Source organism: Tympanuchus pallidicinctus, unplaced genomic scaffold, assembly GCF_026119805.1.
Source record: "Tympanuchus pallidicinctus isolate F22 unplaced genomic scaffold, pur_lepc_1.0 scaffold5, whole genome shotgun sequence".
NCBI lineage: Eukaryota > Metazoa > Chordata > Aves > Galliformes > Phasianidae > Tympanuchus > Tympanuchus pallidicinctus.
The window spans coordinates 11,212,616-11,284,704 of NW_026294769.1; the positions used below are offsets into that span (position 1 = coordinate 11,212,616).

The 72,089-nt window shown below is 34.9% G+C and overlaps 1 protein-coding gene across 3 annotated transcripts; it reads left to right on the top strand.

The window, feature by feature from the left end:
- Positions 1-14,673: 14,673 nt before the first annotated feature.
- Positions 14,674-44,212, top strand: VSTM2A (V-set and transmembrane domain containing 2A). Of its 3 annotated transcripts, none has more exons than XM_052704392.1 (5): positions 14,674-15,194; positions 17,559-17,725; positions 18,661-18,711; positions 22,820-23,156; positions 37,975-44,212. In XM_052704392.1, the coding sequence occupies exons 1-5, from the start codon at positions 15,116-15,118 to the stop codon at positions 38,019-38,021; spliced, it is 681 nt and encodes a 226-aa protein (XP_052560352.1). In that variant the 5' UTR covers positions 14,674-15,115; the 3' UTR covers positions 38,022-44,212. The 3 variants fall into 3 exon arrangements, with proteins under 3 accessions (XP_052560352.1, XP_052560351.1, XP_052560350.1); XM_052704391.1 differs by having other exon boundaries at positions 38,113-44,210; XM_052704390.1 differs by having other exon boundaries at positions 14,675-15,194; positions 38,235-44,210.
- The last annotated feature ends 27,877 nt before the right edge of the window (positions 44,213-72,089 follow it).

Sequence of the window (72,089 nt, forward strand, 5' to 3'; positions counted from 1 at the left end):
AGTCTGGAGAAGGAGAGGTTCAGAGGAGACCCTATTGTTCTCTACAACTACCTGAAAGGAGATTGTGGCAAGATGGGGTCAAAATCTCATCCTATGTAACTGTCAGTAGTACTAGAGGGAGTGGCCTCAAGTTGGATGTTAGGAAAGAGTAGTTAGGCACTGGAATGGGCCCCCCAGGGAGGTGGTGGAGTGGAGTCACCATCCCTGGAGGTATTAAAAAAACATTTAGATGTTGTACTAAGAGCCATGGTTTAGTATGGAAATACTGGTGGTAGGCAAACAGTTGGATTGGACGATCTTGGTTGTCTTTTCCAACTTTGGTGATTTGGTGATTCTGTGATTTGCCTGAAGCTGCCATTTTTGTACATATTATTTGGATGAAAATGTACAATTATTTGTCTCTAATTTTGTACCCTAATCTCTTTTTAGAGATATATCTTAAGGCTACAGAATGTTTATGTAAAAATCATCAGTTAATTTATAGAAAATTGCGGGAACGTAAGAAAAAACTGCTCAGAGCAACAGCTGTGGAGCAACAAAAAGAAACTGTTCAGAGCAGTAGCTGCAGAGCAAGATAAGTGGCATGAGAACCAAGGACATCTTTAGAAGAAGAAAGAACATCTGATGACTCTGATTGGCTAAGCGCCTGTGTCTATGGTTGGGGAATGTTATTGCAGAATGCTCTGTTAATACGTATAAATAGAGTAGTGCTTAACAATAAAGCAGACTAACAGCTTTTAAAGACATTGGTGTGCTGTTGTGTCTCCAACCTCATTCCTGGAAGTCCAGAGATTTCTCCACATTTGGTGCCCGAACAGGGACTGTGTGGATTCTTTGGGGAAGTGGCCAACGACAGGACGGTCACTACAGAGGTTGGCACTGTGTTGCGGTAGCTGGAGTTTGCCATGTAAGTGCTGCTGTTAGCTGGAAGCGGGGTCACAAGCTGCCCCCTGTATCCACGATGGAGTGGGAAGCTGTGGAGAAACTGCTAGTAAGTATACTCTCTAAGAGAGGGGAGCAGTCATCTCCTAACGGCATAACTGAGCTGGTGCACTGGGTTCGGAAGAAGGGACATTTGTCGGAACTGGTGCTGATGTTCAGCATCGATGAATGGCGTGATATTGGGAGCAAATGTGGGACTCAATGATTAATGGTGGAAAGGAAGAAAAACTGTTGCGGACCCTTGGCCCCATGTGGAGGGCTGTTATTTACTCTTTGAAAGCTATGCAAGCTGAGCGACAGGTAGCTGCTGCAGCTATACAGGCACTAGCTGGTACAACAACTAATTCTGCGTTGGCGTTTGATGTGCCTGTTTGGGGTATCACACACCCTGTGTGTTCCTTGGCAAGTCAAGTGAAAGCATTGGTAGAGGCAGCAGACCCTGACCTCTCAAATGACACTGCTACTGAGTCACCTGCAGTATTGAAGCAAAGAAAAGGGGCTATACCTAACATCACCCCTGATGGACACTGCAAGGAGCAGCCTCCTGCAGAATCAGAGAGCAACACTGACGGTGAGGGGTTGGAAAAACTGGATTGTGAGGTTAAAATATTAACAGAGTGACTTCATAATCTGGAAGTCTGTATGCGGCAAAAAGGGAATATGGAGTCTGATCGGGGTTCTCAGCTAGTGCCTTCTACAGGTCCTATCCCAACAGTAGCACCTGTTGCTTCACTGACTCACCTGGCAGTTGCTCCCTCATGGTGGTCGGGGGTAATCCATGATGCTATGGAAAATCTCAGCAGAATGTTTTGGCACTGAAAGTAATGTGGTAACCATCCCAGAAATCTTTGGTATATAACTGGTGATACGAGGTTACTCTAGAGTCCCACTGCTTCAAGCAGCTAACATATAATTTGTTATTCTTAAAATCAGAGATTACCAACCTGGTTTTCTAATTTCAATGTACCTTATCTTTGGAAAGAATCATAAAGCAAATAATAAAATAAAATCACAAAATCAAATAAGGTCCTTTGCAAAGTGCAAAGTAGCCTTATTTTCATATTTACATTCATGCATTATTGTACACAAGCACACTATGATGAAAAACATAAGCAAATGATGGGTATGCAGAAAGAATCACCTCTGTAGCATCAATTCAGCCCTAGATTTTTAGTTCTTGGTCAGATAGTCATACATGACCTCTGTCTTACTCAGTACAAGGGTGGATTAAATTCAGAAAAATAATGTGTTAAAAAAATCTTCTGCTTTGTGAAGTGTGATTTGTACCACATTGTTTAAATTCTCCTTTGAAGACATTTGTTTAGACTTCTCTTTGTTACCCACGACTGTATTTCATGAACAGTAATCCATTTATTATTACAACTTCCTATGAAGTATTACTTTAATACTATACTCATCTTACACTAGGTGTCTAAAGCGCTAAAATTAAAAATCACCAATTTGCGGAGAGAGTTTTGTGGGATGACTCAGACTCAAACACTCAGTACGTTCTACACTGTTTGAGTCACAGCGTCCAAAGACAGCAACCTTCACTATTCTTTCAGCAATGGCCTCTTTTGTATTTGGAGAATTCATCCTATGAAGTATCAAACATAGGTCTTAGAGAAATTGTAAAGGTCATTAGTCAGAAATTTGAAAAATGTGTTTTAAGCAGCTTGTCTAGCATCAGGCAAAAATTCTGCCGCAGTGTCAGGGGTAGATACAGAAACTGGCCTTTTAGTGACCTAGCTGTGAGGTAGTGTTTGAAGTATTACTTCATTCAGGGTATGAGTTCCAGCTTCAGGATGCTCTGAAGAAGAAGCTTCTGTCTTCCACCAAGACACTTTGTAACCAAAATTAAGCCCACCCTCTCAGAGACTGAAGTCAAGTCCTGCGCTATAAAAGGGCACAGGGCTCTATCATTAAGAACAGAGGAGAGATTGTGCTGGAGCAGACTGAAGATCACCAAGCATCATGTCTTACAGTGGTTAGAAGAAGTTGCTTAAGGAGTGTAAGAGACAGTAAAATATGGACTAGCATTGCTATCTAACAGTGATGAGCAGCTTAAGGATTCATCCACCCATGCCTTTTCTTTTTTACTTCATAATATCTTATGGCAACATATTTCTAAAGTGCAGAGTTGAGAACCGTAACAAATATGTTAATCCAAAACAGTCTACAGTCTTGTTCAGCGCACATTCTTTACAGGATGGAGCAGTGTGTTTGAAGCCCTTGGGTTCAAAAGGTATATTATCCTGAATCCTACATATTAAAGAATGAGATATACTGAATAAATCAAGTCATCATTTGCCATGTGAAGCTCAAAACAGCAAATATTTCAGTCGTTTTCTAAAAGCTCAGACATTGCTGGCATCCAAACTTACATCCATTGTTTCTGTTATGAATGAAAGATGCTCTGACATAGAGCATATACAGAAAAAATACTTGAAAAATGATTATTTCATCTCCTAACAAGAATACAAGGTATTTGTGTATAAACACTAGGCACTATATCTGGAAGCACCCGGCACAGAGAAAGCTCCAGCAATACTGATCAAAACATATGTATATCTAAGTTCTCCTCACATACATGTAAACACAAGTACATGCAAAAATGTTACAGTCATTTTCAGACTAAAGAAAGAATGAATTTCCCTCTGAAAGAAATTTGGAAAAATTTTAAAAAATCTTTAAAACCTTTAAAGAAAAGATAACAAAAAAATAGTCTCTGAAATGTCTTTTTTTTTCCATATGGTTCATTGTTGAGCATTTCATTTTAAACTCCTTACCAAAGTCCATAGAATCTGCTGCAATATCAAAACTTAAATGATTTAGGAAGCCAATGAGGCATTATCTAACTTATATGGTTAGTAAGGTTTGACAGCATAACTTTGGAAAAATTGAACCTTGCAAGTAGGTCAGATTAGTAACAATACAACAAAAAAACATGCAGGCATATACCATCTAGATGACAAAAATTTAAGGAAATTGTGAATGACTGACTATTATCAGGTAGTCGTGGAGAGGAGGAGAAACTATATATCATACCCAAAAGCTTTCTGTTTTAAATTCCAAACACTGTTCAGTCCATGATAACAAACCTAACTTAAAAGCAGTAAAATGTATGGTGGGACAACTTAGGGAAGAATATATGAGAGAAATTATGCAGTTAATGGGAAATTACTCAAGTTATAATTTATTAAATATTGTTGCAGATTTCTTGTGTCAGGTTTCAATAAAGGGAAAATTTTCTTAAATTAATTTATACTGGGTAATCAAGTCCTAGTTAATAACTATGGCTTTATGCAACATGAACACAGTAATTTAAGCTTTATGCCTGAAAATAGACACTCAAAATCTAACGGTATCTGCTACTTTACTGATCTCAAAATTGAAAGTAGGCAGATATATCTGAATATTCATCTTCAATCTGTTCTTACGGTTTAACAATTAATGCCATTTATTACCTCACTCTGATTATTTCTTGTTTTTCTAACAAATTTGCTAAAATTATGTTTCCTGAATATAGGAAAGTAGAGCTGAAAAATGAAAACCAGGCTGCATGTAGATTGTTATAGACACTTCTCTGGAATACATAGAAGTATTGTAGGTAATTTATTTGAGTGGCACATATTTACTTAACAGTGCTGGACACTCTTCATGCCACCTTAAACTAGGGAAGTGCGACTAAAGGCAGGACTGCAAATGTTGCTATGCAAGTTTTTTCTACCTTTCCTTAGTCTCTTATTTGTGGTGTTGAAGTGAGTATATGCAGAAAGAGAGGAAAAAAAAATATGAGAAAAGACTCGGTGTGCTTCTACTGTTCACTTTTGAAGAGGTCTTACATGGCTGCTCTTCTAAGGGTAAAAAAAAATAAAATTAAATGAAAATAGAAATAGAAACAGAATTAAAAAAGAAAAAAAAAAAGATAACCCATATACTTTCAAAGAATTTGCTTTGTGAAAAAAAACTGTGGTAGATTTTTATATCTACAGAAAAATAACTTGAGAGAAAGTCATGCCTGCAAACCAGCTTGATAGTTAATCCAAACCAAAACATGCTTAGTAGACAACAGTTCATCTTTGCTTTTTGGAGAAACTATTTTCCTGCTCATTATTCTTCCAAAGTGTGGAAGAGAAAGAGTTCTGAAAAAAAAAAAAAAGAAAAATACCATGATATTTTTCAGTATCTGTGTATTTTCAATACAAAAATTACTCAGGGTGCAAACTCTGTTTCTTCCCCTATAGTCAATTTTCACTAAAGCCAACAAGGCTGCGTCCTTGACTTATAATTGCCATGACATATGGCATTTCCCGAATGTACAGTACTGCACCAGGAAAGCTATGCATCTTTTACAGATTCACCTTCACATCAAAGTAATTACTCTGTTCTTCAATAACCAAACACTCACAAATTCAACTTAGGGCAAATGTATGAGCTTTCTTTTGTGAATTCTATAACTTTTTAGAAGAAGTTATCATCCTTAACAAAAAATTTGATAATGGACAGATTATATGCAGTATTCCAGTGAAATGAAAAAAAAAAAGGTAATACCAGAACCTGACTCACAGCTGAGTGACAGCAAATGTTTATCTGGCAGTATTCAACCAGCAGATTCAACTGTAGGTTAAGTAAACTGTTGGTTTATAAACTGTAAGTTTATAAAACTGCATTTTGATATCCACATAGCAGACAATAGAAAAAATGTCATATGGTGATTTGCTGTTTTCCCCCTAGTTGTGGACATTTGAGATCAGCATATAAAAGTATCACATAGGACTGAGACTAGACGTTTATTGTGTTTGTTGTTAGTTCTCTTTAGCTATTTGAGTTTAACTCTACACTTTTTGGAATAGAGTTGGAACATAATGGTGCTGAGAAAGTCACGCATCTAATGAATGTTGCCAATATGGTCTTTGGGACAGTAGCAGAGAAATCTGCATAATTTCAGAAATGTACTGTGGTAGTCATCCTTCTCTCTTCCTCTGTACTCTCCCCAAGGGCTGCTGAGGGAATGTGTAATTCTGCAAACACCACTTTGTGCTTTTCAAGATGAAAAATAGAATTATCTTCTTGTACTGCTAAGTGCAGGAAGTGATGTTACTTTGGAGCAACAGAAGGCCTTTCAACCTCCTTATCATCTTTGAGGTACTTGCAGTAATCAGACCAGTGTGTTTAGAAGGCATTTCCATTTTTCTTCACTCTGCTTTCCCAGATTGTTGGAATTTACTAAATGCTCCCCAGGGGTCAACTGTGTGTAGCAGCACTGTGAGTTATGCAGTAACTACCATTGCAGCACTTACTCTGGCACTATAAAGAATTACACCTGCAACATCCCCTTTGATTTTACAGTGTGAACAGAGCAGTGTCCTCTGTGATGTCTCTAGCTCCAATCGTACAAAGAACAAGAATGACTCATTGTCCTACTTCAGATTCAAGAGAAGGCAGACTTTTCTCTTGTTATTAAGATTAAAAAAAAAGAAAGAAAGAAAGAAAGAAAGAAAGAAAGAAAGAAAGAAAGAAAGAAAGAAAGAAAGAAAGAAAGAAAGAAAGAAAGAAAGAAAGAAAGAAAGAAAGAAAGAAAGAAAAAAAGAAAGAAAGAAAGAAAGAAAGAAAGAAAGAAAGAAAGAAAGAAAGAAAGAAAGAAAGAAAGAAAGAAAGAAAACCTTTCAGTTCCAGTTGTAAAGATGTGGCAAGCAATGTAAATTGAGCTTTCTTGGCAGGTAACTTCTTCCTAATGTTTATGGTGACGTTGTCACACATGAACAGCAGAGTCAGCCAAATTGTTTTCTACATTATGTGACACACTTTTCTACTTGTAAAGATCTAAGTGATTCTGTACTCTTGTTACCTTATCTCTGTTTTTGTCTGTCTACAAGAGACAGAATGTAGGATCACTCGATCTTAACATCAGAAGAATAATTTTTCCCAAATCTTTGCTAAAGTTTGATATTGTAGATTTAAGGACAGAATCAAGAGACTTCTCAGAAAACATTTTTCCAACAGGGTTTCATGGTGAAACCTCAGCTTATTGATTCACTAGATAGACAAGGAAGTAAAATGCAAAATTTAGAGAAGCTGGGGAAAAAAAATAAAAACGACTTGATTGTTTTTCAGGTTAATATATCAAAGCTTAGGTAATTTCTTTTTTTTAAAAAAAAAAAAACTAACTCAGATGAAGATGAAAACTAAGCTCTGAAAGACTACTGCCTATCAGCTAGATTTGCAACAGAAACTTTCCCAGTTTGCAATCATTTCTAAATGGTGAAGGATCTATAGAGCAAGATGAGGTCTGGCTATCCATGGTTAAGATGGTATAAAATCCAACTGAGATTCTGCATCTTGGTTTTGGTCTTGCTAAAGTGCTATGAATATATGTGTCTTGCTCCAATTTATAGGAGGGAGACGGGGTTCTTTCAATATCTGTATACTCAGAGTGAGATTAAAAAACAATGGTTCAAATGTTGATCCAACCATTTTATCCGGGAGGAAGCAGCAGGACTCAGGCAGGCCAGGAGAGTCCGCCAGCATGCAGGAATTTCATAGTGAGGAATCTGATGGCAGACACCTTTGTTGTTCTTCAGCATCGTGGTAGAGTGCAGATCAAGCCCAAGAGGGAGAGAGGCAGGTAGTGAGGCTTCTCATGGCAGAAACCTCTTCTTCTTATGAGGTTGCCAGAAAACCTAAATCTCATGGTTTTTTATTTTATCCTAATTTTTCTCATGCTTATGTGACATCCCTGGGCGCTTGTGCAAAAGTCATGTAAGTACCCCCTAAGATGGCCATCTTCCTTGAGATAAGGTCATACAAAAGACCGCTTCATGGCCACTAAGCTGCAGCTTATCTCTCTTTCCTTGCCCCTGGCCTTGTCCATCTGTGTCCCTCAGACAAAGGATTTTGCAACCTTTGCCCAGGACTTGCTTGGACTTGTTCATCTCTGTCCCCAGCAAGTTTTGAGACAATGATGTAAAAGAATAATCTCTGACAATATGATTTAGGAAAATTGATGTATGCCATACATATGACTTTAATATATTGTAAATATACATCTAAACTATTATGGTTATAAATGAAGTGGGAAATAAAAGAAGGAAAAAAATGCTTAATAAAAGAAGAGAGGAAGAAATAAAACAGACCAAAAAAAAAAAAAAAAAAGTGGAGATTCATAACAAAAGAAATACAGCATGAAGACTTTAGCATTGAATGTTGAACTTTGCATGTTTTCCATAATCCCAAGGTATAGGTAGTTCTAAAAATAGTTTGCTATTTTAACAAAACAAGAATTAGACTTGTCCCCGTTCATATGCAACATCATGTATTCTTTAAATACTTCATAACGTGGGCATTTTATCTAGCTCCTTCCCTTACATCATTATGGGTATATGAAGAATGGAATTTGAGTAATTATCGTCTTTGATATTTTGGTTATTTTTATTGTGTCCCTAGGCCTCACTCTTGCACACTATTCAAACCCTGAGCTGAATACATTTCCTTACCGTCTTCCCTACAGTGCACATTACTTGAAGCTCCTTGAGCTTCGGGAAGGTTAATTTGTCTTGGCAAAAACTCTTTGAAGTGACAAGGTAACATATCCCACCTCACAGACAGACAGCACATGTTCACAGGCAACAGTCAACTGAGCTAATTCAGCCCTGAGTTGTGTTTTGTTGTGCTTTTTTTTTTTTTTTTTTTTTTTTTGACACATCTCATAACAATTTGCATATTAAAGCACAGCACTCATTTACTTTAATTGCAGCTGTGGCTGCTCAGATCTTGCTCAACTTAGTTCCCAGAATCTCAAGGTGAGCATTCACAAATGAGAAGCAAACAGTTACTGACTGTGAAATATTTTGTGTAAGGTAAATATCACACAGAAAATCTGGCAGAGTCAGAGTTGAACTCTCCTACTCTAAGTCAGAACTTAGATAATTTGAGGGAAAGGCATTCTTCCTTCTTTCAATTCTTGTAAGAAACAAGGCTTAAGTACCACATACAGTATCATCCTTTAGTTCTCAAGGAAAAGCAGGAAGACATCTTTAAAGTAGGACAACCTTGTCTATTAAGAGAAGTATGAGTTCGGGTTAGAAATACATTCACCTGAAGTAGATCTTGCTCATAACTGTGTGAATGAAAGGAATGAAATAAGATAACAAGTTTAATTAAACTATTTTTTAACTTTCAACCCCTTCATTGCTTTTTCAGCCCCTTGTCACCTCTTTCTTTGCTCTTGTTTTTCGTGTTCCTCCAGATTCTAATTGGAATTTTTTGTGCACCTAGTCCCTTTGTTTATCTGCTCATGCTGTATGGACACTATATATGTGTTTAGTCAGCTAAGTGTACTAAATGCTACTAATTTTGGACGTTTATGTTTTATACTTTTATACTTCTCTGTTATTTATGATTAAGGTTATGGTGTCCTTGCACTGTGAAATATCTGTCAGTCATGTTACAGTTCCTGGAGCCCACTATGATATTGTGTGCACATATGCAGCTATAAAAAAACTGCTGACCCAGAAATACTTAAAATGTAAAGTTTTATTAAGTTTTACTCTATTTTCAAGGATGAAAAACACTCTGAGCATAGCCAGAACTCTAATTGATTTCAATATTTTTCACTTTTTGCTTGTTATTCAATCTTGGAGTGCATTATGCATAACTGCATAAGTTCCACTGATACTCTAAAGTTTGAAAGTAAGTCTTCAACATATTTTTTCAGTATTGTTATCAAAATAAGTTTTATTTTTTCTTTTTTGTTATTGTTTTTGAGCTACATTGGTGCTGCTTCTGCTAAACCTAAAAGAACAGTATAAATCAAGCTTGGTCATAGACTTTTATATATTTTAATTAACTATTAAAAATATTCTGATACAAGAGATGCTATTTCAAAGACAGAACAGTGATATGCTAGAAGAAGGAGTATTTAGTTTAACAAAGCCAAACTGTAACCCTTGGTAAAGAATCCAACATTATTTTTTTCTTTTATAAATCAGATATTTATTCAGAAAATGCAAACTTCTTGTTGAAATAGTAAGCCAATCCTTGAAAAATCAGTAACAAAGGAAAAAAATGAATATATCAGACAAGGTTCCTTTCTGTTTCAGTGTTTTAGAGTATATATGCACGCACACTTAAAATCTCTTACATTAAAGTTTGTCAAATTCACCTGAATATATAATGCTATTCACAACAATGGCTACACATAGAAGTGATCATAAATACTTAAGTTTGATTACTCAGGCATCCTGCATCCCCTCAAAAGATTAGGTCAGTCTTACCAGTGTCTTTGTAAAATCCTACTGCAGGACAGAAACTGCTGCTGCTTTTGTGAGTGCATCTGCCATGCCTGGTCACAGCACCTGCCATGAGAACAAAAATCTTGTGGTAATTATGACCAAGGATATTCTCTGGCTTGCCTTGGCAGCTAACAAAACAAAACAAAAAAACGAAAAAGTTTAAAGACAAGATGGAATTCTCCTATATAATATAAAATAGAACATTTCTTTGCCTCTCGTAAACAAGAGGTAAGTAATCCTCAAAATGAATACAACTCATACACTTGTTGAAAAATGATTAAAGATCTGGATTTCTATGATATAGAAAAAGAGAGTAGGATAGTGAAAGATGTAAGCTTTGCTCACACCTGTAGGCAACAGCTCTTACACCAGTTAGGTAGATAGTAAAACTCTGTTAGAAACCTAATCCTAAAAGCCAATTTCCCTTATAGAAGTTTTTTTGGCATCTAGCCACCAATGTAATTGAAAACCTGGGTTATTCATCTGTATCACAAAAGATTATTTGTCTCGTACAAGCTGATACTAGCAAGTACAATGAATTGGCTTTCATGAAGTTATGACAAAGTATGAACATGTCATATGGCTGCAACATACTGTAATACTACCTAATTTCACTTTATTATGAAAACAGGAGGTATCTAAATACATTCAAATTTCCTTTTTCAGCAAAACACACTTCCATGCCAATGATTCCAATTACCCAATGTAGCCATTGTGAAACCACATGAAAGAAAGAAAGTGGAACCCTTTTAGCTTTGTTCCATCAGTCAACTTAGTCTAGAATCATCCAATAGTCCAAACACATCTTACAGACAGAAAACTAAGAAAAACAGGAAAGGAAAAGTAATTCACTAATCAAAATGTCCACGAGACAGTGAGCTTGAAGCTGATTGACTTAAAGAAGACTTCAGTTAGTACCACCTTGATGTTCTCATAATTTTCTTCTCAGTCACTTAAGAAATAAGATACACTTAATAGAACAAGAAGTAAGACTCTCTTTCATTTGAAATGATTTTCTGAACAGAAATAACTTGTTCTATCTTCTTACATAGAGAAAACATTGCATAATATTCTATTGCTTAACATTCTAGTACAATAGACTTTAAATACTAGCTACACAAAAGACCCTTTTGACTACATAGACTTACGATGATGTTTTTGACATGTTTCTGGAGTAGTCTCAAAGAAATTATCTCTTTTAATTGTAATGCTATTCCATAATAACTCTTCTAGGTTCTTTCTCCCTTGCAGTTTTATCTTATGCTATTCCACAGCCTTTTTAGGTGCACAAGTAATTTCTTTCAGATCCAGAATGAAGTGCATTGTGAATAAGATAAGGAACATGGGAATAATTTCTTTTTTTAATAGAGAACTCAAATTCAGAATTATAAATACATAGTATTCCAAATGGGATTGTGTTAACAATTTTTAATTTTTTTTTAATTTTTTTTTAAAAAATTAACTGTGCTTCTCATAAATTTCTTCTTTTCAGATTTGACTGACATTTCTGGGAAACAACACTCAGCAATTGCTTCATGCAGAGATGGCCAGCTGACCATCTTTTTGCAGGACAAAGCCTACAGCAGTGCTTGTATAAAGTCTTCATGGGACTAAAGCATTCCAAAGTTACTGTTGACTGGAAGTGCAGTATCTTTCATTTCTCACCTTTATTGAGCATCAGAACCTCAGTTTCCACATTTTTCCTCAGTAGTTAAAAGAGATGCATAGTCATGGGGATTGTAAATTGAGTAGCAATGAACTTGCATGGCCTTCTATGATTCTGAACAGGGACCTTATCAGAAACTTTTACTGCAGTATTAATAAGATACACATTTCTGGTCCAAAAGAGCATAAGTGTCTTCCCCTGCATTTCTTTAGCAAATTTCAAAAGTAATTCCCTTGTGCATAGATATTTTGACTATGACCTGGAAAAGTTTCCAGTCATGATTCATCTGTTAGAATCACTGAAAAGGGGGAAAAAAGTGGTAGTAAATACCTCACATAAACTGTATAACTTGTATAATAAAGACAACTGATATTTATCATGTAAGATATGCTACATGAAAACCCTTTCTACAGCACCAATGATAGATTTCACACCAAGTTATGATAGACATTCAGTGCTCAGATTCATTCAATGTGCTTGATAATGGACAAAACACATTCATCAGTGTGAAATTTAACATTGATAGCACAAGGTGGATCTTTTCTATAACTCTGGTTTTAATATTTGAGAGAAGTATATTGACTGATGCAGAGAATAAATAAAGCAGAAATAATTATCACTTACCCAAGTTTTAGAATTCTGTCCATTAAATAAATCTTCTAACAAATACAAAATCTGTATTCATATGTTATTAACTGTATTTATTATTTTGTAACTCGTTGTGACATTATTTTAAGATTCAGTTAGTTTCCAATTACAAGGAATTTTGGAGGACTATATTTTTCTAAATATCAAATTGTTAACATTTAATTTACCTATCAAATGCTTCAATTTGAAATAACAAATATGCAAAAAAAGAAAAAGGGATCTATTTTTATTTTCTTCTTTCCTTCTAAACCAGGTGATGCTTCTTAGAGTTTCTTTCCTCTTGTCTAATTTACATTTAACATGGCTGCTTATAATATGTCTCTAATTAGTAATTTCAACTGATTACTGATGACGTACATGGGTTTGAACTGAATCCTATAATCAGACTTCAATTTTAAGGATGACTTAGAATTTTGTTTACCCATCTGAAAAGGATCTGATTTCTTTTATAAAAATTATTGAAACATTCACCATCAGAACTTGTAAAGACCTCATTGGTGTTTACTTTATAATTGAATAGCTCAAAGTCATTGGCTACTTCCAATAATTTAGCTCCCTTAAATACTTATACTTTTCTTTTGGAGGTTTTCTTTGGTTATGAATACATCCATCATGATCTCCTTTAAAGTAATTAGAACTGTGGTAATAGAGAACCTCTAATGCAGCATAATTGTTTTTATATTCAAGAGATCGTTTTAATCATTTTAATCATACTTAATTTATTGTAGTCATTTCTAACTCAGAAATATTGCTATGATTATGGTATGACATCTATGGAATAGACCATTACCAAGGGAAAATGTCTTTTTTTCCTATAAATAATGATGAGAACAATGGAAACCACAACATTATAAAACAAATAAATGTTAAAATGCAGACAGAAGGATTCTTTTTCCATTCAGACAGCATTAATTAGGTAAAAGAGTTATCTGTAGCTATGTCAAACATCATGCTTGCATGCAATCATCTGGAAGGTTGCAGTAAGTAAGAAAAAAGTTGCATCTCATAGCATTGTGGAACCAATGCACTCCCATTGCCAGAAATGACAGAACCTGCCCAGTTCTTCATCCAATAGAAAAAACATACTGCCCATGTGGATGAAATTATTTTTAATTTGGTTCTCTCTTTTTTCTTCTTCTCCCTCCCCTCCCCCCCTCCTTATGATTAACAGTTAAAATAAAGTGTCTGGCAGTCTAAATTATTAACATGCATTCTTTTCACATTCATCTTGGTCTCTGCCTTGTGAAGGAATTTGCGAGCTTAGTGCAATAAGCACTTTCTAGATGGCTTTTCACCATAAAAAATATTATAATTTTAGTCAGAGAACTTCCCTCATCACAGATGTTTTTCAGGTTGTTTCGAACACCTAATACAGTCAAAGTTGGTGTATTGTCTAAATAGTATTAGTATACATCAGTATATAATAGGAATGAGAGATGGAAATATTCATTGGAAGAGAAAGATTCTTTAATACATTGTAAAGATCTGCTTTACTGCAAATATACATATTACTGTGAGTAATCTATAGAATATCAAAATCAATTTTTACCTGCTTCAATATTTTTTTCACAGAAATCTATATAAATACGTACTAAGCATATTCTTAGTACCATCTTCTTGATGTCTCATTGAAAAAAAGCAATATTTTAATATAATATGCTAGAGCATAGTAATTTGGAGCAGGCAACAGCAAGTGCAGTAAGATAACTGAATAACTATTTTCTTCTCATACTGTAAGAGAAAGAGATAAATGAGAAAACAGAAACAGCTTAACTCACCAAAAATCAAACCACTGCATTGCCCTCTTAGCCACTGAGTGTTTTGGAATAAAAGACTGAAGATTATATCAGTACGATAGAGGCTCCCTGCTCTCTCTACAGTCAGAAGCTGTAGACTGTGATTAAAAAAAAAAAAAAGAAAAGAAAAGAAAAGAAAAAAAGCATTACACCAGCACTTCAGCCAGCAGCCATCAGAACAGGTAGAGATGTGTACAGAGCAGAGAGAGAGGGAAGGGTTAAAGGCATCATTGCAGCCATTAGAGGGAAAAGTTGAAGCAATACAAGCACAGTAGACTTCTCCCCTCCCCCCCCCCCCCCCCCCCCCCCCTTCTTTCCCTACTCTCCTCTTCTCAAGCTAGATCAGTGTGTAGGGAGGATAGTCATCACACCACCCTGAGCAGCAGGAGCTGACGTTGGATGAAGCTGCCAGGTAGCCAAAAAGAGGCACGGAAGGCAGCTGTTACCCACTTTTCAACGTGTACTTTTTTTTTTTTTTTTTTTTTTTTAATAGTCTGAATCTGGACTTCAAGCAACACAGTGCCTGAGACAGCTCATCTAAACCTCACTGTATTGCAACACTCTCTCTTCCCAAAGAAAAAGACTCCACTGAGTAGCAGAATGCTGCTGGTGTCGCAGCTAGGGCTACAATACAGAGCCTTTTTGTAACATTTTTAAAATCTCCTTCTATTCATTTAGAGATACATAAATACACTCAGATAGAAAATCTTCCTTTTTTGAGGGCACTTTTGGCTTTTGTTACCCTGATGTGACTTCTTCTTCGTCTTGGAATGATGGGGATCTTTCTAGCTTATGTTGGATTCATTTTTTTTTCAGTTATGTATATCCAGCAAGGACTGTCTACTCAAGGTAAGATCATTTATTGTCAAATACATGTGTGTGTTTCCATGCTAAAGCATAGTGGGGACAGTAATGGGGAGGGAGGAAGAAGAGGATTAAAAAAAAAAAAAAAAAAAAAAAAAAACAAAACAGGGAAAACAAACACGATACGTAGAAGATGAAGACACCAAACATCAGGATCAAATTTATCTTAAAAAAAAAAAAAAAAAAAAAAAAAAAAGCTTGTAAATAGGGAAAGAAGAAAAAGTTTCCCCAAAGTGAGAATAAAACAGTCTTCTTTTATTTGATTGGGAAGAAGGAAATAAGAAGCACCTTACAAAGGAGTTAAGGAGTGCTGGTGAATGGTGTTTTCATTTTGCATGTTTTTGCATATACATGTCTGGATAAAATGAACACACAACCATGCATGCATAATTATTGCATTCAGATCAAGTACCGGATAGTTAAATCTACTGCCTCCCTGAAAATATTGCAATCTTCTTTCGTATTACGTCCTCTTTCTTCTCCCATTATACTGTGATTCTCAGTGTCAGACCTTCATTTCCATTTGGTGACTATGTGTATTTCTGAAAGAAAAAAAACAAAAAACCAACAAAACAAAAACAAAAAGAGAAAGACAAAATCGACTTCCTTTAAGATCTCCTCCTGCCTCCCCTTTCTCTCTCCATCCCCCCTCTCCACCCCACCCCACCCCCACACACACACACACATACACACGCACACACACACACACACACACACTCCCTTCGTCTTCCTCCCTCCTCGCTGTATGGCGCGCCTTGCATTTCAAGCAGCCCCGGCGCAGCGGGCGCGGGTTGTTTGGGATCGCGAGCGTTGCGGAGCCGCTGTCAGCACCATGGACAGTTCTCCCGGGGCCGCCCCCACGCTGCCCGTTCGTTGACTGCCCACCGCCCCCTGCCCGCCGCTCTCCGCAGCCGGCTCCGGGGGGGTTGGCGACCCGCGCCAGGTTGGCCCCGGCGATGCAGTAGTGGAGAGCAGGGGTAGCATTCCCCTTCACCTCCCCTCACCGCTCACACGCGTTGACCAGAAGGGGGAAGCAGGCAAAAAGAAAAAGAAAAAAGCGAACTTGCAAGCCCCGAAGATGCAAAATGAAAAGTCCTTTTGCCTGTTTCAGCAGGTGACTAGCAAACGCTGACTGTGGATCTTGTGTGTGTGTGTGTTGTGCCTGTGTGTGCTGTGTGTGTCTGTGTTTGGGGGTGTGTGGGCAGCACAAGAAGGGACAAGGTAAAATAATAGCTAGTAGTTTTGCTGATGAGTTGTTGTTGACAACCATGAGTATGTATGTGTTTGTGTGGTGGTGGGGGAAGTAAAGCTGTTTAAACATATTTCTAAATTAACCCATCAATTCCAGATTAGCTAGGAAGACCGGATAAAGAGACAGCAAGAGGGGAGGAGGCACGAGTAATATTTCCTTCACTTCATAATTTACTCTAGTCAATTTGTAACAATCCATAACAGAAAGCAACACAGCAGACTCTTTACAAAATTTTCTGTTCTTGAAATACACATTTTCTTCACCACACTGTTTGACTGCAATATCCCCCTTGCTTGACCATCACGTTTCATCATGATGCACAATTTTAAAGCGAATTATGTCAAACAATGAGAAGGAAGTCAAAACTGAGGCTAAAAGAAATACTGGACTATGTTGATCAGGATTAGTTTTTAAACCTAGCAGTGGTATGTAGAGATGGACAAAGATGAAGGTTAGTTCTATAATGTGCATGCCCATAGTGAGAATTAAAACATGTATTTCTCTTGGTTTGATTACAAAGCAGAGTTTCTCAGAAAGAGTAAATAACTCAGGTAAAACCTTCAAAGTGTGCACTTCAGCAAGTGGTCATAACCCACCCCTCAGAAGAGAACCTGTTTCAACAGTTGCTCCTGGCAGCCACAGAAGCTTTAACAGTTTACACATTTCTAGTTCAGCCTTCTGAAACACAATAAATCAACCTCTTGTGGGTTTTTTTTTCCGCTTCCAAATTGGTTTTGAACAAAATACCTCAGTGATTCTGGTGAAATACTGCATTCTGCCCAAAGGTATTTGGACCTAATTAAATGAAACTTTACTAGCCCATGCGAGCAAGCAGTGAGGTCTGTAACATTTCCCTTGAGCAGAACTTAGACTGCTAGGAAGATGGATTTGTACATGAGGGAGAAAAGACTTACTTGAGTTTTAGAAGGGTGGGGGGAGATGATGTGTGGGGAAACTGGAAAAACAGAATAGAGAGGGAAAGAGGATGGGAAAATGGAGAAATTAATAGAGAAAGGGAGAAGAATCTCAAGATAAAACGAGAGAATAAACAGTGTGCAGATGGCAGAATCTCAATGCACTACGCATTTGTTTTACAGCAAAATTCACTGAATTTCCCCGAAATGTCACGGCAACTGAAGGGCAGAATGTGGAGATGTCTTGTGCTTTCCAAAGTGGCTCCACTTCGGTGTACCTTGAAATCCAGTGGTGGTTTCTGCGGGCTGCTGAGGACCAAGAGGCTGGAGCTGAGGTGACAGGAACTCAGGTATTGATCCTCTGTCATGGGGTCCCTAAACCACCTGGGAAGAACATCACAAGAATGGATAGAATGGAGGGACAGAAAGGTGGAGGAAGCAGAGGGAGGTTCCATGTCTTCTCAGGCACTTAATTTCAATTCGTGAAATAAACAGTGCAGGAACCTGCAGAGAAAAATGCCCATCTCAAGTGATGGCATCTTTGGTGCCTGCCACTCTAAGTATGCAGCTAGGGACATTCATGAAACCACATGGATTTCCAAACTCTGTTTTGTTTTGTTTTTTGTTTTTTGTTTTTTGTTTTTCCTTATTATTTTTTTGTTCTCTTCTTATTTTATTTTATTTTATTTTATTTTATTTTATTTTATTTTATTTTATTTTATTTTATTTTCTTCCCTCTAGATTCCCTTCGGAAGGGCAGTTGTTCAGAGTCTGCCTCTTGTAAGAATTTTTTATTTCCCAAATAGCAAACTTCTACATGGCTCTCCAATTTACAGCTAGTGCAGCAGAACTGTAGAAGGGCACATTCTTTTTTCTTCTTTTTTTTTTTTTTTTTTTTTTTTTTTCTTTAGAGGGTAGAGTGAGTGAAAGCCATATAATGCCCCATACAAGCAAAAAATCCATACAACATTGCAATTTCATCCCTCCGAGAGGGACAGAAAGGAGCCTTGTCCAAACACCATCCCCTGGGGGACCCTCCCTACTGCCATCTCCACATCGCTCAGGGCTTCAGCCGACCCTGAACGACGACGCCACGACGCGGGAGGGTGGCGGCTGGTGGATCTCAGCCTCTGCGGAGGTGGAGATCGGGCTCTGCCCGCTGCGGCCCGCAGGTGGCAGACGCGCTGCGCCGCTGCCTTACTACACGGCAGCTCCACGGCGGGGAGCGGGGCGGCCGCGGTGGTGCGGGGGCCGGAGACCTACGGCGACGCTCCTTTCTCTGCAGGTGGAGCTCCTGCCCGAACGGGACCTGGAGAGCGACGGCACGAAGATAAGCGTAAGTGGTGCCCCCAGCCCGTTGTTCGGGCGACTGCTTCCTAACTCAGAGCCGAGTTGGGCGCTGCCGGCAAGCGTTAGGGAGTCTGCTCCCCTGGGGAACCTTGGGTATGAAGGTGCCTGCAGGAGAAGCCCTAGCGGTAGAGCTTTGGTAGAACCTGTTTCCACTACGTGAGGCAGACAGCCTTTGCCCATCGTGCTGTTTCTTGATTGCATTTATCTCTGGATACTCTTGAGTTTGATTTAGCACTCCTAAGCTGTTTTTGGGGCTCACTCACTCTGAGGGCAACACCTCCCCACTGGGAGTAAAGCCTGCTGAGAGAGAGGTCTTGCAAATGAATATCTTTTTGAGGAAAGAGGGGTACTGACACTATTTACTGTTTTGATATTAAACCAAAATATGTCAACAAAATTATAATCAACTTAGCTGCAACCCTTGTCCGGACACAGATACAAGGGCCTTCCTCAGCATACCCATTTCCCAAGTCACAAAATTGGCTCCTTGACCTTAGAAGAGTTCAAAATCTTCATGTGGCAACCCAAGATAAGTACTGTGGTGGGGTCATGCTCACTGCAGTGAAAAGACACAAATACTTAGTAAATACTGAAACAAGAATACTTCTTTGAAGCCCAAAGGATTTTTCCCTTTCTCAGGCACAGTCTCTTAAGGAATGTAGTCAAGGTTCTAATTCCAGTAAAACTTGCAACAGATACAGTCAGATAATTTCCATTAAATCCTTCGTTTTTCTCCTCTTCCATGCCCATGAACAGACAGCCTAGTAACTACATCAAGTCTAAGTGCATCTAGATATAACTGAAGGGCATTTGTAAAATTGAATACACACATATATGCATATATGCTATACATATTCTAACGTTACTTAAATTTTCTATGATATTTCTCACCACAATCAATATTTGTGTCATGGATCGTATCTTCAGCTACATTTGTAGACCAAATTACAAACAAGGTCTACATGCAGCCTTTGGATACTATTTTCCTAGACTTCGTGCTAGCAGCCGATTTATTCCGTATCGTAGCCAATGTATTCAAAATCTGCATAGTAATCAAGAAGGTCTGTAACACAGTATAGCTGGTAAAGCTTTACCATCTTTCAAGTTAAATCTCTCTTTTAGTATGTATGGTAATAATTTAGGATGGGGTATTTATACAATGTTTTTGTTTAAGCTTGCATAATACATTAGGGTGACAGACAAAATACACTTGGCAAATGTAGACTTTTTTTTTCTTGATGGCATAAAAATACTACCCATGAAGGAAAATATCTTCATGAAGAGGAAAGTAAATTTTCAAGTACATTAATTCTTAAAAGAGACAGTAAAATCTATGTACTGATTTTTTAAACGGTACTGAAGTACGCCACTTTTGATAGTTTTAAGTGAGATAATTTCTAAATTTCAAACACAAACCCAAAAACTTATTCTATTTTTTGTTTGTGCTTTACTGTTAACTTTGTAGATATTGCGTGGAGTCTAATAGTGGAGGATTATGACCTCCAGATTTTCGTTCATGTAGCTTATATGAATTTTTTTAATCTTTTAGCCAAATATGAGCTGTTCAGTAGAGATGCATTGTTATTGGGTATGACTGAAATAACTATCCGGCACTTTCTACCAGGGGTGCTCCGAAAGTAATGCCTTTTCTTTTATTATGTTGGCCCATAACATCATTGCCATTCATTGACACTTGCTGACCATTTATGGAGATCAAACAATGGATGTGAACGCAGTGAGGTGGTGGGTTATGTATTTCATCAGTGGCAACAGTGATGTAAAAGACAAACCATGTTTCAGATGGGCATGCACTCCTCTCACACCACAAAATGAAGACAGTCTTAATCAGCTCATCTTTGCAGATCAGCAGATTATGACCAGGAAATATTAGCTGCAGTGCATTGGAAATGATGGTGCAACAGCAGAATATCACAAAGTTTACACCATCAGTGGGTCCCATCAGAATTCATACAGGAACAGAAAGAACATCATATGCAAGTTTGTCAGGACCTATTGAATTAATATGAGATTGAAGGTGACAGTTTCCTGGATCACATCCTTACTGGTTAGAGATGTAGTATCACCACTGCACGCTGGAGTCAAAACAGTAGTCCATGGAGTGGTGATATGTGAATTCACCAAATAAAAGTTTCAGGTTTCAGCCCTTAGGTGAGTTAAGTGATGTGCGCTGTTTTTTGGGATAGGAAAAGAGTGATCCTTCTGGATTTCCTGGAACTCAGAGAAACCAAGCTTACCAAGCTGAATGCTCAAACTTCCAGAGTCAGACCAGAGGAGAAGACAACCTTTCTCTTGAAATGTGACAATTTTAGGCCTCATAACAGTTGGAAGACCATGGAGCAGTTTGCCAATTTTGGCTGGACTATTCTACCCCACTCACTATGTAGTCTGGATTTAGTGCCTTTTGACTTCCATCTGTTCATTTTGATGAAAAATGGATTGCATGGGCAATATTTCCTGGCAACAATACTGTCATAATAGCTGTGAATTAGTGGGCCACCTATGCTCATGCCAATTTTTATGAACACATCATGCAGACTTTTGTTCATGGCTGATGAATGTGCATAGCTAATGGTGGTGATTACGTTGAAAAACAGTGTTTTGTAGATGAAAATACCCTCCATGAAATAGTTTATTGTGTTTTTTGTGGTTGTTGTTGTTTCCTTGGAAGTATTTTGGAGGCATTGTTTTTGAGGAGACCTACATGTGTAATTAATGTTGCATATGTTATGCTTGAAAGAATGCAGTCCATATGTTCAACTCAGTCAATTATAAATTCAGACCTGAAAACACCACAGTTTCCAGCTTGCAGTTATAAAGACCATTCAGGGTCTTAAAGCTATAATGTATTCATAAGTATTCATCTTCTGTTTGTCAAGCAGGCAGAATAAGTATGTTGCCAACATTAGTGACTATGGTAAACCAAGTTATCAGAAGCAATATGTTGAATAATCTTCAATAACACGTCTAGTTTTAATCTAACGGTTGCCCATTTCTGTTATCTGTTACATATTCATTACCTTGAATTTTCCCCACTGCCTGTTATTGATATTATTGAAATAAGACGTGGATGCATGTTTTTATGAGTGTGGTATTAAAGTGGTGCTTGTTCCCACTGAATCTCTCTTAACTGGCTTCCAGTGGGTTAATAGATATTAATCCAGACAGAAGAGCCAGTTAATTAAATAAATTCTCTGAGGTGATGAACATACAGAAAAGAACCTGTGTTACCTTTCTTAATGCATCTTAATATCTATCAGACATTCCTGGATGCATAGTTTTTTGAGGCATTCTTTAATTACTTGGGACAAAAATTTGTTATATTAACTTCAGATATTAGAAACAATTAAAGATAAATCAGAATTCTGATTTTAGCTTCTTTTAACATGATCTTGAATACATGCTCCTTTCTATTGTTAAATAACGGAAATGATATATGACTTCTAGTAAGTATACAAGTTAAAAAAATGAGACAAAGGAAACTACCTGACACAAGATTTCTTGTTATGGTTATTAAAGACCAAAGGTTTGGACACACCAAAGAGGTAAATTGAATTCCAAAAGTGCAGTCTCAATGAAATGAGTACTACAAGCTAATCTAATTAATAGTTATTAAAGAAGTTTAAATAGCTTTAAATATTGGCAAATATCTCCAACAAAATTGGAAATGCAGTAGTTTAAAAGCTGAATTATTCAATACAGCCAACTAACTGAAAAGGTTTAGCCAACAAAATACGCAGATTTTATGTGAGAAAGCTCATTAAGAATGCTTATGATCTGAAGAAATTAATTGGAATGAATATGGTATTTTTAGTTGTTTGTCCGAGTCCAGTTAACATTTCAGTGTAAACCATCTAAACAGTTTGGAAAAGGAGATGTCAGACAGCCTTCTAGATATAAATAATCAAACTCATCTTTGATGTAGCTTCCCTGCAGTAAGCACAATTACACCACTGATTAACTTGGCATATGATCTTCTCTGGACAGTCTCTATATCAGTATAGTCTTCCTAGTGAAAAAATAATAACTGATGCCATGTTTTCCTGTTTTGTTTTGTTTTCCTTGAAAATCTGTAGACAGTGAAAGTACAAGGGAATGACATCTCCCACAAGCTGCAGATTTCAAAAGTAAGGAAAAAAGATGAAGGCTTGTATGAGTGCAGGGTGACTGATGCCAACTATGGAGACCTTCAGGAATACAAGGCCCAAGCATATCTCAAGGTCAATGCTAACAGCCACTCTCGGCGAATGCAGGCCTTTGAGGCATCTCCAATGTGGCTGCAAGACATGAAACCTCGCAAAAACATCTCAGCAGCTATTCCAAGTAGCATCCATAATCCTGCCAATCAACGTGTGCGTGCCACCTCCAGCCCTGAAGCAGCAGCCAAAATCCCCAAACAAAGTCCACAATCAGGTATGGTAAAGCATTTTCAGCATTTCATTTGATTGCTTACCAGCATGTAAAAGGAAACTAACTCAACAAGGTAACCAGTTGTGGGTAGAAGCCTGGTGCTCTTTTATTCCTCCATCTTTCCAGCCCTGTCTCTCCTACTTTCTCCTTAGTTCCCAAAAGCTGAAAAATCAGCTTCTGTGAAGAAAACTCTAGAAACCCAAATTCCTATTTTTGGAGTTCATCCATACCAGCTTCATTCGTCTAATTTTAGATCTCTAATCAAAGCTTAGTTTTTCCTATTGTGAATGGAGAGAGAAGCATGTCAATGAGCAGTTCATCTCATTTTAAGATGACTATTTGCTATAAATGAAATAAAACACGTTTCTTCCTAGCATAACATGGACCAGTCACTTAACTTTTAATTCTCTAACTTTTGGTGTAATTTATCAGTCCTATTTTCAAAATGATCTAAACTTCTAAATATGAGCAGGTTTTAGACATCATAAATTATCAAAGTTTTTCTATAGATCAATCTATGCAAATTTTAAGGTTTCTGGGTTACTTCTATTTACACTGAGGGCCCAGTTTAACAAGGAGATCACAGCCTAGCTTAAAATACATAATTAAGCTAATTTCATTTGTATTATTGTATCATTTTAGTGCTAGCAAATTATATGTTATTAACATCAAAACTAGGAATATAACAAATTTCATAGCACATCTGTTATGAAATCAATTTCATCTCACAGACATAGTCTTAAAAAAAACGTTTCAATGAGGAAAATATATTTCATTTACAGAGGGGAGCAATCTGATTATTATTAAAAAAGGTGATGCACATATACATTTATTGTATATTTTTATTTACTGATTGATTGAAAACTTACCTTTATTCCCCTTTCCATGAAATTGAGCCACTTTAATTTTTATCTCTTAAAAAAAAAAAAAAATTATTAGCGTTTAGAAACAAAGAAATGTTTCAACTGATAGAAAATCATCATTCTACTACCACTTTCATATAAATATATATCATGCTTATTTTCCACTGGACTCATGCATTTCCAGTACCAGACTTGTCCATAAAATGAAAAATCTAGTTTCTGTTTAACTCTGTGTGAAATTGATTAAAGCAGTCACAAGTTTATGAATTGTATTGCTATAGATTACACCATTCTGGGGCCAAAGTGTGTTCAAAACGGTTAATCCATTAAATCATTTCAGATATATAGTTGTATATGTAATGTTGTTTATGCTTTTAGCACAACAAATATATTGCATAATCAGCGGGCATTTGTTGCTTGAAAGCTAGTAAGGTATTTTCTGGAAAGTTCCTGGTAAAAACCTGACAAAAAATTTCTCTGTTACCTTTTCCTTGAACATAGGTTTCTGTGGATCTTGTACTGCCAATCCCAATCATACGTAATTCAAAAATTAAACATATTAAAATACAACTAACTTCTTAATTCATTTACTGAAGAAACAAAGGGTAGACCAGGAATCGGTATTTGGCATAATTTCAATATAATGGTCACTCACTACGCAGTAATTACTGGTGATACTTTTGATGAATGTCAGCTTAACTTTTGAGAATAGAAATTCAGTTTACTTTTCTTGATTATATGTAGTCCTGATTTTCCATCCATGGTGCATTCTACATTTCTCTGCATTTCACAGTTACTCTATGCAGATAGAAATATCCAAAAAGCACAAGGCAGTGGGAGACTTAATTCTATGGAATTTCAAGACTGAGGAAGGCAAGATTTCAGTTGTGAGACTTCAGAATAACAAAAAGGAGATGACAAAGTTAGGAAGGAATAGTCTTTCTTTATACCATCCTTATACCATCAAATGAGAAACTCTTCTTCAGCATCATGCTAACCGTACATTTAAGCATAAAATAATTGTATGATTACATTTCATGTAAGCAATACATCCATCCAACATACCACACAGAAATAAGATTAAATTGAAATTTATCATTATTAGCCAGATGTTTGTGTTTGAAAAACTTAATGGCTGACTGAGATGTGTTTATTAATTTTAACTAATACATTGACTTCAGTGATACTGTTTAAAGCACTCCTAATTGTAGGTAATTGTATTAAATATTGTCCAGTGTTAGAGAGCTAGTAGGTATTTATTGGCAAGCAGTAAATTTTATTGCCATGTTCACAGACTATCTCAAACAAAAAGCAAGAAAACAAACAAAGAAAAAAAACACCTTAAACAGCAGGGGGAAATATGACACTGAAAATACTGGGAAAAAAATATTAAACTATTTCTTAAGAACTCAGTGACTAATTCAGGAAAGACTGGCTTTGATCATACAAATATTTTGAATTTATTTGTGATAGATAGCACTGTACTTAACTCCTTCCATTCTGAAAAGCACTGCAGAATTCTAGATTTTTTATAGCAATAAATATTTATAGATAGCTCCAGAAAAGCAGCTGATAATCACTATCATTTTGAATATTAGCATTTCCCATCTGAGCAGATTTTCTGCCATTCTTCCCTTTTACTCAGAAATATCTGTAAGAATAACTATGAGAGGCTATGCATTTTGAAATTCATTCAGCGTTTTGTGCTGCTCAGAAAAATGTTACATGAGTGGAAAAAATGTTTATTATTGTTAAACTTTGTGTTCATTTTCTGCTGTAAAAACTTTTAGCAGTTGTTCACCACCATATGCCCATGCCAGACAGTACTGATTATACTTTGCTTCAAACATACTCTCTCTGAAATAAGAGAGATTATTTACATCCTTAGTTATGCCAATATTTTTTAAGATAGTAATGAATTCTGACTTTAAATATGTGGTATCTCCCCTTTAAAATGTATTCCTCTATAAAGTATTGGTATTTATAATGAAACATGAAAAAACTAATCCAAAGCTCAGATCTTTCCTATTTTTTCTTAGTAGTTACCAATATATTTGTCAATTCACCTGCCATTGCTACTTACTCACATCTCTTCCTTTCTTTTAGATATTTAAAAATTTACCTTTCAGACTCACATTACCTTTTAAACAAAATTGGTGGGGGATTCCATAGGAGTATCCCAAGTGCCCAAGTAGCAGAACAACTTCAAAGTCGTTCTGTACTGCATGTATGATATTATTTTCTTTGGAAATTAACTACATAAAAAATTGCAGATTCACTACATGGTTAATAAAGAGAGAGAGAATAAAAAAGAAAGGAAAAAGGAAGGAAAAAAGAGGCTGTTTATGAGTTGTTTGTCTGTTAACTCAAATTGCTTTTCACTGCTATGCAATCAGGCAGCTTGCACTGGGTCATCGGAGATTGCAGCATATGTGACAGGACCTGTTCTTGAAATAAGTGATGGGATTTCCTTGCTTCAGAACACAGTTCATTTATTACTTGACACATACACAGCAAAGTGAAGGAACATTTTTGCTTTTTTTTCAAATGGGAAGCAGGAAACTTCGTATGATGCACTACTTCATTATGAATATCTATTGCATTATTTATATTTTAAAATAATGGCTAGGATTTTCTGCTTGTTTGAATGGGTACTTTTCTTAAGCCAAAAGAACAGCTTTCATTTAGAAATAAATTGGGTCAATTGTAAGAATAAGGATGAGTTCTCCCCCACTCATAAAGTGAGAGTAAATTCAAGAAATTCAAAAGTGAGAAGAATTCACACTTTATACAGCTTCTACTACCTAAAGAAGTTCAAGATAGCTGTCTGAGAGTGCAGTGAATTGTATGAAAATACATGAAAACAGTGGTTTCTCAACTCATAAAGATTCAAGAAGAGGAAGTGCTTGATGGTTGCCTTTTTTATTTTTTCCTTAACTTTGGTCAACTTTTTTTTCCAGTCTTTTTCTTTGAAACCATTGAAACCCAGACTAGCTAAAAAACTCAGCACTCAGTATTATCTTATTCTCTATAAGAATTTTCAGTCTGATTAAACAGTTTGTGAGCTTTAAAAATATTCTAGATACATAATGTTCTTTATAGCCACAGTAATAATTAATTAATCCTGCACTTCTGATGATAAACCTGGATGCCTTTTGAAGAGCAGCCGATGAAGATTCCTGGCCTTATGAAGATAAGTCTCTGCCCCGAACCCTGTATTGTAACTTATCCAGTACCTTAAGGGAATTGTTGTCATGTTTTTGGCAGTGCAATTCACTATCCTGTCTGTGTGGGTGTTCAGCCAGATCCACCTTAGTGAAGTTTGTTCCCCTATCTAATGACAGATCCTGTTTTCTTGGAACAAAATTGCCTAATGTTATAAAAAGAGTAGAAGTGGTAAAATATCAGTCACAGCCAACATTCCTAGCCCTTTGTTTATAGACTATATCTAAATGAGGAAGAGAAAGAGGAGGAAAACTCCTATGAAACATGACTTTAGTGCTATGGTGTATCCATCTTCTCTACTTCCTCCTGTGCAACTAAGAGATAAAAGGCCAAGAACCAGAATAAATTGGAAAGAAAGCCACAAACTAGTAGTAAATCTCAGAGTGAGCTAGACATCTAGATGGTTAAAAACTCTTAATTAGAATAATACTGATTTATATACTATAATTCTGTTTGAAAATATAGTTACAGAACATCATGCCTGTCAAAAATAACATCTCAAATACTTGTTTTGTGTTTAGTTTAATTCTTCACAAGTATACTAAATACACTGATCAGTGATCACTTTATACCTGAAAAATCTTTGAATAACAATGAATAATGACATTTAGCATTTATGACTGAATCCACACCTCAGAACTATGATGAGAAAGTTAAAACAACTTGAAATAAATGTTAAAAGCAAATCAGAAGTTTAAAATGTGAAGAAGATGAAATTAATACTGCATAGTCCTTCAAGCTGCATTCTAATGATCCATACTAATTATAAACGAATGCTTTGTGCCTGTGGAGATTATAACATTTTGTAGTATTTTTGTATTTATATCAAAGAAACTGAAAGACTGAAGGCTTTTACTTGTACCCTTTGATTTAGCTCTTACAGTTTAAAATTCTACAACTCCAAAATCTCCATCTTGCTCCAATCAGAATTTATTACCCCAAACCAGAATAGCAGGAGGAAATAGATGTCAGATCCTTAGCTGTCCTAATTGAACAAAATCACTGGACAATGACAAACGATAAACTAAAACATTAGTTTGTTAAATTGAAGTGGATGAAGAGGTGGCACGGGGTTTGCTTCTGTCACTTCTACTATAAGGGATTTAATTTCCGTAAGGGGAGGAGGTAAAGAGATGGAGGCACTAACTTCTTAAACTGCTCCAGTTAAATAATTTTGAGCTTGTGAGTCACAGCCTTTAGACAGAGATACACTCTGTTAAAGGAATTGTTCTACTCTCTAGAACTTCATTATCTATCAGGCAAACAAAGGATTAGAAGAATGGTGCCTGTCTCAGAACATCTAATCCTAAAAAATTCCTAAAATCTAGGAATCAGAAAGAAGAAAACTGATTCATCCAGTCACATGGGTAGAGACAAGAGGGAACTCAGGTGAGTTCCAAGAAAATAGCTCCTATATAAATGATATGAATAGAAGGAGATCAGGTTGACTCTATGTCAAACATATAGCTAAAATGTGCCAGGTCCATGAAAGACAAACAAAGGCATTGAATATCTCATGATGAAATATTTACAAAGAATATTAATTTTCTTTACATGTTAAAATAACTCTTCTAGTATGTTTTTCTTCATTTGACATCATTGTTGAAGAGTAATACTAAATATTATTTTAGATGAAAGGATGAACAGAGTGCAAAAAAGCAGGAGATTAAAAATGAATTCAATTATATTTTTCTTCAAATAAAACTTACTTTTTACAGCAATGTTATGGTGTCTTCCAGAAATGACTCTTTTGTCAGTTTAAAAACAATATCAAAAAATGTCAAATATCCTTATATTTGTGTATATTAAGAAAATGCTCAACATTTTATGCTAGAGCCATGTTTATCAGAAACAGTAGAAAGTGGTTGCTAACAAGAGTCAGTTCAAGAATTTTGATTAACAGACAAATTTCTCACCTTTGTGTGAGTGGGACATAACCATATGCAGGTAAAGTGATGAGGATGGGATACCATAGTTGACTCCCAAAAATGTGCATTTACTGTGGAATCAACCTTTCACACAGATAAATAGAAATGCATCAGTTTACATATTTTTCTGTCACACCTTAAAAAAATGCCTAAGACATTTTATATCCATGGTTTTCGGGAATAGGATGAAAGGAAAAGGTGCCAAGCACTGATAAGAGCAGTCACAAAGCATGCTGCTAGTGGTTTGCAAAGAAAACCAAGTAACCAAATTAAGGCCCATGTTTGCTTGAGATTACTCAACCCCTACTCCCCACATCTTTTACATGTTGCAATGAGGATTGCATATTGATTCACTTCTCTCACTAGCTTTATTTAAATAGCTGACATTGATGTGTCATCAACTATATGCAATCACCTCTCTTAGCAAACCCTTTCCATAGAAGTATTACCTCACTGAAATAAAAACAGTTGAAGACAGTGTATTACTTATACATGTGAAGAGCCATTCAATGTGAAGAAAAAAAGTCATATTGGGCTCAGACACTAAGCATATGGAGGAAGAGAATTAGAATCTCGCTATACCTGGCTGATACATGAACATTTGTAACTGAAAGCCCTCAATACAGAGAAGGCAATTTATCTAAAAACAGGAAGATACTCATGGAAGTTTGACTATCATTAAAAAAAAAAAAAAAAAAAAAAAAAAAAATTAACAACATAGTAATTATCTAGTGATTGGAATAGTAACTAGTTATATTTGCACTCACTCTAAATATTCAAAAACATCAAGTACTCTTCATATCCTTGGTTGCACACATGAAACGTGAAGTAGCTGAGCACTGAAAGATGTTTAAGTTGCTACAAGAAGGAATATACTTGTGAACATATCTTAAGCTTAAAGCAGTATGTCCTAAGTTCAAAAATCCTTTTGACTCTGACACACTCTTCTCTGCATATACTCTGTATGTAAGAGACAATTAATTTCCACTTCATTCCCCTGGGCAACTTGATCTAACCCTGCCATCAGCAGGAGGGTTTGAAATAGATGATCTTCCAACCTAAGACATTCTATGTATTTAATTTACTTCTACTTTCTGAAATGGGTATCAAATTTATTGATGTATTCTCAGCATATTTACAGGAACAGCAGATGAAAATGCTGGGAAAATTGAAATTTCAGAAACTGAATCTTTGATGATATAATCTGCCCAGATACCCGAGCTCACCTGCAGACTCATTAAGCTTCCATACATATGAACACTTCTATAGACATGAATGAAACTCATGAAGCCAATGCGTAACTGTGTCAGGATTTTCTAGCATGCTAGTGTGCAAAATACTTTTTTTGTTCAAAACCAGATATTAATGCAATTTAAATAAAGCTGCATTATTAACACAGAATGAAATGAACTGATGGAAATGGTAATAGTGAATTTGAAGATGAAGGAGATAAGAGACAGCAAAGTCAATAACATCATGCAATTCATTTTTATGAAAAAAGATGGATTCAAATCTAGCAGATTTTTCACTATTCTCATCAGAACAGTACACAAATGTACCAATATTGATTGCCATCCAATTCAGCTATATGTTTAGGGATCTTACCCCACCTCTGCTGCCTATTCAGAGTAAAGGAATGACATGGTCAAATAATTCCAATTATTTCTATTACGGCTTACATTTTGAAAATATTAGTATTGATTTTAACTTCATATGTTAATACGTGTTAATCAATAGTGAATGATGTCCCAGTTAGGAAGCCTGGTTCTAGTGAAGAATTAAAGAAAAAAAAAAGATCAAAGTATTGCTTGAAGAATTAAAAAGAAAACCAAATCTCCCAGATATGCTGTAGAGGAAAAACAACATAAATTTTACCTTAGGCATGGATTGATATAAGGAGAGGTGTAGAAAGCAGCCTAGATGTAAAATCCGGTATATGTTGCCTCATCTCACTCAGTGGATTGGGAAGAAGGTGAATCTTTGAAATCTCTCAGATAGAGTACTAGACAGGTTTTGCAGGAACGATGGAATTAGACAGATGCTGAGAGGAACAATACAAGACAGTTCATTGATCTTTCTAAGAACAGTTAATCAACCACTTTGAGACAAAATAAGACAACTTTCTAACAACAATTAGTAAGCATTATGGATAAGGGTATTGACATACGTGTTATTTCCTTATCAACTACTCTAAGGCACATTTAGGTAATGGAAAATAAAGAGAAATTAGTAAAAGATCAAGAAAAAGAGAAGACAGATATGTAGAGAGAGAGATTTCACCACTTCCTCGGATCACATGTTGTCTTGAGTCTCATATCTTTCTCCATGGATGGGGGATCAACAAAGGGAAATGTGTGTTTTCATTGTTATATACTTTAGGTTATATTACTTTAGGTCTGAGACTGCCCTCAGGATAGCAACGCAGTTGTGTATAGACAATTTGGGAGTTTTCAACAAGGGTCTTTGGTGGTCATACACCTCCTCCTTAGTTAATACTGATGTTTTTTTCCAGCTGTAAGGTGAAAAAGATGCTGTCTATAGGAGGAAATTAAGCTAAACAGTCTGTCATTCTGCCTCCATAGAGTGAAGGTTCGTAAACCTTACAGCTTTTGACTTGAGTTGTTTAGTCCCTATTCGGTTTTGTCCTCTAGTTGTTTGAGTCAGCGTATTCCTTATCAGTTTGACATATGGTCACGTCAGTGTGCTAGTAATTCCACTACTATCCATCCTAACACTGTGAAATTGCAGAATCCATTCAAGTTCTATTCATCCATTTTTCTTTCATCATATTGATATCTCTCCATAGATTTATTATGACTAGTTCTGGACAACTCCCTGAAGCCAAGTATCATTTTGTGACATGCTACCAACATATGAAGTCTCTCAAGATTTTTCCTCTCCCAAGGATTTCTATCTCAAGTTTTCATTTGAACATGTCTGTAGGCATATTATGAGTCAGTTCAAGACTGATATGTGCCAGCCCAGCTGATGGAGTTATTGTGACATAAATCTCTGCCCTGCTCAGAGATGGAAAGTTGTCATTTTCTTTTGACCTATAACAGCACCAAATACCCATTTGCCTGGGTGCTTTAACCTAGAGAAAGCTAAGGAATAACCATCCATCTAGGAGCCCATCCCTCTTCCTCATTTGATTTCTGGGTGTCACAGGCATAAAAAGTGATATGCAAATCAGCGAAACTACACATTGGATGTAAAGTCTAAGTAAATAGATTTCACGGAAATTTAATACATAGCCTACTCTAAATTTGCACCAATACATAACCTTTCATAAATTACCATTCTTTTCAAAATTCATATTAATTTCTACATTGCCACTGGTTTGAAGCAGTAATTTTCTTCCAAAATGCAAGAAACTCACAGTATCATAAATATCACAATTTTTTCTTCTGGCATATAAGGTGGATCTATTTGCCCTGTATTGTACATTCACACATAACTGGGTGATGGGCAATTCACATTATTTGAATTGGCAGAAATCTGACTACTGTACAGCCAATGGAGAAAGATGGACTAGAAGACTAAATAGAAGTATCTACTATTTGAGGAGACCTGAATGTAATGCCTGCTATTTTTGTTACTACTTGGTTCCCCAAAATCAAACACAAATGACTGATCCTTGAAATAAATACAAAGACTAATTCCTCTGAGGAAGGAAGAATACTTTACATTTGTTGAAGGGAAATTTTCTTACCCAGTGTGAGTATATATGCCAGTCATACATAAAAGCTATAGGTAACTATGATTTCTGCAGTTCAAAAGAACAAAAAATGTAGCAATTGGTAAGCCAGAGAGGAAGAACCTTTTATTTCAAACCTATGTGAGACACATTCATATAAAATTTCCAATAAAATCAACCATACATGGTTTCACTAACAATTTTAGACATAAAAATGCAAATGCCTTCCAATAAATGTAATGACTCATGAACTTCCCCAATAAAATTAAGGCAGATGTTTCATGAACTTTTACTTATTTTACATGGAAATCATAGAAAAATATGATTTTATGCTGCTGAAACAGGGGCTGAGAAGGCTGTTTCAAATTTAACAAAATATACAGCAAACTTGAGTGTTACACAACAGCAAAGAGAGCACTTCAAAATGGAAGATGTCAACATAAATTTCCCCCAAAAATAAAAAATCAAAATAATTTAAAAAAATAGCTTTTTTAACATCTGCATGATTTCAGAAATCAATAGTTGAAAAAAAATATCTGGTATTGAACATTAGTAAACAAAGGACAACTATATAGGCAGTTAGTTTAGCATTATGTAATACATATGAAGAATCTAGGGTGGACTTTTGTGTAACTGGCTGTGCTTTTCATGTTCTGCTCAGCATGAAAACAAGATACTACTCAGAAGTTTATCTTATTTTGTGGTCAGTGGCTTATTAATTGAAAGAAACTGAAGTATTTCCTCACTGAACTTACATGTTTAGTAAGACATCAAAGCACTGCTGACAAATTCACATAGATCCTCTCTGTTATTTATATGACAATAATTTGCTAGTTTTAAGCAAAAATAAGAGTCCAGTCATCAGAGGCATTAAATATTGAAGATTGGAATGCAGTACACTATTTCATCTTGATGATTTTACAGATCTTACTAAGCACAAGGAATGCTAAACTTGCTAAATTTCCAGCTTTACAAATGGAAAGTGTGAGATATCTAACGTGGCAAACTGTGCAATGTGCTTTTATAAACAAGGAATTCTAAAGCTGTAGAATCTGAGCTAACTGCTAAGTTTATAAATTGGAGGGGAGTTTTTTCTTTTGTTTTTGTTTTTGTTTTGATGGTGGTGTTGTTTTGTTTGTTTGTTTTTCCAGCTGTGAAAAATAAATGACCAAAATCATGAAACCAGCATTAGCTTTTCTCTGCTTGGGTTTTTATACAAGTTTTTAATACAGTTTTTTTTCTGATCAGTATCCTAGTGAAAGAGAAGTATTGTAGTCATTCAGATATGTGGTGAGGAACAAGCTTTTTAATCAGGTAGGGATTAAATAACAATTTATAACTTCATCTGATTCACAACATTTTATAATACTACATGCTAAAATTAATTTCATTAGCAGGTCAAAATTGGTGCTTAAAACCTTGAGGTGTATACTATGAGCCATGAAGTTTTTGTGGCAAATAAATTTATTATTTTAAACCATCAGATCAAAATTATCAATTGCAATTGTTCTCTTTTCTCTGTTTTCCGGGCATTTATGTAAATAAAACCTAAAAGTACAGAAATAAACCCAACAAATATAAACTAATATAAACTAATATTAAAAAAAAATTATGTGAAACCATAGTTCCACATAATTTAATGTCATAAACCACTCTTTTGTAATGTTGCACAGAACCCTATCTCATTATCATATGCCTTTGGCAAAACAGCATTTAGAGTAAGCTAAATATTTCATGTAGAAATGTTCTTTTTTATGTGTGTCAGTGGCAGAAAACAAAAAAACACAACACATGAGAATACATTTCTCACATCAAGAATCACAGTGATTGGTAGGCCAAAATGCGGGTAACCTTGACTCACACATCAAGCAGAACTTAACTAACAATGTAGAAATAAAATGTGCATACCTACCATCATTTTTCTTCCAAATTATTGTCTTTGGGGGTAGCATAATTATAGTCCAATTTTGCTCAATGCTATTTTATTTTTCATTATGTTAATTAGAAAATAATGTTATAAATTACATGGAAATGAGTAATTGATTAAGAAAATCCACATCTAGATCTACAGTGTTTTACTTATATTATTGTACTCACACTTTCAGTGATACTATTTCGGTTCGAGTCAGAAATGTATACCAAAAGCAGATCTGTATGAAAAGTCAAAGTTTGAATACTCTGTGTTTTTTGACATATGAGTTTCAATCTTTAATTTTCTTATAACTTACATTTAAAATAGTGCAATAAAATCTCTGATTTATCCACCTTAAGACTTTTGGATTTGCAATCAAAATAGAAATTTCTGTTTCTTTTTACTCTATCAAGATGGAAAGCAGAATAATAGAATATGAACTAATATGACTGACCAAAAAAAAAAGGAATAATTCTGGAAAGGCTGCTTTGAGTTTTGCTACATTAATATTCTACGTTTGGAGCTTCCACTCTCCCAAAATCTAAAGAGCCTCTTGTGTTCATAAGAGAACCAATTAAATTATTTTGTGCATCTCTGGGAAAAAAAAAAATAATAAGTCAAACCTGTGTATGATCTTAGAGGTCTTTTCCAATCTTAATATTTCTATATTTCTATGATTCTATGATTTTTAAAGCCAATTGCATTCCATAAAGCATCACTGAAAAGATGAGAGTGCACTTAGCAATCTTATTTGTCACTGAAGACTACGAATCAATTTCACTGAGGGTGATACGCTAATGATATGTATTAGTTTGGATTTGACATCATTTTGGACACTACTAAACCAGTAAATTCTGTTCTGCTGTGACATTAGGATGTAACAACCAGTTCCTGAAACCATAAAAAGGACACAGTTTAAGATATGTCTAAACTGTTTCTCAGCAATCTTAACTTCTCTCTTCATTTAGAAGCTGAATTAATGTTACTATAACCCCAGTATTTTTTCATGTGACCTGTATTTAGCTTGCACTTTCTGTGTGTACTCTAATCTAAATTATTCCAATATAAAGAAAAACAAACTCATTTACAGAAGAATATACATGTAGAACATGATACAGTTTGTGGAGAGTTTCGTGATTTATGCAATGATTGAACAATATATATATATATATAATTTTATAATGTGTCTGCAAAATTTGACCCCTAATTTGAGACTTACGGATTGTTATACTGAAAAAACAAACAATCAAACAAAAAAGTTAATGTTTTGCTTGTAAATATAAAGGTATTGCTTTCCCCCCTGTGAAATAGTACAAGTCAAGTCTGTTTTTTATTGTATGTTTTTTTCTTCCACACTATATTACAGCTTTAAAATTCTGAAATTATAATACCACTGTTTTTAAAAATCCTTGAAAAATATCCATGAGACTCTTGTGAGTATTTGTCTTCATTTGCATTGTATATGTTTTGTGTAGAATAAATGTGTCTCCATTGCCTTGGAGATGCACTGTAATTGTCTTAAGCAGTGTATTTCTCTAATTAAATCAAAAAGATATTTGAATGCCAGTGTAATGGATGAAAATAATTCAGTATGATGTGAAACCATCTTACACTAAAAAAGATTCTGTAACTGTGTTCTGCTAACGTACTTAGGGAAAGAAAAGCCTTTAGGATATGTCAGATGACATATTTTACACCTTAAATAAAAGACAGAATAAAGCCATGCCACAATAAAATCCAAACTTGAAATAGAACTCAACACTTGTGTACCAGTACATAAATACTGCCTGCATAAGAGCAACCCACAGGAAGAACTTGTAGTAGGCTTCTTGCTTTTTCCTAATACAAAACAAATGTTTTGAGAAGGCCAGCAAACTACTGCAGTACATACAGTACAGGAAGGTTAGCATTGTTAGGTGAGTAAGAAGCAAGCATGCTTCCTGTTTTTCCCTGCATGCAGTAGGGAATTCACTCAGAGAAGAAGTCTATGGTGATAACTACTATATGTGCAATATCTCATATTGTGTATTTACAGAAGGAAGCTGTGTTAAGAGATCTGGGATTGACTTTAGTCCCCATTTTTGAAGGGATAAAAGTAGAAACCAAAATAATAGTCCTACACTTATAAACATTATTAGATATTGAGAAGTATTCTGTAAAAAAATGTCTGAAAAAATTTTAAAAAAAAATCATTTGCCTTGAATTCATTTGGCTTTTGTTGTGCATGTTCTTACTGAGAAGATATAAGTGCTTTTTAGGGCTGCAAAGGAATTTGGTATTCAATTTAATATTCAGTTCTTTACAAAAGTAACTTATTCATGATTAATAGATTTTTTAGATAATAATCAATTATTTAATGTCCAACATATTATGGATGCTTATACCATTATCATAACACTATTAGTACTGTTTTATGGAATTGATGCCTGTAACCATTAATAACATTCATCCTTTTCAACAGAGCAATACATTTATTAATCATGTGTTAATCTGTTATAACATACATATGGCATAATCAAAGTAAATGCATGATATTTACTCAAGTGATGTATTTCAAATTCTAAATCTAATTTTTATAATAGAGCATTATTAAGCACTGAGATTTAGCATGCAAGTTGTCTAAGTACTCATGTCCTTGGTGTGACAACATTTCAATTAGAGTAGCACTGACTATTTTTTTGTTTTGTTTTGTTTTGTTTTTATTTTGGTAACAAGCTTAAAATATACAGCTACATTTAGAAAAATAATATACATCATTGTTGTTATAGCTTTCTTTGAAAATATATATAGCCAGGGAAAATATTCATGCTCAAAATAAGCGCTTCACACATTTTAGCATTTTCTCTCCCCCTTATAAATAACACAGTCATTTGCCAGTATCTCTTTTATTTTACAAGGGAATATTCTGTAGCTAGTAGATAATTCTTTTTGTTACAAGGCAATGATGGAAACAATTTTATAGAGAATGCTTTGAAGTTGAAAATGTTTGAATTTGTTCCTCTTGGTATATTGTTCCACTTAATAACATTGTTGTTGTTGTTTTTTGTTGTTTTTTTTTTAAATAAAAAAAAACAAAAAAAAAAAACAGCAAAAAAAAAAAAAGAAAAAGAAAAAAAGAAAACAGACAAGAAACAAAAGCAAAACAAAGCAGAAAACCTTCTGGGACTGAAATACTTGTATGTGTTGTTATTTGCAGTGCATGCCAAGACATTCATGGGCACCAGAGCCAACCTGGCGAGCTAATTAAATATATAAATGTGTATGTTTAAAACAGCCTTATAAGGAGCATTGGAAATCTGCAAGATGAGCGAATATCTTATAACTTCTTCCGCAGGTGCGAGGATAGCTACAAGCCATGGACTTTCTGTCCTGCTTCTTGTTTGTGGCTTTGTGAAGGGTGCTTTGCTTTAATCTAAAAGTGCTGACTTTTTCCAATATCACTTTCTCTTCTTAAAGCAAAGAGCAAATCGCCTGTAAAATCCACGGAGCGGACAGCAAAGTTGACCCTAACCTCCAACCATCACTCTGCACCCAATGTACTCTAAATCTCTACACAAGGAGCACCTTCTTCAGGAAGTACAAACAAAAATACTAAATAAATAAATAAATAAATAAATATTATAAAAGGAAGAGGATACCACATTTTCTTGATATATCTTATTTTCTTTGGAATATCACTGATCTTTTGTTTGAAGAGAACTGGTGTGATGTAATCAAATGTTTCATAACAGAAGACCTAGTTTCCTTCTCTTTCGGCGAGGAGAAGCCTCATCCTTGACTTCTCGGGGGTTAGTCTGCGAGTCATCAGTATTGTAGAATTAACCATGGATGACATTTGGCTTCCTACGCTAAAAGAATTGTTCAAGCCTAGAAGCAAACAGAGGCCAAATAATGAGATGAAGAATATTGATTCAACATCGACCCCCCAACCCATCCCACAGACTCTGCCAAAAAGTGTGTTTTTTTTTCTTTTTCCTTTCTTTCTGTCTTTCTTTCTTTCTTTTTTTTTATTTTTATTTTTATTTTTTCCCTGCATGAGGAATAGGAAGCAGAAAAGAAATTCTGCAGAGCAGCTAAGCAGACCAGAGGACTTTCTTTTTTTGAAAACAAATGAAAATAGTTTGTTGTTATTGTTATTCTTTTTTCTCTGTGGGCTTTTTTTTTTAGTATGTTTCTTGTTCAACGGTGGCAATTGCTGACTTAGGCCAACCCCTGATGACTGCGTGGAGGTTTATATATATACATCTTTCTTTTTCATGTGTGTTCTATATTTCAATGTGTTTTCTATTATTTTGCAACTTCTGTATATGCAAAACTAACTTAAATTCTGTAAATTGCTTACAGTCTGTGTGATATAACTTCCAAGTAGAATATACTTTGGTCCTCATGCAAGCCAGTTTTTAATATTATCTGTATGATGTGCCACCAACAAACATCTTTCTTTCTTTCTGTCTCTCTCTTTTTTCTTTCTTCTTTTTGACAAACCATCTCTTTTTAATTTGTAATTCTGTACTGTGTGGATTTTGTAATACCTGCCTTCACTTCCACTGGTTTGACAACTTTCAACCCTCTGTTTACTCTGTAAATGCACATTAAAATTTGTTATGGTCTCTAGACAATGAATTACTTTAGTTTTGTGTATGTTGTACTGGATTTCAGTTGCTGAAAGCTCTTTTAATTTGTGATGTTTATAGCAAATGAAGTGATTTTATCACTAGAGACTGTAAAATGCAGGCTTAATGTCAAATACTGCATGTGAAGTAAGGTTAGAAAAGGAAAACAGAAAAATAAAACATAATATGGCTTAAAGAATATTCTTTCATCAAAGACTGTTAGGAAAGTGAATTCTTTACACTGATAAACTGTATTCACAGAAAAACAACTCCTTTTACATGGCCAAAGAATCATCTTTCTTTGCTTTTTCTGGAAGTGAATTGTCATTGCTCATTGATATTCTTAATTAAAATACTTTATGTCTGTGAACCGAACATGAAAATTTTGCTGTTGACTGTAGCAATATGCATTACATGAATTGCATTCATTAATGCAGGAAAGAAAAATTGCTTCCATTTGCAGCTGCAATCAGGAAGGAATTTTTTTTCTTGTTCCCTCCTTCCACTGATGCTGAACAATCCAGACACTGCCATTTATCAGCCCAGACAATCATGTATATCATGTGCTTGTTATGATCTGTTTACAACAGCATTAAGTAGCTGCAAAGTGGTCAGCTGTGTGATTTCTCCAGTTTTGAAGTAAAAAAAAGAGAAAGTAAAAATTATATTTAATATCTCACCAGTCTATGGTTTAAAGTCCTAACATTTTATTTCAAAATGTCCATAAGGACCCATTCTTACACATTCATAAGTCTTCCGCACTAATTTCATAGGAGAAAAAAAAGCAACTAAGTATAATGCAGAATCAGAGAGTAACACACTGATGCTTTGGAAGAGGGTAACATATTTGTGCAGATCTAGTTTACCTTCCCCATGTCTTCAGTACTATAAGTTTGACAGAATAGTCAGTTATCAGTTTTATAGAAAATCTCAGCATAGATAGAGACTAAAAGTATGAACTAATAGACACAAAACAGAATGACTGCTAGAAGAAGGAAAGGGACAAAGTTCTTTTATTTCAACACCAAATTCACGATTCATTAAGAATATTGTGTATTCAATAAATCTTCCTCATTTTAATAACAGTTTATTAGCCTGCTGATAAAGCTGAATGAATCCCTGTGCAAAAATTTGGATTGAAGACAAAAAGGAAAAAAGAAAAAAAAAAAAAAAAAAAAAAAGCCAGAGCTCATTGAAGTTTCTTTCTTGTAATACATCAGGTTCTGAACCAAACTTTCAGAACACATTTTCCCTGTGCAGTAGATATCTACAAAAGGATGCTCTGAGAATCTCCCATGTGGATTTTGGAAACATAAGTTTCCACCAATCTCAATAACAAACAAATGCTTAATATCATATATATTTTGTATAAATAAAATTATATATATTGTATGAATATTCTGGTATGCACATATTCATACAGACAATGCTCAGTGACAAAAACAGCTTTATAAATGACATTTTTCATAAGTAGTTTAGCCACACATTATTAAAGTTAGCCTCTGATTATTATGTTAATTTGATACTGTGTTTTGGTTAATGCTAGATGTAAATTGCCATGTATTAGGAAATGAGACCAAAAAGAACCAATTGAAATTAAAAGTTGGATTCTAAATTGCTCAGACTGGAGTGATATAACAATTTAGAAGACATTACCAGGGTAAGTGCCATACTTTGATGTTGCTATTTTTCTTCAGGTGTCAGCATAAAAATGGATAAAGAGAAGAATGATGGAAAATCAGTGGGACTTTCACAAGGCCTTTGAATCTTGCATGAGATACTAAGGGAAAATACTAGTTTTCTTTTTCCAAATTAGATAAGTCCTGCCTTTCTGGTTGCAGATATAGACATTGGCTTTATAGCTTCTGTCAAACTCTACAGATGTCACAGCATCAGCTCCTAACAAAAGTAATTATAGTATTTTAAAATTTTATGCTGTTGCTTAAGCATTGTTCTTCAAGTTAGGAATCAGCCTTTAGCAAGAAGGAATTCTCAAAAAGGAAGTTAAGCCACAGCATTCTCTCTTCTACATACAGCTTTTGTTAGGAATATTTGATGTAGTAATAGAACAAATAATATTTTCAACATTGGCTCCAGTTCCATTTTGGGCTTAACACTAACAAAAAATAAATAAATACTTAAAAGTTCCATTGAGTTAGGTACTTGAAATCATCAGCTTACATTTAATGGTAGATAAATCTTTCAAAAGCCAATGTCCTTAATGTTTCTACAAAATAAACAAACAAACGAATAAAGAAAGAAATAAAAAATTTATTTTTGAGGAGTCATTTACTTTATTCATGCTTGTTTCTTGGCGTTCTCAAGACCTCACCCTTTATTTGATTTTCTTCAGATTTTTCCAACAGCTTTTGTTTTTAATAGAAGAGTAAGCATGGGTGAGTATGAAACGTTTTTGTATTTCAAGGAATATGCCATCTAAACACAGAACACATGTTGAACTGTTATATCTTGTGAAACTGAAAGAAACGTATTACAGATCCGTTACATATAATCAGTGTTCTACTATTTCATCTAGCTTTTGTATTACACTTACAAAAATCTCTAGCACTTGTGTAATACTAATAAAATTTAGTATTGCTACAGAGCCTGTCCTGTAAATTCTCCTCTGGTTCAGTGGTTACCAATTTTCTTCTGAACTCTGGAAGTTCATGTCTGCAATTTGTTGAGTAATATGTTTAAAACTTCCATTCTTAATGGTCTCTTCTGGATTCTTCAAATAAATTTATTGAGCAGATGATTGGGCACTCCATAGTTTAAAAAAAAAAAGACAATCTGTGTTAGGACTGACTCAGACTTTGTGTTAAGAAAGACACTGGAAAACTTGAAAGGTAAACATTGAATCTATCCTGAATTGTTGTTATTTGTTTAATTTTCAGTGTTGAATACTTCAATTAGGGCATACACAAACACAAATATTGGAACTATGTATAAACATTAGAGGCACAACAGCAATAAAATTCTTGCAGTTCCGTATGTAATTGAGTACCTCTGATTCGAGATCAGAAAACATCTGAGAACTGCTTTTTCTTACGTTAATTCCTTAAAGTGTTTTTGTTTCTTTTAAATAAAATAGAGTAGTGGCCATTACTTAAAAATAAGTCGTACTGCATACCTAATACATTTCAGTGTTGAGCATTTCTTTCCCAAGTAATGATTTCTACAATAATGTCATCATTTAATTCACCACTAAAAACAAAAAGTAGACTGCATTGCTACCAATCCTCAACATGTTCATGTTCTCAAAAAAAACCCAAACCAACAATGAAACAAAACAAACAAACAAAAAAACCTAAAAAACCCAGTTTAAAATCTTTGTTACCTGTAAGATGGGGGACATTTGTCCCTGACATTACTATTGGCAAATGTCAAACGTTGTTTACAGAGCTAAAAGCATTAAGAACCAAGTATGAGATCAATGTACTTTAGAATATAAAAATTTAAAGGTTAATCTTCCCTAATTAGCTTATCTAAACAATACCAAGCACGAAGTAAATTGCTTAATGCAAGTTATTATAGATAGCTTTTGTTCTGAGCTTCCTCAGTATTGTTTTATTTGATTTCACAGTCATAAAATTTTCACATACATTAATGTAGTTGAAAGATTGTATATAGTTCTGCTTTTCTTCTAAACAATAGAGGAAAACAATAGCAAAGAAAAAGGCTAAATTTGTCTGTAAAAATGAATCACAACCAACTACTGAATTACTTTAAAAGAAGGAGAAAAGTTATGTTTTCTTGAGGATCAACTGTAACTGAAATCTTGTTTTATTTTCTCCTTTTTGTGCTTTTCTTGCCAACACATCAGTCTAAAAAACACATCAATAATTCGTTTCTGATTACTCAGTTCTTACAGTGTTACTGAGGGCAAAATGATGCTTTCTTTGCTATTAAAAATCTGAAAAAAAATAAAATCTTTTAATTTAGCAAGCTAATTGTTTGCAGTGGACTATAATCTCAAAATATCTCTGCTGTTAGGTTTATAGGGAAGGAGCAAAAGAGAAATTTGTTTGTGTTGGGTTATTTGTCATCCTACAGCTAAAGACTGAAGTCTTTTGTACATTTCACAGATACAGTAGTTTTCCCTGTAACTGCTACTGGCAGACTGCTTTGAGTTTGGAAATAAAAAAAAAAATTGCTGCAGCTCAGCATTTATTGCATACTGTTAAAAAGTTTAAAAGAAATGGCAAAAGATAAAGTTATAAATAATCTGGAAGAATATCACAAACTGGTGATTTTCCAAAAGCTTCAAAACACAACAAACACTTGAATCAAAATGGCTTTTGGTGGGCATTTCTTTTCAAGTTTTTTTCTTTCTTTTTTTTTTTTTTGCATCCCATTCTTAACAGTCCTATTATAAATAGCATCCATTTAAATCCAGCTGTATGATGCTTATAGTATGGAGGACCCTCAGATGGAAGCCAATGAAATTTTTATTCATTAAAATGCTCCTTTACATTGACATAACAGCACAGAAAGAGGTCTTATGTTTATATGAGGCTATTTACAGTGACAGCTTATAAGGAATCTGAAATGTACATAATAGACAATTAATTTCTTTCCTCTTTTTATATACCGTAGACTTGAAAAACAAGAGAGAAGATTAGTTTTGATGATTACTTCTTAAAATAAACTGTTTCATATAAATCTTTGAAGAAGCTAAGTTTGAAGCATTTCTTACAAAAAAGATTTGTATAAATGACCTTTTAAATTATGTCTTTTAGATTTTTAAGCAGTTATATATACTGTATATGAAATCAGTGTATATATTAAGAATAGGAGATGATGACTTTGTTACTTCTGATAAAGATTTGATTTAATTGCTGCTGACTATTTTCAATGCCAAATGATTTAATGGACTTTCAAATAATCAGCAGTTGTGTTATTTTTCTATTAAAAAAAAAAAAAAAGCCAAATTTTCATGTAACCTACAATACACTTCAGCTTTTGTTTATTAGCCAACACTGATCCAGGTTTCAAAAACATTGCTTGTACACCATTACAGAAAAGGAAGAATTCATACATTATTAAAAATAAATGTTAACATACTTACCAGATGACCTCAATGTTTTTAATTTGGTGAATCAGGCATGCTATATGTTATATTTGTGTAGATACAGTATCATGTGAAGCACAGACAAAATGAAGTAAAAAATGGGTGTCCTAGCTAAATCACCCATATTTTGAGTTCCTCTGTATGACACAGAAAACAGAAGGCAAAATTTCTTCAATTTCCCTAAAACAATTTTTTTTTTGTTGTTTTAAAAAGCTCATAGCAATCAACATAGCAAAAAAAAAAAAAAAGGCTTAACAAGCAACCCTATTACATACTGTAGCTGTGTATGTTTCAAGAAATATTTGTCTTAATAGTAAAAACAAAAATGTTTGTCTGGAAATCATTCTAATCAGATATGAGATGCTGGTAAAGAAGGCAGTGGGAGAAAGCTGTTGGAGCAAAACTGATGTTTTACTTTCCAGTAAGTGTTCATAAGCCAGTAAGGAAATAAATTCTGAAAGGATTGATTATATATTTGCAGCAGCAGAAATAATGCATGTAATGACACCAACAATCCTGCAAACCATAAGACCTACTGTGCATACACAAAGATACTGTGCACATGGGCAGGATTATTTGGCATTGTTTAGATTCTAGATATGGTAGATGTCTGGTACATTTAAGACGTCTCATCTAAAATCACAATGCATGCTGCTTGATATATGCTGCTCTGGACACTGGCTGGGATTTGTCTAACTTGAAAAGTTGTTCCTTTTATAAGACAGCTAGCACCCAGGAAAAATGAATAATAGAATATTGAAAAATAAAGAATTTTGAAGAAAAAAAAATACTCAGGAATATCTCTTGCATATTGTATTTGTGATTAACACTTCTAATATGAATGCATAAAAAAGACTGTTTCCTCAACAATTACCTCCACATGTGGACTTGAAGAATACTATTCCACCTAGAGCTTACAGATGAGCTTTATTGCTTTCAATTTGGAAAGGTTTGGCAGCATTTAAATAGAATATATGTAAACAAAGAGAAAGGTAGCACACTGTGCCAAATTACTTTAACCAATATGGAACACGAATTATCAACTATACCTAGTAGTAAAATGAACTCTTTTAGTAGACGTATTGAATAAGTCATTGATTTATCATCATAACATTAAAATGCCATTTGGGAGTTTCTATTTTGCCGTGATTATTGTGTTGCCACTTTCAAAAAAGAAATAGTGACCTTAGAGCTATTTGCATTTGGTAAATTAAATGCTATTTAACATAATTAACTACTAAGTAAAAAACATGTGTATATAAGACATATGTCATGTAAATGCACATAGGATTATAGAGACAGACCTGCTAATGGCTACATAGTTCTTTTCTCAGCAGATGGATTAGGCAGATTGATGACTTGTGTTTTCTTGAGAACTTTCCAACTGCTAGGTACTTGCCAGTAGTAATATTAATACCTACCCTTGAAACATACACACAGAGTATTGTTACTATTATTTTTATTATTACTATTATTATTATTATTATTTTAATAAGCTGTTTTCCCTTCTTCATCTGACTAGGCCTTAGGTAGTTCCCAGGAATATGTAACATACAAACAAGCACATGCAGCTATATAGAAATGCCTAACAAATTAAATCTGGTTAAATATTTCCTTAAGAAAAGACACCAATGAACTTATTCTGTAAAATGATTTTGTTAAATAGTCATACCTGAGACATTTTTCAGAAATATTTACTGTTATATATGGCATAGTAGAAGTTGTCCTTTAATCATGCCCATTATGAAGATTCCAAAACATTCTATTTGTCCTGATTCTATCATGGCTTCCTCTATTGCACTCTGTAATTATTTTCTGCAAGTTAAATTACTAAGCCATGAAGCACTGCTGAAGTAGATGAGAAATACTTGTACAAATATTTTTTTTTACCAGATTAGCATTGAATATTACAATTTACTATGTGCAGTATGGCAACAAGCATATGCAATGGCAAAAAAATGTTTTAAAACAGTCACAACTACTTCTGATCATCCAAAATAATAAAATCATCTGAGGAGCTTTCGAAGAAACATCATCCAGGTAGATGGCACAAGATCAGCTGATGAACCCACACAAAGTATGTACTGCAGATGAAGCAGCTGTACTTAAAAACAAAAACTACATAGGCAATCGAGGTCTCACCAAAGCCAACCTATCACTGGGAAAATTTCTTTCTGTACTCACTGTAATCAATCATTCCAGAGAAAGACTGATGTCCAATGCGACAGAATCAACAAAAAACACACTTGTAGAGGTACTGGAACAAGCTGCCCAGAGAGACTGTGGATGCCTCGTCCCTGGAAGAGTTCAAGGCCAGATTGGATGGAGCCTTGGGCAGCCTGGTCTAGTATTAAATGGGGAGGTTGGTGGCTCTGCATGTGGCAGGGGAGTTGGAGATTTATGATCCTTGAGGTCCCTTTCAACCCTGGCCATTCTGTGATTCTGTGATTCTGTGATAGCAAAACAAACAAAGAATGTAGCATAATATATCTGAAGCAAAATACATACTAAACTCTGGAGATAATAAAATGACACCACATGTTTTTGCTGTGTGCAGCTGAGGAATGCTAGATGCAGATTTGGGTGCGTTAGCAAACATCACCAATTCCAGAATGTAGCTATCAGTTAGAGCTCTATTTCACAATGGAGCTGGGTTGGCTAACGCCACCATATTCTAAATAGCTATATGAATAATTGATATGCATAGCAAAATTCAAAGTAAAACTGGATATTTTGTAATGATTGTACTAAAATCTACAAATCCAGCAGAAAAGCTGTTTGTTTGTTTGTTTGTTTTAAACTTGTGAGAGTGATAGTAAATCTTCATGTTTCACAACTGAAGATAACAAACAACTGATGAGTATAAAATAACCTCTAGACATCTTATTCCATGAATATTTTTCCACAAGATTTCTTTTGTCTATCTTTGAGAAACTGTATAGATATTACTAACATTGAACACTGAATAAAGAACTGGATGTTCTCTATGCAATAAAGAAATGAACAGCGCAGAAATACCAGAGGTTTTGAACTGTCAGTATAAGTAGGAATATAGATATGGCAATTCTTGCAAAGCTGTAGTATGTTATTCTAAACTTTCCTAAAAGTATTGTTGTTTCAGGCTTTTCATTTTTTTTCACACAATAACTCCTACAACCCAAGAAATATTTTCTAAATAACTGTGAAAAAAAATAGACTTTTCTGCAGTACATTCTAAGCTTTACAAGGAAGAATTTGATAAGCTTAAAATAATTATGAACAAATTATTGTCTACAGTTAATAGTGGGAAGGAAATAGAGGTGGTGGCTACCTCAAGATGTCACAAGTAGACCACTAGTACAGGCAATTTGAGTCAATGTAACTGATCCCTTTGAATTTTAAATTCATAAAACAATTTAATAAATTGATAGATGTTTTTTAATTTGGCTGGAAATACAAACAAACAATCATCAAGTCTTAATCTTAACTCAGTCACAGTAATCTTGCTGTTAATTCTCTTGAGCAAGAGTCAAAGGACCATATATGAAAATGGGGGAATGTAGAAATTAATGCATAAAGACCAAGTAAACTCTGGTTGACATATAAATTAGCATCTCTTCCTTGCAGAAGGGAAGGAAGTATGGAAGCACACTTTTGCCATTTGGCAACCCAAGCTTCTTATCTTTCTTTTTTCCTCCTTCATTTTATTTTTTTTTTCTTCCCATTCATCAATTGCAAAGTAACTTATAAAGATGACACTCTCAATTATTAATCATGTATCATTCAAGTCTGGCAAGCAAAATAAGAGAAATAAAAATGCACAGAAGGCTTAGAATTAAATCCCACCTTAGTAGTTTTACCTAAAAATAGTTAGTTCCTGTATCAGCCACATCCTGTTGATTAAATCACTGAAGTACCCAACTAGAATTCTAAATATCCACAAACCATAAGGCATACTCACTTTAAAAAAATGGTAATAATTTTTGAATGATTTGATGTGATCCCACTGAAATTCAGCTGTTATCCCTGCCACACAAGTACAAAGAGAGAAAGATTGTGCTGTCCAAAGTGTATGTAAAGTCATTCAATGGTTGGATTTGTCTGGCCAGATTACATTAAGAAGACAAAAGTGATCTTACTGAGAAAGCCTGATTGGATTTCATTAAAACACAAAGTACCCTAGGAATAAAGATCCACGTAAATTGGAAAATCTGTCAATTTTGAAAATACTGATTTATTCCGAGAGAGGAAAAAAAGGTGGGAGAACTGAACTCCTAGGTTTATTTGTTCTTCCGTATGATCTTCTTATAAGAAAAAGAAGGCATTGAATCCCTTTCTCTAAGACTGAGTGTAAATTGCAAGATTTTGATATAGTAAGGGTGGTTTCTGCAGGAAGAGAGAGGACTGCCCCATGGCAGACACAACTGATTCTAGCAAGCTTAAATAGACCCACTGCTGGCCAAGGCTGAGTCCATGGGAAAGCATGTTATTAAGAAAGGTCAGCAAATGCTGATAAGAAAGAGCTCACAAATTCTCAGTTGCAGAGTGCATGATACGATGTATGACTGATTTTTTACATTTCAGAAAGTCTTTCTGGCTGTGACAAAATATTTTTACAAATGTTCTTGATTAGATCTCAGAGGCAAGTTACTCTAAAACATATATCATGTGTGATTCACTTTCTAAAGTGTGTCTTCCTTCCTGCCTCATTCCAGGTTAAAGTGAAAATCAAAATGGTACTGCCTAAGTGGTCCAGGATTTTGAGTTTAAGTAAAATTGCACATCTAAACCCCATACAGTGAACAGTAGCATCCTCTTTGGTCAGTCTAAGAGTTTGGGGCACACACCTGTAAGCCACTTAAAAAGAAGTTTAGCATTCTTATTTTCTTCCACTCAGTAACAGCTTCTTTGGGGAAAAAAAAATTCTTTTTACCTTCTTTCAATGTCTTTAAGATTTCTCAAGACAGTTGCTGATGTTAAAATAAAAAGACCTTACTAATCAGGCTGATAGAGTTTGGTCAACAATCTGGTTATATACAAAATGCAATCTTCATAAACAACAATCACAGAAGTACAAAAACAACATTCATCCAGAAATTCTTGCTATATTCTTGGTTGACTACTTCAAAGTAATGAGTGTTTCTTGGATCGCTGCCTGTCACTGACTTGGTAAGGATGATTGTTCTTTTCTATTTACTTCTCTGTTTTGCTTTTCTGTAGTGGGGTTTGTTAACGGGTCCTCAGAAAGCTTATTCATTCATGCATTTATTTTCTACTGCAGTCCCTTAGTGTCATGGGAATAAAATCAAAAGTGAAGAAGAAGCTTTTATGTGTCACTAAACTGGAAGCATTTTTCCTAAGATGGTAATGTGTAAGATTGTTTAGCATAAAAAGATGAGGGTGGGAAAAAAAGAAAACATCGAGTCAGAGAGAGAAATTAGGATTATTTTTCTTAGAACATCACCTTCTAAAAATGAGAGACTATTAATATTACTGGTTTCTAGAAGTCTTCAAGGGCAAAGATCTGATTAGAAGGGAAATTCAAAGTTAGCTAGATTCTAGAGTATTTTGTCAAAGAGGAAATCAACATAACAGAATCGCTTCATTTGTTATTATGAGAAGATTAGAATAATGATGCTTCAATTATTTCAAATAATAATGTGATGAAATTAAATAGTTGCTTAACAGAAAATGTATTGCTAGCTGAGAAACAACACTTAAAAGAAATGGGGAACAAGTTGCATTTAGAATTTAGTCTTGAAAATACAAATTCCAATATCTTCTGGTGACTATATACACAGACCACAGTGCTTCCTCAGTTAGGTGAGAGACTTCAGAGTTAAATACTCAGAATCTGTTTTGAAACTGATTTTGTAGATTTAACTGGCAGATATTGTGAGTTATCCCCCATATTGCTATATCACAAGGTTCGACTATTCTTTGGATCCATTCTGAGCTGTGATGATACCAGTGACAATACAAGTATGCTTAGTATTAAAAAGTGTGGAGGAAACGACTAAAACAGACTCATACAATCAAAAGTTAAAAAGTACTAAATAGAAACATAGTACCTGCTAAAACAAATGGGAAGCAATGAATAAAAAACTTGGTAGTTGTTTAGTGAAGAGAAAATGAAGTACAAGATAAAGAAAATTCTCATAGGAATAAAAGTGTTACAATGATTTGGAAGAGAATAAAAATATTGAATAAATCTGCTCAACAGTTAGCTGCCTTTGCCCTTAGATCTGAATTTAAACTAGTGCAGTGATTCTGGTTACACTATGTGACAGATGAAGAAAACAGGACAGAGACAAAGAGAAAAAAATTTGCATGGTAAAATAAATTTTCGCACAGAACTCAGCGTACTATGAATAATCTCAACCTAAGGAAAATTATCTGGTTAAATCTCTACAAAAATGTTCAGTCTCAAGATGTTTTGGTGCATGGCGGATTGTTAATTACAGCATGCAATTAATCATACTTTGAGTTTCCTTACATAGTAGACAACTTTGTAACACTTTCTAAATGTATTTTTATATCATTAGATAATGCATCAGAGTTTGATTTCTGCATACTGAATTATAAAATCATTTGTGACTTTCCTTTATGGAAAAGAGAGAACTCAGAAAAGGTTCAGCTGAATAAAAATAAAATGATAAATGGTATAAAAGAAAATCAACTGATATCATTCATTTTTAATGCAGGAATAGTTTTGATTGAAGCAAGAGCAGGTGCAAAAGACCTTGCCCAAACTTAAATTTCATACAGATTGATTGGAAGACTGAAAATGTTCATGGAATATAAATCCATGTAGACACATGTAGAGTCAGGAGATTTCTAAAGTGAAAGTGAGTGAAGGTTGAAATTAGTATTAAGCAGGAGGGCTAGGTCATAACTTTGTTTTACTCTTCCTTTTTCCAATGCATTCTTTTTTGAATGAATATGGATACAGCACACATCTTGATCTTCAGCTTGAGCCTCAACAAGTCTACAAAAATGTAGTGAGTTCCCTAAGTGCTTTCACTCACTGAAGTCTCAGTAAAACTGTAGATGAATCTTCAAAACTAATTGACTATTTGAAACGAGTGAACTTAATATATTCTGAGTAACTACCACAGAAGTTCTTAAGATTTTTATTTTATAGTCTGAAAACTTTGCTTCTATTTCTATGAAATTGAAAGGGAGATTTATTCATCCGTTGAACTGTTGACGCACCTCAAACTTCTGGATTTCTGCCTGTCTCTTTTGGCTCAGTATTCCACCCCTCTTTTTCCTACCACTCTCATCTTCTTAGAGATTTTGTCTTATATGAACTGATTTTTACAGTCACATTAAAATCACATTCTGTTCCCCTTTTTTATCTTTTTTTTTCTCTTTGCAATACTTTTGCAATCAAGCTTTAATTTGTGAAGTGGTTTTTTTTTTTTTTTCTGGAATTCACATTCTCTTTGAAATCCTATCCCTTGCATTTCTTATGGTCACTTCCAGAATCATTTAATGTTGCTGATATGAGAAATCTGTAAATCTCTACAAAGATAGCAATAAATAAATGAATATTTTAAAGTTTTGCTGATACCTGGAGAATGTCTACAGCTTAATCAACAACAATCAACAAAACAAACAAACAACAGCAACAAAATAACCAATGAAATTTCCAATGAAACATCTCCCTCCTCCTGTTTTAATATTAAAATTTTATCTCCAAATTTTTGTCTTCCATCAGTGAAAATCGTGACTCTTTAAAAGATATCCTTGTCCAGGATCCTATTAGTCATACATCCAGCTGGGTTTTCTGCCAAGATTTTTGTCCAGAATTTTTTATGCATATACAAGACAAACCAAGACTTTGCTTGATGGTGGAAATCTAGTCAAACTATTCATGTAGACATAGTCATAATTTTTCATTTTTATGCACAGAGAAGCAACAATAATTACATCATTTTAAAACAAGTTTATCAACATCTCAACTTAAGTTCTCACGTGGACATTTTTTCCTATTTCTCAGAAATATTTTCCTATATCTTGACAAGATGAAATAACACAAAGCTTTCAGTTGAATAAAATCATGAACCATTAAAAGTTTTTGGTTGTTTTCCAAGGTGGTAAATTTGACTTTAGTATTCGATTTGGCCATTCTGCACGTTGTCACTGGCAATATATCATTTCTTTATCTTTCTTTTCTAATAGAGTTTCCTATTAATAATAGTGACAACTTACATTTATATAGTCCTTCCTTTTAAGCTATCCTAAAGCACTTTGTAAACTATACATTAGAAAACTTTATCCTCCATTGAATTTCATCCATATCTCAACTGAAAAAGGGTAACTATTTAGTTATTCTGCAACAAATTCTTGTTAGTTCTAAGTAGAAGAGATCAAAGAGGAATTGCATGAATAAATTCTCAGATGTGAACAATATAACTAGTTAAATTAAGAGGTCTGTACTCTGACTTTATTGTAACGAAGGGGACCAAGGATATTTATTAATAATAAAAAGTCAGAAAGAAGCATTTTATTTGACATTTCACTTCTTTGGTTTACCATACCTTTGGTTTAACATTCCTTAAACAAATCATTGTTTTAAAGCAAATATTTACCACCTGTTCATAAGACAACATACTTCTTTCCTGCTTCAGGTTATAAAATTATTATGGTGTTGAGAAATTATCTTGTGCTAACTTTGAAAATACTGACTAATTCTGGCATCAATGGCTGCCAGCATTTCTTTCAAAAACCAACAGTGTATTCGACATTCAACTTTAAAGTGGCAGTCACATTTGGTTTCCATCAACAACTCCCTTATTTTAGGATCAAAATACTTTGATAATCTGAAAACTTTGATTTAAAGCTAAATTACCCTTGATTCACACAATCAAGGTTTCAAGATTCATGCAATTAAAATTACATCATCTTCAATGACAGCACTTGGCTGTATGTATTGCAGAAACTCAGAATTATCTACTATCTTTCTTATTTCTAATTGGGAAAGATTCCAAAACAGTTATAAAACCTGCATACTTGTAAAAAAACTCAGTAAAATTTGCCACCTGAAAAGGCATCTATCTTAAACACAAGTTCATACATAAAATAATGCTAAAATGTTGATTACTTAAAATTAGTCAGTATTTCACCCTCAAAAGAAAAGAAAATACATTACTTCAAAAAAACAGCATCCAGAAAAAATACAATAAATAATTCATTTCTTTATTCTTTATGAAATACTGTATCATAAATATCATTTATTCATTATTTGCTCTAAATTTCTCTTTTATACCCACAACTAAATATCTGTTACAGCTAGACTAGAAATGATTCAATGAAAAGACTTGTACTACGTGGCCAAGGCTTTTTCCAGTCTTTATATTCCTTACAAAAATTTGAAAGCTCAACAACCTCCTCTTTCTACATTGTTCTTTTCAATTTAAAACTGACTTACCAAATATGACACTTATTAGTGGCTTTTAGGAGCATACTAGACAGTTTTCAGAAAGGTTATTGCACGAATCATTCTGTATTGCAGGAAAGAACACACTGATTTTCAAGGTCTGTTCATCCTATTTGATAGGCTTTTACAAAAGTTAACAATGAAGTCAAATATAAATTATAACTTGGACAATTTGGATTATGTACTGGTGCCATGTCATGCCAATGTAACTTTTTCCAGTTAACTGCAAGTTACATAGGATTAAGGGAAAGAGTAGTGACTATTCTAATCCATATATTTACATGGATTTTTTACAATTTTTTACAAAATTTTCTTTTGTATCTATTATCATTCTAGCATAAATTATCAAAGACATGATGATTACACATACTGTGAGTATTTTTAAAATCTATTTGGACACATAAACATATTATAGAGTATCAGATGGCAATGGATAATCTAAGTAGTTAACTGTATCTTGAAAGCTATGTTTATAGACCAGATAGCTGCACAGTGATGTGTTAAAGGGCAGACATCTGGCTCATTGTAGCATCTGTATGAACAAAAGGCAGACTGTTGATTACACAGTCATTTTTGACCTCTGAATAATTTCAGTCTGACTGTGCAAGTTCTCCATTCCAAGCAGACAACAGTATTATAACCACGTCAATTATTGTTGGCCATCAATATATGGCTGCTCAATAAGTGATTCAGTCCTTCCAGAACTGGTATTTAGTTCTGGCATCTGTTTTTCTTGGGTTCTTTTTGTGCTGACCCTGCCAGCTTCTTAAATTACTCCTCTTTTCTGCTCTGACACTTTTCTTTGCTTCTCAATTTTCCTTAGCTTGCAATACATTAACCTGACTGCATTTTGTGGTCTCATTTTTCAAAATCAGCGTGAAATCCATTCTATAATTCCAATAAGGATGTTTCATGTTTCAGCATGTTGTTTAATGTTAGTTTCCCACTGCCCTAGCTCCAGAAAGATAGAGCAGTGAGAATAAACTTGGAGAGATCTGAATTCACTGAAAGAGGTCTTTTTCCTTGCAAGTACAAATTTCTTAAACAGGGTTAAGAAAAAAAAAGTTAAGACACCAAGAAAGACATTCAAAACCTGAAGTTTAACAGCACTAGAAGGACGGCAAAGGTATAAAAAAAACTTTTTTTAAATGGTATTAATGTCTCTATGCTCTGGGCAGCCTGGTCTAGTTGTTGGTGACTCTGCACACAGCAGAGGGTTGAAACTAGATGATCATTATGGCCTTTTTCAACCCAGGCCATTCCATGATTATATGATTCTCTAAGGATGAAAATAGGTTTCCAATAGGCTTTCATTGCCACTTCATCAATTCCTTCTCTTTTAATTGAAAGAAAGTGCATTTCACCTGTGTATACTGAAAGAATCTAAATAGCTAACAAACTTGGACCAGTCAGGTACCTTAGAATCTACAGGCAGCACTGAATCTACCACACAGTAAAATAACCCATAACACTGTGTTATACTGCCTAAAACTATATAGAATTTAGCAGCCTCCCACAAAAACGATCCAGCTTCAGACACGGTAGTTTATAATGTAAATGTACTGATAATGGCCAAAATCAGAGACAAAATATGGATTTATAGGATCTTTAGTTTTAACCTTAAGGAGCATTTTTAATGTTAATCTAGAATTCTAATTGGGTTGTTTGACAAGAAAAAAAAAAAAAAAGAAAAAAAAAAAGCCAAAAATGCATGTTCAAATAACCTATCCACTATTTGTAAAATGACTAAATTCCAGACACTGCATAGAACCACTCCAATCATATGACAACTGCATTCACTGTTCCCTTTAGTAGCATACTATATATATATGTGTATATATATATTACATACAATGAAAACAGAAAAAGAGTTCAAAATATATTACCTTGGTAACGGAAAACGGAAGAACAGTTAGTAACAATGATCATTTGATTAACATTTTTTAGGCAGGTACAGATGTAATTAGAAGCTAATTTTCTGGATGGGCTGAGGGACTGCATTCTGTAATAATAGGAGGATAGAAAAGAAGTTCTTGAGGTAGCTGGTTTGTTAGATTCCTGTATAAAAATTTCAATGCTGTTCAGGTACTGACGCTATCACCTTTGGCAACAAAACAAGGACTTTTTGCAAAAGAAAATCCTGAGGTACTAAGAAAAGCAATTCAAATTACCTATTTTACTGCTATCTATCTAGCATTAATTCAATAAAGGTCACAGGGCAACGTATTTAAGACTCTTGAAAAAGTGCTGAGGTTCCTGTGAGTTCTTTTAGGATATCTGGGCAAAAATTAAAGGAAGTCATGAGCTTTCAGATTATATTAAAGATTTCGGAAGATGATTCCCTCCTCATTTCAGTGAATGTCTGCCCCCTGGAATCTTCTTTTATTCATAGAAAGAAAAGCCAACAATTTCAAAATCACCATTGATATAAAGAGTATATTTTTCTGTCTTTATTTGTAGAATTAATGCAATTTCATTTCATCATCACTTTCTTCTTTGATTTTTACAGGTCCCTTCTAGTTTTTAGCAGATTACCAAATCTTGAAGTGCAAGGTGTTGAGCTAGTTACATCTTCTACAATGCTCCTCCACTTTTCACATGAATACAAGAGATTTTTCAGCACTCCAATATTTTCTAATTCTATGCTTCATTCTCTTACTTAAATATGATCTTCATTAGCTTACAAGTGTAAATGATATTTGAAACTCCGAGTCATGATTCATTCTCATCTTTGAAGGAGAAATAACAAAATTGACTTCTGGAATTCCACCAAAATCCTGCAATCCAACTTGTATATTCTGTAGGTAGTAAACACATGCTTTCCCCTCCTGTCTTTCCCCAAGTGAAATTAAGTTGTGCTCTTAACGTAGCATCAATTCTTTGTGTATCTGTCTGTTGCACTTCATCTTTGAAAACTATGGCCATAAATTCCAATATTCCATAGAGAATGTAATAATCATTATGATGTGCTTCCATAGAGAAATGGAACAGAAAATGTTGGTAAGAAAGGAGAAACAAGCAGGCACATAGGTAATTTGGCCTCACAGGCTTACAAATTTTCTTTCATCTGCCAAGATAGGATTTGAATACAATAAAGTTAACCCCTTTCAGCATATCTCAGCAACATTTCCCAGAGGTTTCATGTGTCTTTTAATAGAAACATTAAGAAGGATGTCATTATTTCTTACTCTCTGAATGAGAAATTCATAGACTGTTACTGATTGTGAGCAATACTAGTAATAATTTAAATGGTATCAAGATATTTATCTTATTATCTAATGCCACCAATTCCTAATTTGCTACTGGATATCACATTATAGAAAATGAAACAGGTAAAAATAATATTGAGAGAATTCTCTTCAAGAAGGATTCAGAAGAGTATTCCTAAAATAAATAACTTTGAATTTAGGCATGAACTGTTGTTATCTTCAAATGTTTCTTTTCCACCTTACCTATATTTTCACTAAACTATGTACTGAAATAAAATTATCCTTTTTTATAGTATATAGATAAGATAGGGAGATGGATCATCATTCTCTTGCTGTTTCAGTGTTGTGATTATTTTGGTATCTGTAACTCTGTCAGAAGTGTTATCTTTAAATAACAAGAGTAATTAATAATAAGATTGCTCAATTAATTAATTAATAGGAAGACTATGGTGAAACTGGTAGTTTCATGTCAGCTAAAGTTCATAGACTAGTATGGACGTTCTAACGACTTTAAAAGTTAAGTAATAAACTTACAGTTACGTTTAAAAACAGGAGATCAACATAGGAAAAGTTAATTCTGCCAATTCTTTATTTTCAACCACAAGTAATCGAAGTGCTCATTCAAAGCAGTCATTTCTCACAAGGTCATCAATTTTTACATGTGACAGCAACAGATGAAATTATTTTCACCTGTAAAAAATATACTACACCTTACTCTACACTATGGTCAGAATATTATACTTTTTTTTTTTTTTAAATCAAGGTAGGTTTGTCAATCTGATTGTATGGCTTGTGATTCCTAAGACCATTCTTCAAGGTATAAGCAGGAGTAAATTTTAATTCAGTCAGACAGTAGCAAATGATGAATCTGAGGGTTTCATTTAGAGTTTAAAGTGAGAATGTCACCCTCCAAAGAGGGTGAATATTTTTGAGTTCCCAGAATGTCTTCAAGTTCTTATTTCCTTCTATTATCTGTTTCTTTTTGCCACAGCACAAAGTTGCAACACCTAGGTACTTGGTTAACAACATAACTGTAAGAAATGCCTATTCTAATTTGATTTTATAGTTTGGATTTTGTGAATGCATATGTTGGCATTAACTCAGACAGCGTATGAGCCCATCTATGGCTGTTCTTTGAGAAGCAGAGACTATGTGGAAGTTCTGCTGACTTACTGGAAATTCTAGTCTTTCCCATTTCCTGCAGCTTCTTTTTAGTGATGGAACATGTATCTTCTCTGTCATGACACAATGATTTCATTTTTCATGTTGCAGGTACCATATTGATTTTTTTGTCATGTTTCCTAGTTCTTAGGACTTCTCTATAATTTATAACTTCGTCCACTAGCTCTATTCTCTGATCTTTCCTTTTTCTAGCTGACATTCTTTTCCTTTCAGTTATGAAAGATAAAACTGCTTTGCTCCCTTGAATTTACATATATTAGCTTGATTTTTTGGTATTTTTCTGCTAAATCTGAGTGATTACAGTCAAGCACAACAAGTATGTTATTTGTTTTTTCCCTAGTGTTCTTAAGGTTCAAAAGCCTTACTCCAGTAATTGACTGGTATGCTCTTTCCATATTTTAATTCTATAGGCCCTTAAATCAGAATGTTCACTGTGTACTCACAAAAGCATCCTGCCTGTTTCCTGAAACTGTAAATATATTTCTGTGCTATTTTTTAGAAAAGGAAACAACATGAACTAGAGATAAAGAATAATACTTATTTATCTGAATCGACAGTCTATAGTCGCTATGTACTCAAAGATAGGTTGCTCTGAAAGTAATACCTCCTATTTGTTTCCTTGGAAACTAGAACTGCTACAAAGACCACAATAACACAGATCAATGAAGTAAATTCTCAGTTACAAAGCCCTATTTTTTCAACATAGTCACCACCATTATCTACAGATTTTCACCAGTGATGAATCAAATCCTGCATGCCATTCTTCTCAAGTACATTTTACTTAGACTTCAGACGAGTGTTGTTAGTAGGCCATAAAATCCTGTTCCACCTATGTTTTTACTGAACAGTTTAGGAGAATTTCTTTGAAAGTCTTCTGATCATCGTTTTCTTGTGTTTAGTGGAAATCTGAATACTCTTCTAGAAACATGTAATTTTTATCAAAGCTTCAGAATAGATGAAAATAGCTTATTCTACTCTACAGGCTTATTAAGTAGATGCACACATACATGTATAAGGTGACCATTAATGTTTCCTTCTCTTTCTTGTTTTTCCAGATTCTAGCAATTTATGCTTTTGAGAGGGAATTTTCTTTTGGCTTTGTTTTTAAATACTCAATTTCCCCTGAACAAAACTGTTCTGTCTTTACCAAGAGACTTCTGTGACCTTGGTCAAATTAATTCAGGGCTGTGTCTCCACTTTCTTTTTTGACTCATGCTGATCTTTTTAGCTTGCAGCCTACTGGGACAAGGTTTAGCTGTACATTTCTGGAGTACCTAGCAAAATAAAATCCTGTTCTCATCTTGTAGTGTAGTACACCTGTAAAAGAAATAATGAAAAGAACAAAACACGACCACTTATATAGATCTTTCTAAAAGCTCTGAAACTGGGCAGACTTTGGCTTGCTTTAATCTTCAGTGGCATATAATTCCATAGAAAAGCCTACTAGGTTGCTTCAAAAGTAATGCCTCAGCTACTGATTGCCAAGGAAATTACAACAGATACAAAGTGCACAAAATACACTATTTGATAGAGCAAATTCCCACTAGAAAACTGTTTTTCAACATAGTCACCACTGCTAACCATGCATTTTTTATCAGCCATGAATGAGACCCTGCATGCCTCTCTCATAAAAATCTGTATGAGTGGAGGTGAACCACTGTTGCTGTCACTTCAGCTGAAACACACCACCCACTGTTTCACTGTGCTCACATTCACTGTTTGGTCTTTGTAAACATTAAGGAAGCACCAATGAGTGTCGATGGGCAAAATCTTTTCCATAGGAAGGAATTAAAAGACACATATTTGATTTATCTGTTCTTCCACATCAGATGCCATTTTGTCAGATTGCTACTCTGCTGCCATCTGTTTCGCCACAACATGTAATAGAATATTGGTGGGAATGTCCAACCTCCACTGCCATACCACCACCATCTGTTTCTGAGATCTCTGGCCAACATAATAAAGTAGGAGGCACTACATTCAGAGCAGCCTTTGTACTGACAGGAATATTGAATGCACTTATTGTGAAATTTAGTCTGACTTTAATGTAGAAAGCTTCCCCAAATTAATTTTTATTTAAATTAATTTAAATTAATGCATGCATTTTTTTGAAGGAGAAAAAGAAAGCTCTAGGCTAGGTGACCTTATTTTCTGGTAAATTGCTCTAAGGTTTAGGGAAGCCACACTCACCAATCTAAAACCTGCATCTTATTTCCAGGATACATACTATTTTCTAATTTATTTATTTATTTATTTATTTAAGCATTGGATCTCCATTAACATCATCTCATTTTCAAGGATATTTCTGGGAAAAAAGATGAAGTTTTATCATCTAGGAAATTAATAATTAATAAATATATTAAATAAAACAGCTCCCAATTACATTAGTAAAGTAATGCATTCAAAATAGAACAGGTACAAATATAATCTGTCTTGAACTCTGAGAGAACTGCTCAGTGGTAACTTCATTTTATGTTGGTGTGAACAGCTTTATACAAAGCACTCAAAATACACTTCTTTTACAGATCTGAAAGTGTGAAAGATATGAATTACTGGCATAATTTGTATGAAAAAGTGTTGCTTTTTTTTTCTTTAGTAAATGCACATGTCAAGTCCACTGCAAGTAGACATTTTTAGTACATCTGTATGTAAGTGGAAGAAATGAAATTTATCAGGAGTAGTCAGCATGGGTTCACCAGGAGGAAATTACGTTCAACCAACCTGGTAGCCTTCTGTTATGTCATCACCATCTGGGTAGATAAGGGAAGAGCAGTGAATGTAGTGTATTGTGATGTCAGCAAGGCTTTTGGCATTGTCTCCCATAACATCTTCATAGGTAAGCTCATAAAGTGTGTGGTAGATGAGTGGGCAATGGGGTGGACTGAGAACTCTGGCACAGCTTAAACGATTGTGATCAATGGCATGGAGTCTGGTTAGGGGCCTATATTACTTATGTTCTCCAGGTATCTGTACAGTGTCTAGTCTTGTTTAATATCTTCATAAATAACCTAGATGAAGGGAGAGAATCCTCTCTCAGTTTTTGTTGACATGAAGTTGTGAGGAGTGGCTGACACATGAGAAGACTGTGCTGCCATTCACAAGACCTGGGGAGATGGGAGACTTGGATGGAGAGAAACTTGATGAGGTTCAACAAGGGCAAGAGTCCTACACATGGGGAGGAACAATCATATGTGTCATTAGAGGTTAGGAGCTGGCCTTCTGGAGGGATCTCTGCAGAGAAGAACCTGGGTGTCCTTGTGGACAGCAGATTGTCCATGAGTCAGTGCTGTGCTCTTGTGACCAAGAAGGGCAAAGGGATCCTGGAGTGTATTAAAAAGAGCGTGCCCAGTGGGTCAAGGGTGGTGATCCTTCCCCTCTGCTCTGGCCGGTGAGACCTCACCTGGAGTACTGTGCCCCATTCTCAGCTCCCAGATTGAAGACAGGGAAATTTTAGAGAGACTCCAGCAGAGGGTCACAAAGATTATAAAGTACCTGGAGCATCTCCCTTATGAGGAAAGGCCAAGAGTGTTGAGAATCTTGAATTTGGAGAAGGCTAAGAGAAAATCTCGTAAGTCTTCACAAATACCTCAAATGAGGGAGTCTAGTTGATGCTGGTGGTCTCTTTTTGATGCCATCCAGTAAAAGGGCAAGGGGAAACAGGCAGAAACTGGAACACAGGAAGTTCCAAATGAACATGAGGAAGAACTTGAGGGTGACAGAGCACTGAAGGCTGCCAAAGGGGGCTGTGAAATCTGGAGATATTCAAAACTGCATAGGCACTTTCTTGTGTAACTCAGTCTAAGGAAACTGTATTAGTAGGGAATTTGGATTAGGTGACCTCCAGAGGTCCCTTCCAACATTATGATTGATTTGTGATTCTGTATTTTGCAATTGCAGATGAGTTGATTGCACTCAGCTGTCTTTATGACCTAGCAGATGTCTGTCTACATATATGTCCATACTACTAAACATCTCTTAAATTCCTGTCTATGACTAGTAAAACTTAAGTGAGAGTACTTATATCTGCACTCTCCATTTACTGCCTACTTAAGTTACTATTTACTGACCACAATGGCTCATTCTCTTTAGTCCATTGCCATACCAAGCTAATAGGCTAAAGGGATATTAAAAATCATCAAGAAGTGCATGGTCACAGTATTGTTTTTAGCCATAGTTCTTGATTACTACTGTTGTTAGACATAGGAAAAAACAAACAGTACTAAAATCAAATACAATTCATTTGAATTAGTAATCTCACAAAATTAAGGTCACTCAATGAGTTTATTCATGTGCCCAGTGTGCAGGCCAGTTTTGCAGAATTCTGTAAAATGATGTTATCTTTTGAATAGAATAGTAATATTTTACCAATGTTAATAAGAAGCAGAGTTCTCACAGTGGTTCTTCCTTCAAAGCTAGCAGTATTTTGAGGGGGAGTAAAATAGTGTATAATGAAAACTCAGAGATTTAATAAGTTATAGAAGACTTTTAAAGGATTTGGTTCTGATACGAAAGTTTCAGAGTATTATGCAATTCATATTAAAGTGTGATCCTTCATTCCATGTACCTTGAATAAAATATAAATAAATACAGAGATAATAAATAAATGCCTGATGCCTGATTTCAGTGTCATTGTTCAAAACAGTCTTAACTTAGAATAACTCAAAAAATAGATCTGGCTGCTCCTGCTTGGGTCTGCAAACATAATTATCTACTCTCAGCATTCCTTTCCTGTCATCTGAATGTGTATTATAATTGCTCCCACTGTGCAGATTACCCATTGCCACAGAATATGGAGGAACCGAAGATCACTGGGAAAGTTTGGCAATGTGCAACGTATGTTGCAGTCATGAAAACTTGATTCTTGACTCCTACTATGAGCATAAGCTGCTCCCAGCTAATGTGACATAATTTTCTGTTGCAAATGCAATAAATATTAAAATCCTCCTGCTTTCTGAGACATATTTGTACACTTGCTAGTGGAATAGATATTAATAATAAATCTATCATTAGAAATATTTTACTCAGAAACAGTGGAATTTAAGCTTAGAAACTGAATCTTAATAAATATGTTTTCCTGCAGATGTTATTAAATTTTCTACAAAGTTTGACCCCATATATAAATAGATGAGGTTGTCTCTAAAAGAAGTAAAATCATACTCCAGTTTAACTCTCTCAGTTATTAGACCACAAGAAATTCAAAACTTCTTTACATCTCATGCATAAAATCTTCAGTAACCTGTAAAATACAGTTTTCCAGAATACTGTAGCCTTTTGACTCAAATACTTGTATTTAGATTGCAACAGCTTGGATTGCATTACATGTTTCCTTCCAGTGCTTATGGTTGGTTCTTAACTATATAAATTCTTATCACAGCCATCTTTATGGCTGGGAGACTGTTGGGTATCAAAAGTTAGTGATCTATGTATTAGTTGACCTGAATGGTCTCAAAGTTGTGTTGCACTAAGCTTAATATGCAATGCGACTTTCACACCTATGTTGTGATGCACTAATTCCTTGGACGTTGAATGAAATCATTACAAAAAAGGAGCCTGCAGGCAGCTCCCACATGGTATCAGTGATTGTGACACTTGCATGGCCTTGTCTCTATCCAAAGTGCAGCAAGAAGTTCTCATGGGAACATAATAACTGTCTGGCAGTGGAGATAATGAACAGGGTTGTTTTCTTGTAAGAAAATGTTATATTGTTTGAATGACTGAAAAAATAATATGGGTAGGATATACTCTGTAAGCCATAGTAAAATCTGAGATCTGTCTAAAAATCAAGTTTCCCAGCATTTAATGAGACATGCAATTTACTCATTATCTATACTCCTCTTTTAACTCTTTCTTACTAAAACAGCTATTAGGGCTTTTATTGTTGGAACTTTCTAACCAAGATCCAGAAATTGCTCTGCACCAACTATCTCTCACATCCCTCCGTTCCCACATCTGCAGAACCATTTCTCAGGGCTGTCCTTGGCTCTCTCTTTTATACTTTGTTCTATTTCAAACAGAAATGAAATTTTTAAATTCTGTGAGGTTGATAAGCCCTTTTTTTACGATGAATAAGTAAAGAATCCTATAATTGCAGAGTTTGATTTCTGAGATTATTTACTCTCAGAACCAAAATTTTGAACCTGGGGCTCATTTCCCTCTTTGTATAAAAAGCAAGAGTAGTTCCCCACTACAGCTAGGTTGGTAGTAGGGATTATAGACTAACCTGGTTCACAAATGTATCCTTGATTGAAAAATATCAGTAATACTGAAGCAACAGATTTCCTTACAGAGAGTATCCTGAGTAAGTAGAATATTAAATTAGCTACTTTTTACAGACCAGGCAAAAAACTCTTGACCATATAAGGACTCAGAATTAAACTACAATCAGACAATACACTTTCCACTTGGTGCAGATGATGATGGGCTTTTAACAGTAGATATCCCTCTTTGAATAATCCACTCAATGGCTGCTGTAGTGCTAATGACAATGGGTGCTTAATTAGACAAATATCAGCACAGGATTAATCTGGAATGATGGTGAGGTGCATCACACTCAACACACCTCTTCCCAGCAAGGAAGCCTGAGTAAAAAAAAAAATAATGGCTCAAAAGATATGCCTGCAGAAAAATGTTCTTCTGGTTATTTATGGTTTATTAAAACCATTTAGAGATCCTCAGTTGAGCCAAAGGGCCATAACCAGACTAGAGAATCTATTTTCTCTTTTAATCCTGACAGGAATTTCTGTTCCATACACTACAGTTATGAAATTCTCCCTTCAAATAAAAATTGATTTTGTCCAAACCCATAATTTTTGACAGAGATTTATGGAAAGGAGGTTTTGCAGAAAATTTCCCACTAGAAAATTAGAGTGAAATGCACAATTGGCATATATTCAGTATAAACCTATCGATCTAGCTGGGCCAAAATTAGGCAGGAACTTGAAGGGAGAATAGGATAAAAGAAACAAGGAACTAATGCCATAGAGTCAACAGAAGTATCTCTGGCAAAAGTAACTTCAATATTCATTCTACTCAAGGCAATGTATTATGATGTATTCTAATAGATAGTTTTGGAACAATTTCCCTTTACAATAAAAGGTTATGTTTTTTCATCTTTGAGCAAACAGAGTCCAAAGTCATACATCCAAATCTCAGTATTTCCCTCGTGGCAAAATTTTTTTTTAGTCAGCATTTCTGTAACTGCTCCTGGCAAAAGAATTTGATAGAAAAACTGAGATAATTCAGAGGATGTGATACAGAAAAAAGTATAGGGAGAGAAGTAGTCAGCATATGAATGAAATGCATGTTCCTTGCAACTTATTTCTTCTTGTTATTGCAGAATTGCAGCACTCTGGGTTCGTCAGTTGCCTAAGGCTGCAAGTGCTGAGTACATGGAGCCACCCTGAGTACATCTGTATGTAACAATTCTGGCTCCACTGTCATCCAGCCCATGATGATGGTATTAGGGAAAGCCATCTGGTTTACCTTGGGAATAAATTACTTTATCTTTCCTCACATTGAGTCTCTTTTGTCCAAGAGCATAACTGTTCAGAGATCTCCCTGTCTTTATCTTGACCCACGAGCATTTTCATCCTCATTTCTGCTGCTGCTTTCCTGTTGGGGAGGAAGAGGGAATGAGAAGCTGGGAGGGAGTTTGGACCTTGTTAAAGATTAGACAACCACAAATGTGTATCAGGCCAAAACCTCTGCCAGAGTTGAGCAAACAGTCGCAGAGAGTTATTTCTGAATGTTATAGAAAAGTACTTAGGCTGAGAACACCAAGAATTTGAAAATTTGTGATCTAAAGGCTTAAGGAGAATCAAGAATTACTTTGGTTGCAGAACACCTTCAAGATTATCAAGCCCAATCATGTACTACTGTAGGTTTGTTACTCAATAAGCACCCAACCTACTCTTGTGGCCTGCAAATTTTGTGTTCCAGTGTGTGCAGCCAATTACTGAAGAAATTCAATATTTTAGGTAGAATCCTGGAGTACCAAGTTCTGCCCCACTTATACTGGCTAAGTGTACAGCTAGCAAAATAAAACAAGATGTCTGACTGCAGAGTTCAGAGGGTTGTTAACAGCAGTGCAGATACTGGTTGGAGGCCTGCAGCTAGCAGTGCTCCCCAGAGATTGATACTGGGTCCAATCTTGCTCAAAATCTTCATCAGTAATATGGAAGAAGGGATAAAATACTCCCCCAGCAGGGTTGCTGATAATTTAAAGCTGGGCAGCACATTCGAGGTGGCATCATCCTCCTTCACAATTTATTTCAAACTGGAATAAAAAGTTAGCTTTTGCTGATATAATAATCATCAAGAAATAATGTTATGGCGCTGTTGAGAAGAAAGAAAAATAAAGAAAAAAAACAGTGAAGCCAACACCTTGTTAAAACAAAATAGTTTCATTGGGAACCTAGCAAATGTAGTCAGAACTGATACTCCATCTCGGTTTCCTACTGCAAAACAGCACTTCTATTCCACATCAGGACTAGCGAGAGCTGTGAAAGCCACCCTATGTCAAACTGTGTGCTGCAGTTTTCTTTTCTCATGCATAAACATGAGTGTATTAAGAGAATTTTCTTTCTTCCTGACCCTCAATTACATTTCCTGCCCCATTCTCCCATTCCTCTAAGTATAAACCATTCTTATTATGGCTATTAATTCTCCTATTACATAATGTAGCAATATTCTCTAAATAATATGTTGTTTGTTTGTTTGTTTGCTTGATTCACTTTTCTAGTGCTTTCTCTTTTTCACTACTTAAACAGTGCAGTGATCTTCTCTTGGATCACATCATACAGGTGTATCACATCCTACACATTGGTGTATCAACACTGATTTATTCCAGTTATTTGCACTTTATTTCTTATGCAACAAAACAGAAGTTCAGTTTTAATTTACAGCAACTGTAAAATATCTGTAAAATATTATGCAGAACACTAATCATCCCTGCAATCAAGTGAATCTCCATTTCCTCCAGCCACCACATAAGACCAATCCTAGTAAATGGAAAATCTTTCCTTATTTCTGTTCTAGTTCCATATCAGCCTTAACCAAAAAGTCAAAAGAAGTTCTGACATCTGCACCATTTTGAAGAAGTATTTAAATGACGTTTCTCAAATTGCATATTCTAAAATTATATCATAAATATATACATGGCTCTTTATCTTGCAAAACATTTCTGCTTAATAGAATACTGTAAATCCATACATAAGATAGACAATATAGTCTGCTTAGTCAGAAAGTGCTATACAGATGTGCAACCACAGCACTGAATAAAGCAAAAATAGATGCAACAATGTTAAAAAGCAAAATAAATAGTACATATGTATATATAAACACAGAACTAAGTACCAATATTTACTTTACAAGTAACACATACGCCCAGGTCAAACACTTTCATTCCCTGCATAACCTCCAAAAAAACTGCAGGCTGTAGTGATTGTGCTGAACACAGTGTTCATTACCCCACTGCTAAAATCATCGGTAACATGAAAAAAAAAAAGAAAAACACATATTTTTGAAATGTCCGTATGTATTTCTGAAGTCTACAGTTATGTTTAACATTTTCAGTCATTTACTTAGGAATTAAAAATACAGAACTTGTTTAATTCTTGAAGATTAAAAAAAAAAAAAAAAAGGAAAAATCAAAGCAAGATCTGCTACATCAATGCAAATAGTAAGAAATTTCCATGTGATTAAAATCACAAATCATGCAACACATGTTCATGTTACAAAATTAACTCTGCATTTTATGTCAGATGAAAGAATAGTTCTGTCTTACTGCACTTTACTGGTGAAAACTACTGTGGAAAGTCATAAAGTGTACGGAGCCATGACAAGGAGAGAAGAATGCTATGCTTGTTAAATAATGACTTTTTTAAGCACTGTTTCTCCAGTATTTCTGGCATCATGTATTCTACTGCTTCAAAAAAGAAGATTCCATCGTCTACTTTTAAGATTTTAAAATCATAATGCAATGCATAAAATATCCACATATATATTTGTATATTCATTTACTGCTTCAACATTAAAATTGTACAACACATGATATTTCAATGTTCTATAAGCACAATCTTCAAATGCATAAAATGGAAATACTATTGCCTAAGGCAGAACACATTTTTGCACAGAATGATGAAGACTCAAAATGCAAAATTTGCCTGTAGCTGTGTACCTACTCTTATTTTAGCTTTTTTCTAATATGCTTTTTACACATTATGCAGTTTCACTGCAATTGTGAGTTACACAAACCATCTCTGGACTGCCTGAACTGGGCATGAAATTTCATACACACTGCTGTCAAGAAATAGGGAAATGTATTTAACCCTAAAAATATGACTTTCTGTGAGCAGAATAGAAGAGTACTGTAGCAATGGAGTGATCTTCACTGAAATCAATATGCATTAAGAACTGAAAAAGCTTCCAGGGTTTAAGACACAACTTTTATTTCAAGATACGGGTCATCGCAAATTTACAAGGCCTGAATGCTTTGCTGAATGTGGTCATCAACATAACTGGAAAGTTAGACTGGAAAATATAAATATAATATATAATATTATTAATAATATTAATAATATTAAATTATAATATATAATATAAAATAAGCCAGGGTGCCATTGGCCTTCTTGGTCATGTGAGCACACTGCTGGCTCATATTCAGCTGACTGTCCATCAGTACACCAAGATCCCTTTCCATCAGGCAGTTTTCTAGCCACTCCTTCCCAAGCCTGCAGGGTTGCCTGGGGTTGCTGTGACCGAAATGCAGGACCTTACACTTGGCCCTATTGAAATTCATACAGTTTGCCTTGGCCCATCGATCCAGTCTAATCAGGTGCCTTTGTAGTTCCCTTCATCTCTTAGGCAGATCAACACTCCCTTGCAACTTGGTTCCATTACCGAGCCTTGGGAGACACCGCTCGTGACCTACAGCCTACTGGATTTAACTTCATTGACCACAGTTATTTGGGCCTGGCCATCCAGTCACTCAGCAGAGTGTACACCAGTCCAAACCATGGGCACCCAGCTTCTCCACAAGAATGTTGTGAGGTGCAGTGTCAAAGGCCTTACTGAAGTCCAGGTAGACCACACCAACAGCCTTGTCCTCATCCACTAAGTGGGTCACCTTCTCATAGAATGAAATCAGATTTGTCAGACAGGATCTACTATTTGTAAACCCATGAATGGTCCTGATCCCCTGGTTGACCTTTAATTGGGCCGTGATGTCTCCCAAGATTATATCCTTTCCAGGCACCAAAGTGAGACTGATAGGTCTGTAGCTACCAGGATTATCTTTCCAGCCTTTTTTGAAGATGGGCATCACATTTGTCAGTCTCCAATCTGCCAGGACATCCCCTGTTAGCCAGGACTGCTGAATAATGATGGAGAGTGGCTTGGCAACCACATCTACCAACTCCCTCAGCACTCAAGGGTGCAGTCCATCTGCCCCATGGACATGGACATGGAAAGCATTCAGCTTTCGGAGCAAGTCCAAAACTATTTCATCATGGATCATGCAGGGCATATTCTGGTCCCCATCCCTATTTACCAGTACATGGGGCTGCTTTTCCAGGGAGCAACAAGTCTTAAAGAGTGAAGCAAAGAAGGCATTAAGTATCTCAGCCTTATCCTGATCATCAAGTTGCCCTTGGCATCCAACAAGGGATGGAGATTCTCCCTAGCCCTCCTCTTGCTGTTGACGTATTTACAAAAATATTCATTATTTTCCTTTACTTTAGTGGCCAAGTTCAGTTCCAGCCGGGCTTTGGTTTTTTAATTTTCTCCCTGCACAGCTTTACTACATACCTCTAATAATCATTAAGAAGATCATTAAGGAGAGTCAGAGATTAAATGTATGGACTGACAGCAGGCCCCATTTGCTGTTCTTTTGTGCTGATTGGGTAAAAGAGATAGAAGAGGGTAGATGAGAAGAAGTTGATTTTTTTATTTTTAATTCTCACCGTTCTTATCTGTTATACATTGGCAGTAAATTATTTTTTCCCAAATAGAGTCTGTTTAGCTAATGATTCTAACTGGTGAACAATATCCCTATGGGGAGCAAGAGTGAGAGAGGGGCATGGTGGTGCTCAATTGCACATCAGCATTAAATCACAACAGTACTTTCTGGTGCCCAGAGTGGTGCCCTTGAGAAGTTCAAGATAAAAGCAGTAGCTGGTAGAAGTGAAGGGCAAAATGCAAACTGGATATTATCAGAAAATGTAGTATGTGTAGTGAATTTTTGTTCTTGTAAATAAGTGAAGAGACAAGAAGGGACATGTATGTAAATCATTTCCTTTCTTGGAGTTGTGACTATATTATGCTGATATAGCTGTGGGGAATTCTTTTCACTGATGTAACTGACATTTGTGAAGATTGCATAATGAGTGTACACTTAAATTCTTAATATGTTTTCCAGAGCAGCAAAGAATGGAATGTGTTGAGTACTATACTGGATACTGGCTAAATACATGTTGAAAGGTGAAAGATTAGAAATTATCACCATGGGTATACGAAGGTATACTAGAGTCTCCATTACCCTTGATCACACTGAGCCTGGTACATGTGTGGAGGATGATCATCTATTGTGAGTCAAAGATGTAATGTTAAATTTCATAATTAGTTATGCTTTATGTACATCATCTTTACATAAGGTAAAATTTTCAGTGACCTTATCTATTGTTGTCACTTGCCACTGTAAAGATCAATTTAACTTTACAGCGTTTGAAGCACTTTTTATTCCTATTTGCTGCCACAGCACAACTCAACATAATTCTTTAATTGAGTGCTCTTATGTCCCCTGTGGGCTACTAAGACTCTCTCAGTAACTATGTAATAAAAATCAGTCTTACTTGCTGCAATGTACTGGGGTTTTTTTCTGCAATCTGGGGGGAAAGAAAAAGATAGAAAAAAAAGAGAGATAAGGTATACATATGGGAGATATGAAGGAACAAACTTTCACTCTCCTATTCTGCAAAGCAAGATTTTAGAGGGCTTGATATTCAGATTAAGTCTGGAAAAAGAGATGTGTGGAGAGAAAATTCATGTGAATATTTAAGGAGTGTTAAGAAAATCCAGAAAAAATCTAAGAAGCTCACCACAAACCTTCAATGCAAACTTTAATTCATTTCATGCAGTATAAAGACTGTGATTTTGATTCACTCATAAGAGAAGAAATAAGGAGAAATCTGTCTTTCAGAGAAATTCTGATACTAGTTTAAACAATTAATAAATTTATACCATCTACATTTTCATTTTCAAATATATGTTTGTCTTCATCTCATCTGGCACACTTGATGAACAGAATTAGTAGTGCAAGTCAACTACTCAGATTTTCTCAAAGAAAAATGGAATAAGTAGTTACAGCACTTCTTCAAATACATTTTTATTTTTCTATTTATTTTTTATCATTGTGGGTTTTTTTTTTTACTGCCTGCAATGTTTTCCTGCAGTTTGTTGTCAGTATACCACAGCAAACTGCATGTGTTTTTTAGAATAGTTTTAAGATTGAAATATTTTTCAGTACTTAATATTATTATTATATACCATTTTTTTCAGCTTAAAATGTGAGACTTCAAGTGTAAGCTGGAACTTACTGCGGTGGAACTATTAGTTCTTCATAGAAAACCACTTAGAATCTTTGCTGTTTTTGCTTTGAAATAAGTTAAAGGGGACAATTATAGTAATCAAACATTCTGTATAATGCACAAAATTAAATGCCACTAACAAATATTTTAAATATTAGATTTCAAAGTATTGAAACTTTTCATGAATAAAAATAGTTACAAGCCATTAAAGGTACATTGTTTGTGC

Excerpts from the sequence above, each read along its gene's own strand:
- VSTM2A (XM_052704390.1), top strand. The coding sequence starts at position 15,116 with ATGATGGGGATCTTTCTAGCTTATGTTGGATTCATTTTTTTTTCAGTT. Across the intron at positions 15,195-17,558 it reads GCAAGGACTGTCTACTCAAG|CAAAATTCACTGAATTTCCC; the intron begins GTAAGATCATTT and ends TTTGTTTTACAG. Across the intron at positions 18,712-22,819 it reads GCGACGGCACGAAGATAAGC|ACAGTGAAAGTACAAGGGAA; the intron begins GTAAGTGGTGCC and ends GAAAATCTGTAG.